The sequence below is a fragment of the Lithobates pipiens genome, unplaced genomic scaffold (genome assembly GCF_037356315.1).
Source record: "Lithobates pipiens isolate NorthernLeopardFrog02 unplaced genomic scaffold, aLitPip1_a1.2 Scaffold_18, whole genome shotgun sequence".
Taxonomy (NCBI): Eukaryota; Metazoa; Chordata; class Amphibia; order Anura; family Ranidae; genus Lithobates; species Lithobates pipiens.
Window position 1 is genome coordinate 123516443 of NW_027507758.1, and position 63480 is coordinate 123579922.

A 63480-nucleotide genomic window follows, 5' to 3' on the forward strand; every position below is an offset into this window, starting at 1 on the left:
TCACAGATAGACAGCTATCTGATTGGATGCTGATTCCCCATGTGACTTCAGCAGCCATCTTTGGAGCGGGCAGAGCCTATTTTGCAAATTTTTCAAGAAGCTGGTGTAGGGACCTTTTAAATCCATTAAAAAGATGTTCTCTGCCATTCCTTGTCCGTGGCTAGAACAGTCATCACCCGCCATTGGAAAGTGACAAGCATACCCTCTCTTGGGGAGTGGGCCGCTGAAGTTGACTCTATCCGGGACCTTGAACGTCTGTTGGCGCAGGAGGTGGGTAGGAAAGAACACATCTGTCCATGCTACTAATACCAGATCAGAAGAGACAATTATTGCAGGATAACTAGGACTGAATTGCTGGTTGGCTAATGGCTAAAAGGTCTTCCCATCATCGCAGATCTTGTCTTCGGATCTCCAACACAAAGACAGACTCAGCAACATCATCCGCAGGGGCCCCTGCAATGGGACTTTACTGCAACATTCATCAGGAGGTATCTCTATAAATAACTGCTGTATATATGCCCAGGTATGTGTACACAATTCCACCAGGACTCCTATCAGATCCTTTGATGATAATATCTTTGTACATTGAATGTATGTATTATTATTCATTTATATAAAGGTTGTATTATTAGTTACATATTTACATAGGGTGGCACAGTGGTGTAGTGGTTAGCACTCTCACCTAGCAGTAAAAGGGGTCGGTGGTTCGCATCCCAATCATGACACTACCTGCCTGGAGTTTGCATGTTCTCCCTGTGCCTGCATGGATTTCCTCCGGGTGCTCTGGTTTCCTCCCACACTCCAAAGACATGCAGGTAGGTTAATTGGCTTCTGTCCAAAATTGGCCCTAGTATATGAATGGGGGCCTTGGATTGTGGGCTCCTTGAGGGTAGGGACCGATGTGAGTGTGCAATGTACAGGGATAGGGACAATTGTAGACACTCACTCAGGTTGAACTGGATGGACTGGTGTCTTTATTCAATCTTACTAACTATGTACATAGTAGGAGAGGTTGAAAAAAGTCCATCAAGTCCAACCTATGTGTGTGATTATATGCCAGTATTACATTGTGTATCTCTGTATGTTGCGGTCGTTCGGGTGCTTATCTAATAGTTTCTTGAAACTATCAATGCCCTCCGCTGAGACCACCACCTGTGGAAGGGAATTCCACATCCTTGCTGCTCTTACAGTAAAGAACTCTTTACGTAGTTTAAGGTTAAACCTCTTTTCTTCCAGTTTTAATGAGTGGCCATGAGCCTTGTTAAACTCCCTTTTGCGAAAAAGTTTTATCCCTATTGTGGGGTCACCAGTATGGTATTTGTATATTGAAAGCATATCCCCTCTCAAGCGTCTCTTCTCCAGAGAGAATAAGTTCAGTGCTTGCAACCTTTCCTCATAACTAATATCCTCCAGACCCTTTATTAGCTTTGTTGCCCTTCTTTGTACTCGCTCCATTTCCAGTACATTCATCCTGAGGACTGGTGCCCAGAATTGGACAGCATACTCAAGGTGCGGCCGGACCAGAATCTTGTAGAGCAGGAGAATTATCGTTTTATCTCTGGAGTTGATCCCTTTTTAATGCATGCCAATATTCTGTTTGCTTTGTTAGCAGCAGCTTGGCATTGCATGCCATTACTGAACCTATCATCTACTAGGATCCTCCAGGTCCTTTTCCATCCTAGATTCCCCCAGAGGTTCTTCCCCCAGTGTATAAATTGCATTCATATTTTTGCCACCCAAATGCATTATTTTACATTTTTCTACATTGAATCTCATTTGCCATGTAGTTGCCCACCCCATTAATTTGTTCAGATCTTTTTGCAAGGTTTCCACATCCTGTGGAGAAGTTATTGCCCTGCTTAGCTTAGTATCGTCCGCAAATACAGAGATTGAACTGTTTACCCCATCCTACAGGTCGTTTATGAACAAATTAAATAGGATTGCTCCCAGCACAGAACCCTGGGGGACTCCACTACCCACCACTGACCATTCCGAGTACACCCCATTTATCACCACCCTCTGAACTCCCCCTCTTAACCAGTTTTCAATCCATGTACTCACCCTATGGTCCATGCCAACGGACCTTATTTTGTACAGTAAACGTTTATGGGGAACTGTGTCAAATGCTTTCGCAAAATCCAGATACACACCGTCTACAGGCCTTCCTTTATCTAGCTGGCAACTCACCTCCTCATAGAAGGTTTGTAGATTGGTTTGGCAAGAATGATTCTTCATGAATCCATGCTGATTACTGCTAATGATACTGTTCTCATTACTAAAATCTTGTATATAGTGCCTTATCTTCCCCTCCAAAAGTTTACATACTATTGATGTTAGGCTAACTGGTCTGTAATTCCCAGGGATTTATTTTGGGCCCTTTTTAAATATTGGTGCTACATTGGCTTTTCTACATCCAGCTGGTACCATTCCAGTCAGTAGAATGTCAGTAAAAATTAGGAAAAATGGTCTGGCAATTAGAGATGGCCTTGCGGTATGCCCGGCGGTCGGTTCGCGGCGAACTTTGCTCATTCGCGATTCGCCAAACTGGCAGACTTCTGGCACTGTTCGTGGCGGACATATTCGTTTACATTGTGAAGAACTTTGACCCATGACACATCCATCATGGGGTACAGGACAACCAATTGAGTTATTTCAGCACATGGACATACCCCCTATCTTTTAACCACTTGCTTACTGGGCACTTAAACCCCCCTCAGTCCCAGACCAATTTTCAGCTTTCAGCGCTGATGCACTTTGAATGACAATTGCGCGGGCATACAACACTGTACCCAAATGAAATTTTTATCATTTTTTTCCCACAAATAGAGCTTTCTTTTGGTGGTATTTAGTTACAGCTCGGAGTTTTATTTTTTGCTAAACAAAGAAAAAAAGATGCAAAAAAAAAAAAAAAAAAAATCATGTTTTAATAGTTTGTTATAAAATTTTGCAAACGGGTCATTTTTCTCCTTCATTGAAGTGCGCTGATTAGGCGGCACTGATAGGCTGCATTGGTGGGCACTGATGGGCTGCATTGGTGGGCACTGATGGGCTGCATTGGTGGGCACTGATAGGCTGCACTGGTGGGCACTGATAGGCATAGTTAAGGCGGCACTAATAGGCACAGATAAGGCGGCACCGATGGGCACAGATAAGGCGGCACTGATGGGCAAAGATGGGCACAGATAAGATGGCACGGATGGGTGGCACGGATAAGTGGCACGGATGGGTGGCACGGATGGGCACTGATAGGTACCACAGATAGATGGGACTGATGGGCACTGATAGGTGGCACTGATAGGTGGCTCTGATAGGTGGCACTGCTGGGCACTGATGGGCGGCACTGCTGGGCACTGATGGGCGGCACTGGGGTGCAGCACCTTTGAGGCAGATTTTGGGTGGCACTGTGGGTGGCACTGCGGGTGGCACTGCGGGTGGCACTGTGGGCACTGCTGGGTGGCACTGTGGGCACTGCTGGGTGGCACTGTGGGCACTATGGGCACTGCTGGGTGGCACTGACAGGGGGGCACTTACTTTATTTCAGGATGGCACTGCGGGTGGCAGGTGGGCACTGGCAGGGGGCAGGTGTCCGCTGGATATGCTGGCCGTGATCGGGACTGATGTCCCGAACACGGCCGCCGGCGATCGGCTTTTTTTTTTTCTCCTCGCGCTGTCAGCGCGAGGAGGAATACTAGCCGATTACCGGCTCCGTTTTATCACATGATCAGCTGTCATTGGCTGACAGCTGATCACGTGATAAGGGGTCGGGATCGACCCCTTACACGGATCGGTGATCAGGCGAGTCTCACGGACTCGCCGATCACAGAGCGCGCCGCGCGCGCCCCTCAGGGGGCGCGCAGGCCGCTCGTAACCAGGACTACCTCAATAGACGTAGTCCCGGAAATGTGGGTCCGCGCTATTGCCGTCATTTTGCAATAGCGCGGTACCCAAGTGGTTAACTAGACCTGATCTTCAGCCATTTTACATTCTGTCTTTTGTCAGTGTAGAGAAAGGACGCTGTGTGGAGCAGGGACAGTCAGTCTGTAATCACTAGCTATTACTATTAGGTCCACAAAAGTCCTTTTAAGGACTGGTATAGGTGTACAGTATATAGGGTTGTAATACACTTATAATATAATTTCTTTCAAGTATAAAAAGCATATTATAGTGCACTGCAGTGCTGACCGATTCTGAAGCTGTCTTTTCTCAGTGTAGGGACAGTTTGGTGTTTGGAGCAAGGACAGTCTGTACTTCACTAGCTACTAGCTAGCTACTATTAGGTCCACAAACGTACTTTTAAGGACTGGTAAAGGTGTACAGTATATAGGGTTGTAATACACTTATAATATACTTTCTTTCAAATATAGAAAGCATATTAGAGTACACTGCAGTGCTGACTGATTCTGCAGCTGTCTTTTCTCAGTGTAGGGACAGTTTGGTGTTTGGAGCAGGGACAGTCTGTAATTCACTAGTTACTAGCTAGCTACTATTAGGTCCACAAACATCCTTTTAAGTACTGGTATAGGTGTACAGTATATAGGGTTGTAATACACTTATAATATATTTTCTTTCAAATATAGAAAGCATATTATAGTGCACTGCAGTGCTGAAGTGACCAATTCTACAGCCGTCTGTTCTCAGTGTAGGGATAGAGTTTGCTGTTTGGAGCAGGGCCAGTCTGTAATTCACTAGCTAGCTACTATTAGGTCCACAAACGTCCTTTTAAGGACTGGTATAGGTGTACTATTTGGTGTGCAGTATGTAGGGGTGTAATACACGTATAAAATACTTTCAAATATAGAAAGCATAGTATAGTGCATTTCCACTATGCAGCATTGTGACTGCTGAGCGGTTCTGCAGCGATACTACAAAGAGTGACAAACGCAATTAGAAAAAAGTATTATAACTGGTGTGATAGACCAGTGGCTCCCCAAAACAACAGATTGAAGCGGGGTGTTCTATACCTTCTTCCACATATACTGCACTTCTCTGGAGACTTTTGTCACAGGGTCATTTAAAAAATGGCAGGCAGAGGAAGAGGCTGACCCTTCCGCAAGGGTGGTAGGGGTAGGGCAGGAGCAACAGGCTTGAGCCAAAGTGGGAAATTGCAGAAGGTGTGTTCGATTACGTCAAAGGACGCACCAGACTTGGTTGAGTGGCTCACTCAGCCTAAAGCCGCGTACACACGAGAGGATTGTCTGGCCAACTAAGTCCGTCAGACAATCCGACAGACAGTCCGTCCTACTTTTGAATGAACGGACTTGACCACACCCAATGAACAGACAGTCCACTGAAAGCTTGCGCGATGACGTGTATAGCACGTACGATGGGACTAGAAATACGACGTCCAATACACTGCAATGCAACCTTCGGCCGTGTAAATCCTTTCTGAGCATGCGCCATACTTAGTCCGTCCAACTAGCGTACTCACGAGCGGACTGTCCGCTGAAACCAAAGTTGGACGGACAATATTACGGAAATTCCGAAAGACTTAGTCCGCCAGACTGTCCGCTGAAAAAGTCCGCTGAAGCCCACACACGAGCGGACTGTCCGCTGAAACGCGTTTCAGCGGACTAAGTTGGACGGACAATCCTCTCGTGTGTACGCGGCCTTACTCTTCTGCACCCTCCTCATCCTCTCGATCTGCACCCTCTTCACTCTCTGCTGTGTGCACCCCCAAAGACACTACCACCAACACCACCACCACCATATACCCTCCACTATCTGTGCTGATGTCAGTGCTCTCTATCTCGGTGCTGGTGTCAGTGCTCTCTATCACGGTGCTGGTGTCAGTGCTCTCTATCACGGTGCTGGTGTCAGTGCTCTCTATCACGGTGCTGGTGTGGTGTCAGTGCTCTCTATCACGGTGCTGGTGTCAGTGCTCTCTATCACGGTGCTGGTGTGGTGTCAGTGCTCTCTATCACAGTGCTGGTGTCAGTGCTCTCTATCACGGTGCTGGTGTGGTGTTAGTGCTCTCTATCACAGTGCTGGTGTCAGTGCTCTCTATCATGGTGCTGGTGTCAGTGCTCTCTATCTCGGTGCTGGTGTCAGTGCTCTCTATCTCGGTGCTGGTGTCAGTGCTCTCTATCATGGTGCTGGTGTCCGTGCCCTCTATCTCAGTGCTGGTGTCAGTGCTCTCTATCATGGTGCTGGTGTCAGTGCTCTCTATCTCGGTGCTGGTGTCAGTGCGCTCTATCACAGTGCTGGTGTCAGTGCTCTATCTCGGTGCTGGTGTCAGTGGTCTCTATCTCGGTGCTGGTGTCATTGCTCTTTATCTCGGTGCTGGTGTCAGTGCTCTTTATCTCGGTGCTGGTGTCAGTGCTCTCTATCTCGGTGCTGGTGTCAGTGCTCTCTATCATGGTGCTGGTGTCAGTGCTCTCTATCACGGTGCTGGTGTCAGTGCTCTCTATCTCGGTGCTGGTGTCAGTGCTCTCTATCACGGTGCTGGTGTCAGTGCTCTCTATCTCGCTGCTGGTATCAATGCTCTCTATCACGGTGCTGGTGTCAGTGCTCTCTATCTCGGTGCTGGTGTCAGTGCTCAGTCTCTACTGCAGTGCTGGTGTCAGTGTTCTCTCTCAGTGCTGGCGTCAGTGAGGGAGATAGCAGCGGAGAAGCCAATCAGCAGGCAGTGCCAGCACCATGGCTGAGGATCAGCACTGGACTGGTGTCAGTATCTGTGCTGGTGTCAGTGCTCTCTATCACGGTGCTGGTGTCAGTGCTCTCTATCACGGTGCTGGTGTGGTGTCAGTGCTCTCTATCACGGTGCTGGTGTCAGTGCTCTCTATCACGGTGCTGGTGTGGTGTCAGTGCTCTCTATCACAGTGCTGGTGTCAGTGCTCTCTATCACGGTGCTGGTGTGGTGTTAGTGCTCTCTATCACAGTGCTGGTGTCAGTGCTCTCTATCATGGTGCTGGTGTCAGTGCTCTCTATCTCGGTGCTGGTGTCAGTGCTCTCTATCTCGGTGCTGGTGTCAGTGCTCTCTATCATGGTGCTGGTGTCCGTGCTCTCTATCTCAGTGCTGGTGTCAGTGCTCTCTATCATGGTGCTGGTGTCAGTGCTCTCTATCTCGGTGCTGGTGTCAGTGCGCTCTATCACAGTGCTGGTGTCAGTGCTCTATCTCGGTGCTGGTGTCAGTGGTCTCTATCTCGGTGCTGGTGTCATTGCTCTTTATCTCGGTGCTGGTGTCAGTGCTCTTTATCTCGGTGCTGGTGTCAGTGCTCTCTATCTCGGTGCTGGTGTCAGTGCTCTCTATCACGGTGCTGGTGTCAGTGCTCTCTATCACGGTGCTGGTGTCAGTGCTCTCTATCTCGGTGCTGGTGTCAGTGCTCTCTATCACGGTGCTGGTGTCAGTGCTCTCTATCTCGCTGCTGGTATCAGTGCTCTCTATCACGGTGCTGGTGTTAGTGCTCTCTATCTCGGTGCTGGTGTCAGTGCTCAGTCTCTATTGCAGTGCTGGTGTCAGTGTTCTCTATCTCGCTGCTGGTATCAGTGCTCTCTATCTCAGTGCTGGTGTCAGTGCTCTCTATCATGGTGCTGGTGTCAGTGCTCTCTATCTCTGTGCTGGTGTCAGTGCGCTCTATCACAGTGCTGGTGTCAGTGCTCTATCTCGGTGCTGGTGTCAGTGGTCTCTATCTCGGTGCTGGTGTCATTGCTCTTTATCTCGGTGCTGGTGTCAGTGCTCTTTATCTCGGTGCTGGTGTCAGTGCTCTCTATCTCGGTGCTGGTGTCAGTGCTCTCTATCACGGTGCTGGTGTCAGTGCTCTCTATCTCGCTGCTGGTATCAGTGCTCTCTATCACGGTGCTGGTGTCAGTGCTCTCTATCTCGGTGCTGGTGTCAGTGCTCAGTCTCTATTGCAGTGCTGGTGTCAGTGTTCTCTCTCAGTGCTGGCGTCAGTGAGGGAGATAGCAGCGGAGAAGTCAATCAGCAGGCAGTGCCAGCACCATGGCTGAGGATCAGCACTGGACTGGCACCTCCGGACCACTGCAGTGGAGCCCTGCATAGGTGGGGGTAAGGACCGGGCAGAGGGAGGGGTCAGGGGCTAAAGCACAGGTTGGCACACTGGGACACTGGCACAGGACTGCGCTGCCCTGACTGTGGCACTGATCATCTCCTGCACCCCCTTCATAGCCTGGCCTGACCTTGCCTCTCCTCCATGGCCTTCATGCGCTCCTGAATTGACAAAATTTCACAGATAAAAAAAGAATGCTTGTCGTGGTAGATCCCAGATTCACTTAGTAGTTCTGGTATGTCAGTGTCCATGTTATGGGACTATGTGTGCACAGCTAGTAAGTATTTTGTGGCTGAAAATATAACCTGGAGGTTTTTAAGGTTCGCCTGCCATTAAAGTGAATGGGGTTCGCGAACATTTGGGCACGTTCGCGGATGGCGTTCGTGAAACGTCCCGTCGGAAGTTCGTCCATCACTACTGGCAATTACTTGACCGAGTTCCCTAAGTACCCTCGGGTGCAAACCATCTGGTCCCGGTGATTTATTAATGTTAAGTTTCCCAAGTCTAATTTTAATTATGTCCTCTGTTAACCATGGAGGTGCTTCCTGTGATGTGTCATGAGGATAAACACTGCAGTTTTGATTACTGAAGCCCCCCGATTCCCTTGTGAAGACTGAGGAGAAGAATGAATTCAATACTTTTGCCATCTCCCCATCCTTTGTAACCAGATGTCCTTCCTCATTCTTTATGGGGCCAATATGGTCTGTCCTCCCTTTTTTACTGTTTACATACTTAAAGAATTTATTGGGATTTTTTTTACTCTCCTCCACTATGTGTCTTTTATGTTCTATCTTAGCCATCCTTATTGCACTCTTACATATCTTGTTGCATTCTTTATAAAGTCTGAATGCTGATGATGATCCCTCAACCTTGTATTTTTTGAAGGCCTTCTCCTTTGCTTTTATATGCATTTTTACATTGTAGTTAAGCCATCCAGGACTTTTGTTCGCTCTTTATAAATTTATTACCCAATGGGATGCATTGGCTAATGCCCTTATTTAATATGCTCTTAAAGCAAACCCATCTCTCCTCCGTGTTCTTTGTTCCTAAGATTTTAGCCCAATTTATGCCTTTTAGTAAGGTTCTAGGTTTCTATACAGATGTGCATCTAATGTATATGCTTATGATTAATGTTATATGCTTCCAATTAATTGTTTAGATTACTGATTAATTTCGCAGGAAGGGAATCCACTCTGCTCACCCTGTCCTGGGCAGAGGCACTGCCAACTTTATTGTCAAACTCACTCTTATATTAAGTGAAGCTTCTGGTTGTCTTATTTACCTACAGGTTTAGCACCTTATTCTGTTTGGAGAGGACCATTTCTAATACCCCCCCCCCCCCAATGAGGGCTACACTAAAATGTGTTGGACAAGTAGGTGGTGCAGTCCTAAGTGTTGCCCCCTCAGTCCACCAATAGGAACCGTCTAAGACAAGATTCTCATCTCCTGGCAGGTACTCCCCCTTGTCCTTTTTCAAAAACACAACAGAAAGCCCAGCAAAAGCAGCCATCAATGTAGATGAACTGATGATGCTATTTATGATCCAACTAAAAAGCAGAATGATATTTTTTGAAAACTTTCATTAGATCAGCTTGGTTTGAGGTTGTTATGCATATCTAATATCTGGAGGGCCCTTGGGGATGTAGAAAATCACTGTACATGCTACATACAAAGAGAGCCATGCTCTTCTGTGGTCCTTCTCCAGGGGCTTTCTTTCTGCAAACTACAGTATATATATTTTTTTGCAATGAATAAAAAATTATGTTCTCTGAATAGATGAGGAAGATTGCAGGGGTAGATGATGTAATCATCTCCATCTCATCCAATCACCTTTTTCAATGAACACCTTGTATTCATTGAAAAAAATGCAAGGCATTTTCTGAATGATGGGAGTGTTGAGGGAAGGGGTCACAGGTGCTGTGTGTATAGCCCGCTGCCAGGAACCCATCAAAATAAGTGACAAATTGAAATATGCAGTGGCTCTTAGCTGATATCGTAAGTGGATATACTGTATCCTCATACAGCAGCTGTATTTCCACCTGTCATTGATTATAACAGGCTGCTGGCAGTGGGCTATACAATGTACTTTTGACTCCCAGGTAGAGAATTTCTAGAATGTACAACCCTTTTGCAGCCATATTCTTGAAGCCTTAAAACAATAGTATGCAAATAATGATCAAAAACACAAAGAAAAGAAAGAAAAATCCAAAGAATAAAAAAGGGTGTCCAAACTAGAAGCCACGATAAGCAGCCCATAGATGATTAGTTTTTTCTCATTCAATCAGTAAGTTAAATGAAAAAACTGACCTGATTCCTCCATTCACACAACTAATGCTCCCTGCTGAGCCTTTGTATTCTGACGGTGGGGAAACTTCACTGCCATCAGAATACACTGATCGGCGCTGCAGTCTATAGCCTGCAGCACTGATTAAGCTGCAAAAATCTGACAGGGTGGTTATACAGAAGCCGATAAGGGAATACTCCCCTCTGAACCTTTGTATTCTGATGGTGGGGAAACTACCCTATTATCAGAATACACTGATCGGCGCTGCAGTCCATAGCCTGCAACACTGATCCAGTGGCAAAAATCCAAAAGGTTGGTCAGCTGATTGCCTTCTGTACAACCACCCTGCCCATACATGGATCAAAATGCAGCCAGTGTACACAGATCAGTAGGATGTAGGGCAGTTTACAGAGGTCAGTAGTATTTTGGGCAGGGTACAGAGGTCAGTAGTATTTAGGGCAATGTACAGGGGACAGTAGGGCAGAGAACAGGGGGTCAGCAGGGCAGAGAACAGGCGTTACTCTGCTCTGCTACTCTGCTAAAGAGTTGGCAGGGCAGAGGATAAGGGGTAAGTATGGAAGAGGACAGGGGCAAGAGGACAATGTACAGGGGTCAGTGGGATGAAGAGCAGTGTACAGAGGTCATTAAAATGTAGGGCAGCGTACAGGGATCAGTAGAGCAAAGGACTAGGTGTCACCGGGGGTCAGAACGGCACACTGGGGGTGGGGGGTGGGAAGGGCACACACCAGGGGGTGGAAAGAGCACACACCAGGGGGCTGGGAGAGCACACACCGGGGGGTTCAGGAGCACACACACTGGGAGGGTCAGGAGGACACACAACGGGGGGGGGGGTCAGGAGGACACACACCAGGGAAGTCAGGAGGGCACAGTACGGGTTCAATAGGGCACACACCAGGGAGGTCAGGACGGCACACAACAGGGAGGTCAAGAGGGCACAACCCGGGGAGGTCAGGAGAGCACACACCGGGGAGATCAGGAGAGCACACACCAGGGAGGTCAGTAGGACACACCCTGGGGAGGTCAGGAGGGTGCACACTGGGGAGGTCAGGAGGGCAGACACCAGGGAGGTTAGGAGGGCACTGAACCAGGCAGCTTTATACTGCAGCTGCTGGTGTGTGCTGTAAAGGGAATGGTGCCAATGCATCAGAAGTTTTACATAGCATTGTGTACTTTTTTAAAGTGAAATTTCATTCATCTTTTTTCACCACAGCGGGTTGCGATGTGGTTTACTGAGTTGCAACGCACTGAAAAAAGCACTTAATTTCCTAAGTTTTTTCAACACAGCACAGTGGTACGAACTGAACTCCTGGTACTGAAGACAAATTGCCTTGTCTATGTTTTGTGAATGCAATAGGCAAAGCTACACAGTGCAGCCCAATGTATATGGTGTGGATGGGCCCTTAAAGCAAAACTTCACCTGAAAAGAGATGTTCCACTAGCCCTCCTCTTCCCCCCTTCCTCTGCCTGTATTGGAAAGTCTTTTTTTTTCTGGGAGCAGATACCTATTTCTGCCAGGTACCTGCTCCCACTTTTGCTTGGTTAGAAGAGCCAGGACAGAAGTTCAGGCCCTTCCCCACCCACAACCTCTTGGGACATGTGATGTGTCTGCAGGCTAAAGAGATAAAGGTTGACCGCATTCCAACGATGTACCAGATAAAAAAAACGAAATATTCATAATAAAAATTGCATACTTCACAACTCCAACACAGAGACAGAGGACAGTTAACACATTTCACACAAAAAAATGTACATCATTTTGTGTGAAATTTGTTAACTGTCCTCTGTCCGTGTGTTGGAGTTGGGATCCATGTAATTCTTAGGCCTTTTACTCACTGCAGATAGAAACAGCTCAGTACAGCGTTTTTGGGTTTTGTACCGATCTAAAATGCAGCCCATTGTTTACAATGTGATTGTAAACACAGGCACGTAAACGAGTGCTAGTATTTTGCACGGTACACACAAATGCACACAAATAGGTGCATATGAACATAAATAATCATGAATTTCCCCATAGGAATGTGTTGCGTACCTGCATGCGCACATATAAATACACACAAAACAGACGCCTGAAATGACATCCAAAAAAGGAGATGCTCAAACATCAGTACCGTGTGCAAGAGGCCTTATTGTGAAGATTTCAATAAACCATTTTTTATCTGGTACATTGTTGGAGTGCGGTCAACCTTTATCTCTTTAGTCTGATGCTGCCATCACAGGTCGGACTGACACCTGTTGTTATCCTGAGGAGCGGTTCATGTTTCTTTAATTTCCAGTAGACTGAGGGACCATTCACAAAGCTCAGCGCATCTCACGCATGCACAGTGGAAAGCTGGCTGTCAGCCGGCAGGGTTTCATAGTTGGCTTTGTAATGGAATATTTTATAAGCTTCTCTTTATAAGCAAATAATTCCATACGCTAATAAGCACAGTCATAGCTCTATTGTATAATGCCGGGAACGCGGTCTTGCATATCTCCAAGTAACGCAGGCAGATGCTGGCATCAGGTTGAGCTTAGCAAAATCCTTCATAGCAGGATCTGCTCTCTTTATTTATACTGTAAAACATGAAAACAAAAGGAAGGTGGTGGCTTCAGAATCAGCCAATCAGACACTTGTATTCCTTCAAAAGAACCAATCAGTCACATGTATATATTCAAATAGAATTCCAGTAGTGACATGTGCAAGCGGTCGTGTGCAGAGCCATGTGGCTAGCTTCCTGTTGAGACACAAAGGGGGTTATTTACGAAAGGCAAATCCACTTTGCACTGCAAGTGCACTTGGAAGTGCAGTCGCTCTAAATCTAAGCGGTAGATCTGAAATGAGTGGAAGCTCTACTGATTTTAACATCCAATCATGTGCAAGCTAAAATGCTGTTTTTTATTTTCCTTGCATGTCCCACTCGGATCTACAGCGACTTTACTTCCAAGTGCACTTTCAGTGCACTTTCAAGTGCACTTGCAGTGCAAAGTGGATTTCCCTTTAGTAAATAACCCCCAAAGTGTCTCACAATTTGAACACTACTTACAGTGCTCTGAACACAACTGTGTGCAAATTCCCACTGCTACAACTGACACGGGCCATACTCTAGTATGGCTCAGTGGGCCATCATTTTTGTATAGTTATGCTATTGTTCCCATGTACACAGATCTGTTTGCTAGGAGCATTAATGCAATCGCCATGAGGTGGCCAGTCTCTTGGTGAGGCATAAACGAACATCCCTGAAAGGGCGAACAGATCTGCCGTGTCTACGGGAAGGTTTACACAATCAACGGTCTTCCACCGACGTTTGTATGTGTGAATATGCTTGCATGAGCATATTGCAGCAAAACTGACACTGGGGGTCATCTGAATACATACATTAATAAAAATTTCCACAACAGTCCCTCCTCTTTGTCATATGTTCCTATGTGTCCCTCGATGAATCTTGATAATCTTCTTACACCTGGAAATAAATCAGTCCTTACAGTCCATATAAGTCCATAAAAAGGAAAACACGCCTTGATTTGTAGACTCTATTCTTCAGGAGGGATGACTTAAAGGAGGACATGAAAGCCGGGCGGTCTGGGATCCTCTGTGTCTGGTAAGTGGGTTGGGCTTCGTGACGTGTCATCTCAGCGAGGAATCAGGCAATAGTAGCACCTCATCACGGCATAAAGAAGGAATAGAAACAAAAACAACATGAGTATATATATCCCTACTTCCTTCAACCATGATCCGCTGAAAAATAAAAAAAATCCCAAAGATTCCCAGACCCTTAAAAGGATTCCAACCTAGCTATAGCTCTAGCTTTGCCTTGCAGGGGTCTAACCTTATGCATATGGGCCTGAACTTTGTCACTAGTATCACCAATCCATGTACAACAATTTTTACCTATTAATTCACAGAAACCCCCCTTGGATGCCAACAGATAATCAAGGGCCATCTTTTAATAGAAGGGTCTTTATCTGCTGTTGTTCCTGTGGGATCATCCTTGCAGCCTCAATAGTTTCATTGAACATCCCATCCACAATGGATGAGAAATTGTTCAATCGTTTCATAAGCTCAAGCCCCTATCCTGTACAAGCAGGAATTCATGCCCAGATCTGGTCAGGGTTGGTGAACAATTCCCTTCTCGCTCTTCCTGCCATTCTTAGCTTCTCTCACGCCACCACGATCGGCCACGACATAAGATGCTGGGACGAGTTTCACCAAGACGCATGAACCTCTTGCATTAGGGGGAGTTACCTTATAAGCTGTAAAGTTGAAGCACAGTTGTGGGCTACCTAATTGTCCTGATATCCAAACTGGCATGAACTAGAGCTATTGTTAAAACTGTAACAAATTTTACCCTCTAGGAATGTATCGTTAAGTTCTATTGAAAAGTGTCTGTGGAGTTTTTACTAGTTTTTCAAAATTCCTCATACCAATCTGAACATCATATATAGCATGTACCGCTGTCATCGCTTGGGTACTAAAGCTTGGTGGAGATTCAGGGTAAACCCAGCAATTGGTTCTGTTCTTCTTGGTTGAAGAATACACTTTAAACAATAAGTTGGGATGCTTTTCATCGTTATTCTTGCTAAAATACACTAAACTAAAAAATATAAATAAACAAAGATACTCCTCATTCTTTGGTGTGGTTGTGCAGCTTCTTGCAGTGCCTGGCGTGGATCCAGTTGTCTCATCCCTCAAGCTAATGACCCAGTCACCTTGGTGGAAAGAATGTAAACTTTTTATGGTACCAAAACCAGCACAAAACATAATTTCTCCCCACAAAAACTGACTACACAATCTAGACACCAAATGAACACTCAATCGTAGACATGACTAGGGTAGCCAGATAACTTACTTCCCCAACAATACATGTAAACTTTAACTGTTACCTTAAAATAAATACCCGGACACCTGTTTGGATGAAAATGGCCTCAACGGCCTTTATTTAAATAACAATAAAAAACTAAACTTTATTTTAAATATTTTAATAATACAAAACTTGTAACAACTTCCAGTTACCCAAAAGACCCTAAGTGCTTTTTGGCTGGTCCCTGACGACCCCTTATTATTTTTGAGCCTGTGATCCCCTCTTCGTCAGCATCTGTCCCCAGCCGCCAAACTTGCCTCGAGGACTCACTAACTGACCACAGACCCCCAACATATGTTAGCCATTAATCTGGACTGACACCAGCCCAAACACAATGACTCCATCTCTGGCATGGGTCCCAACCTTTTTCAAATGACCCATGCATTTCTACATATATATTTTCATATATATATATAGCAATCGCCAAGGACCCAACGCCACCGCGGAACAAGTGTGAAACCTTACACTTGTGACCGCCGCCACGCCAACAAAGCCCGGTGTACTCCATCTTCCAGCCCTAAGGCCCACAGATCAATGCCCACAGGGTTCAAATGAACCCCGTCGCCCCTCAAATACCTCCAGGTGTCCACCTCCAGCTCCCAATGACGAATGACCACCCCTCCATTCCGGGCCACAAACCTTCCCACCTCTTTGTTGACCTTAATCCTGGTTTTGTTCAGTTTTTCCCAGGATCGAGCCCCTCTCCACGACATGCGGGCCACTATATCCGACCACACCACCGTCATGTCCGGGAAAGCGGTACGGAGCCTCAAGAAATCCCACTGGATATCTTTGATCACTTGTCGCATAGGTCGGACCCCCAGATCATTGCCCCCAACATGGAGCACCAAAATATCCGGGGACCGATCCAAAGCAGCAAAACGATGTACCTCGGGGACCACTTTATGCCACATCATCCCCGGGATCCCAATCCACCTGACCGTGCCTTCCTCCCTGGCCACCCAGAGTTGTCTACCTTCAGGCCTGACATCCGCCCTCCTGGCCCCCCAAAAAACAAAAGAATGTCCCATTATCCAAACGAAACATCTTGGGGGATCTGAAAAGAAAGGAAAACATTCAAACCCATCAACAACAGTAATATACAAATTAAACAAAAAACAAATCAGCACAACAGTTGCGGCCTAACATATAACCGGTACCTATCCGATTCCCATCGACCAATCCTCTTAATGACTTCCGACGGAAGTCTCCATCTAGCTGCTTCAGTAGCCGCCCCTATCCTAAACGAGTGGGAAGCATACTCACCCGAAGGAAGACCTGCCGCCTCCAGACACTTCCGAAAAACCGCAGAAAATTGGAACCTGGACAGGCAGGATCCATCCTGATGTACCAGCAATGCTCCCTCCCCCGGCGGGCGGAGTGCCAAAAACCGCTGCAGAGCCATAACTGGACAAAGCTGTTCCTCCACCCCTGGAAACAACTCCACCCAGGCCCCCCTGCCTTCCTGATCCATCTTCGACTTCCTAATCCAGATCCTCACCTTGCCTCCCGAGCATTGGACATCACTCCACCGCAGTCCACCGGCCACCCTCCTGGACGGCGAGACTAGCTCCCCAATCCGAAAAGCCCCAAAGAACGCCAGCACAAACGCCGCCCCAAACAGCACTACCTCGTAACCCGTGGAACATACCTCCCCCAACACTGACAGAACTGACCCCAGCACCGCAAAAGAAACAGGGCGCCTGGAGTCGCGTTTGTGGGAACCCCTTCTGTAACCCCGCAGAGCCCTGCGGACTAAAAATGTCTTTGTGACATCTACCCTACCTTCCATCTGAAACCAGAAGGCCAACGCAGCCATCTTCCGTTCGATGGCTGCCCCGGACACCCCCCTGGCGTGATTAGCACATACAAAGATCAACACCAGCATCTCCATCCCTTCCGGGTCCCCCATACCTCCTACCTCATTCACCAGGACCAACCATTCCTGCCAAACTGTATGATAAGCCTTCCACGTTCCCGCGCTGAGAGACTGTCTGATCAATCCTGCGGCGACTCCAATGCAACCGTCCACAGCTCCTGCGGGCACAGTTCCCCTTCCTGATGTGCCTCCGGTGCCAGTTTGCGAAACGTGTCCCACTGGAAACGAGACAAAGCATCCGCTAAACCATTGTCGACCCCAGGGATATGCACAGCATATATAAACGCATTTATGCGCAAACAGCAAAGCACCAAGCGTCGCAACAACCTTATCACCGGGGGAGAAGAGGCCGAGATGTTATTAATGGCCATCACCACCCCCATGTTGTCGCAATTGAATCGCACCTTCCTGTTCTCAAAGACCTCCCCCCACAACTCCACAGCTAACATGATGGGGAACAACTCCAGCAAGACTAAGTTTTTGAGAAAACCCGCTTCCCTCCAACTCTCCGGCCACGGGCCCGCACTCCATCTACCTTGACAGTAAGCGCCATAGCCCCCCGAACCGGCCGCATCCGTGAACAGGACCAGATCAGCATTGCCGACCGGTCCAACCTGCCAAATGGCCCGCCCATTGAATTCTGCCAGAAAGGAATCCCAAATCTTCAAGTCCTCCTGTAACTCCCTCGTCAACCGCACAAAATGATTCGGCATGCGCACCCCCGCAGTAGCAGCTGCCAATCGTCTACAGAAAATACGCCCCATAGGGATAATCCTGCAAGCAAAGTTCAATTTGCCTAGCAAGGACTGCACTTCCTTCAAGCGAAGCTTACGCTTGCCGCTGGCCCCACACACCTCCTGCTGCAACGCCACCAATTTGTCCTCTGGCAATCTACACTCCATGGCCATCGAATCAATCGTGATGCCCAGGAAAACCAAGTCCGATTTTGGGCCCTCGGTCTTATCCGCCGCCAGGGGTATCCCAAATCTGTTCGCTAAATGTTGAACCGTCCCGAGTAAAATGCCGCAACAACGAGAATCCGGGGGGCCTATGCATAAAAAATCATCCAAATAGTGGATAATCGAACTCACCCCCGCAACCTCCCTAACTGCCCATTCAAAAAATGAGCTGAACTGTTCAAAATATGCGCAAGATATGGAACACCCCATCGGGAGACACCAGTCCACGAAGTACTCCCCCTGCCAGCAACAACCCAACAAACCCATGCTCTCGGGGTGTACCGGCAACAACCGAAAAGCCGATTCCACATCGGTTTTCACCATAAGAGATCCCTTACCATATCTTCTAACCCACGCTACTGCCGCATCAAATGATGTATAGGTAACCGCACATGCCTGCGGGTCAATACCATCATTAACCGAGCCGCCCTTAGGGTAGGACAGATGATGAATCATCCTGTACTGACCCGATTCCTTTTTTGGAACAACACCCAATGGGGAAACAACTAAACCAGGCAGCGGAGGATCCACGAACGGGCCCGCCATCCTCCCCAACGCCACCTCCTTGGCCAATTTGGCCGACACCACCTCCTGATGGAGACGGGCCGACCTCAAGTTATCCGAGATCGGTGGCACTTCCCGAACCCTACTCGGAATCCTAAACCCCTCCCTAAAGCCAACCTCCAAAAACTGCGCCGCCGCCCTGTCCGGATACCTACTTAGAAAAGGAAGCATCCTTAACAGACTCACCGGCGTCATCCCTTTTTTCAGCGTTGTCCCCTGGCCGACCCTTGCCCTGCTTAAAGCAACGCAGGAAGGGGTGGCTCCCGCTGCAGCCTGAGCACTCGTGCTTGTATCTGCACGCTGAGCCGAAACGGCAAGTTCCTTCATTGAACTGCCAGCAGACCCCTTTCTTTTTAGGGGCCGGCGATCCCGCAGAGGAAGCGCCGCCGGCCCCCCCTGGAAAAAACTGCCCCGACCCCCTCGAAGATGTCATCAGCTTCATCCAAAGACTAATGTCTTTGTGATCCCATCTGATGGAGGGGCGAACAGCCTTCCGCTGACGAAACTGTTCGTCATACCGAAGCCATGCCAAACCCCCATAAACCCTATGAGCCTCACTGATCGCCTCCAGATAGCAAAACAGTGCGGAGCAATGTTCCGGGGCCTTTTCCCCGATCACACTTGCAAAAATCGTAAACGCCTGCAACCAGTTTGCAAATGTGCGCGGAATTAACCTATACCTCCTCTTCTCCTCTTCATCCTTTTTACTCTCATCCGGCTTCACCCGATCTAAATTAAATTTTTCCAAGGGGAGCAGGGAAAAAATCTCCACAAACTCGTCCTTCCAAATCTTTTCCCGCACCTCCTTCTTCAAGTGGGCCCCTAACGGGCCCTCAAAACACACGTATACCTCACAGCGCGATGCATCCGCTAAACGCACCTTGTCCAAATCCTTGTCCCCCGCCTCAGATCCAGGCTTAGTACCCCCGGCGTCCTTGTCCGTCTGCGTCTCCATCGTCACCGACACCTTCTGCGCTGTCCCCCCCCACCAGACGGCCCCCCCACCACCGCAGGCGGAATAACCCACGGCGTCACCGGAGTCGGGGGCCTCACCTCCCCCCCGTCCAATCGCCGTAGCAGCTCCCTGAGGGACTCCCACAACCCCTGCGACCCCTCCCCCACCCCCTGCCCGGCCTGAGCACTGCCCTCCCCCACCCCCCTCCCCCCCACAACTGCCACGCTCCCCCCCCCTGAGGCCCCCCAACCCGCCCCCACTCCCCCCCCGACAACCCTCCCCCACCCAACAAGACAATGCAGAATGTGAGCACTCACCAGGCTGTCCCAGGCGATTAGAACCTCCAGCCGCCCCACCGGATACTCCTGCAGCCTCCTGGGGATCTTCAGACAGCTCTCCCTCCTCACTGCTGCTGCCAGCCCGGTCCACCGATGGCTGATACTGCTGATGTCCTTCAGGTCCTCCTCCTCCCCTGGGCACTGCAGCGCTGGGCAGAGGAGAAAAGCTGGAATTCCTCAGAGTGCTCTGTTCAGGATTTAAATTTGGCGCCGAACCGGTGACGTCATCAAGCCGCGCCGCACTCCCGTCCACCGCACAGGCATTCCCCTGGCCAGCCCTCCCAGGACCCACACTGAGCCTGGAGGCGGGGCCTCCCGACCGACGTGATGCACTGCCAGCAGCCAAGATGGCGACTCCACGAGGTAAGCCCCCAGCTGCCTCAACTCCCGCACTGGTGCCCGCTCGTCTGTGTCTCCCACGGCGGACTGCCCCCCCGACCGGAACATCGCCGGCGGCAGCAGCCGAACGAATCCGAGCCACGGAGGTGGCAGGAGGGGGTGGGGGCCCGCCGGCCCCCCGAACTACCCCCCCCCTGGGACTTTGCCGTAGACGGGGATTCCTTCCAGGCCCCCCGCTGGCTGGCCGGAGTGTCCGCTCGGCGGGGGGGCCTGAAGGGTCCCAGCTGGGGCTCCCATAACGGCGTCGAGTCCTGGGGGTATTGTCTGGGCTCAGGCGCTCCAGGGGTCTAGACCTCCGAGCACGCAGCTGGACAGGCCCGGCTGTGGAAGGACCCTGTCCTACCCCCTGCAGCGTGACAGCAATCTGGCCCTGAAGCCACTCCGTGCCATGCACCACTGCTGCTTCCCTAAGCTGCGCCCAAAGCTCTTGCAACCCACTCATCCTAACTAACCTCTCTCTATCTGCTTGCAGGACACAACGTCTCTCCTCGCTTGCTGACCCCCAACTGCTGACTTGCTCCACCCTGGCACATGGACGAGGGACCCACACTCCTCCCCCCCTTGTGACCATCCACCAATGGGGTAAGTACGCCTGCATCCTAAACCACCCCCACGCTGCTCTTTCTTTAGCCCAGTAATTCCCTTGCACCCTGTCATGTATGTCCTGCGCTTCCTTTTTAATACAGCTCCGTACATGTCTAACACTTTAGGCTACATCATCTAGGGCCCATATGAGGACTAAAACATAGATGAATAAATAAATAAAGTCGCGCTATGGAAAAAAACAAATCTCCTAAGTGATAGAAATATGTGAAATAAATTGAAAATAAAAATATACTGGGTTAGAGCTGCCTTTGCCTGAAGCCCTCACTTCCTTATTGGGGAGGAGAGGGAAATGAAAATGTGAAATAAAAAGGTTATGGCGCTAAACCCTATTAGTGATGAGGTGAGTTGACTTATCAAATCCTAGTGTTTGATTTTTTATATAAAAAGAGAAAGAAAAAGAAAAGAGCTGTTGGTGATACCGTGAAAGAAATATATATATCCTAAAGCAATTTCATCCAAAACAAATTGTGTGTGATTAATGTGGAGTCAGCATTCATGTTCCATTATAAAAAAACAGAAAATGAGTATTAAATTATCATATACGTATCAGCCTGCTAAAAACATGTAAACCTTCATTAAATGTGCAAATTAGTGGAAATAATGTTAATATTCAACAGTATGTTAGTGTAAAACAGATTGTGCAAACATGTGCAAAAAAATGTAAAAAAAGCAACTAAAGGTCAGAACAACCAAGGATCAGAAATAATTTAACCATAAAATCGCATGAAGTCGCTAAATGTGCGAATAGACAATATTTTCAACCAATAATCGCATGAAGACGCATCTGTGTCCAATATAAGTCCAAAATTAATATTTGGCTTGGTAGTGCTGCCTCTTCAGACTATTTTTGTAATTGTTACAAAAAGTCAATGGGGGGTATTTGATTTATTCGTGCAAATAGTGCGGGCTTTCAATTAGAGAACTTCATCCCCGGTGCGCCACTCTGTGCTATAGTATGTGAATGCTCTCACCAGAGTTAATGCCCCTGTGGGGCTGGATGGACCTTCACAATGTAAGCCACTGTGTCGCTCTCTGGCTGCTGCTGGTGCACTGGGTGAAGCTTCGTTGTTCCGTCCGTATGGTATCCAACGTTAATTATATAAGGGAAGACATATCCATAGTGTAATACGTTCTTAACCAAATCGTTCGTTTATTAATATTAAAATCTACTCACATTTTACATTAAAAGCATGTGCATATAGGAAAAACTCCGCCGTTCGTCTCAAACGAGTGCACACAACGTGGCCACGCCCTACGCGTTTCGTCACTACGACGTCCTCTGGAGCGGCCATATTGGTGCACCTTATTGCTTAAATAGGGTGCAGTGCTCCACTACGCCTGCGCTAAAATAACAGCGCCATTTTGGGTGTGGGATGCCCTTACTCTACTGGGGATGAATGCCATTACTCCCCCTAGTGTCCTTAGGGAAGACTGATATACTTAGCCTTGGAGCACTGCAGCCTACCCATAAACCATACTCAGTTTAGATGACATTCTTTAGTATTTCCCATTTAACCGGACGTTTATAATTAAGAGAATAAAAATAAAAATAAAATTAAATGATACTAAAAATACATTGAATAAATGTATGTATAGGAATACATACATAAAATTCACGTATATAAAATTCATACATATAAAAAATTCTTACATAAAAATTCATGCATAAGAAGGGGGGTATACATTAATACTGAAAAAACGCATAAAAGTTGTAAAGATTATAAAAATTATAAAAATTATTTAAGAGGTTTTTTAATATTATTTGATTATTTAAGGGGTTTTTTATGTTTAAAAAAGTTTTTTATGCATACTAATATGTGAATGTAAATGGAGAAATTATTCCAAAGGAAAGTTTTCCAAGACGAAAGTTTTTTTGGGAAGGAATTAAATAAAATGAAATTCTTAGGAAATAGATATATATGAAGGTGCTAAGAAGGTCTGTTTAACATCGTCCTATAGGTGATTGTAGTGTTTGTGACTGTATGTTTGATTCCTACAGGGGAACTTTTAGATAATTTTGATCAGTCTTGTTGTAATTCCGACACGTCCAATGTATTTTGAATGAATAACATTCGACCTGAACCCGAAGGTGTGGGCCATGTGATGTTAATATTGGGGTAGATAGGTTACTTATATATGTGGTTAGATCTTATCGGGATCCTGTAGTGTTATGTATGTGTATGGGTAACATTCGACTACGGAATGTTCGTCCAGCATTATCTAATGCTGAGGCAAACAGTTGACTGTTAAAAGTTAGTTAAGAAGCAATTGACTATTAAAAGTTAGTTAAGAAGCAATTGAGGTCTAATTCTATGTTCATTCCCCTTGGCTGGAGGGTGTCTAAATTAAAAATCCATTTCGTTTCGTTCCTGGATATTTTGATCGTTTTGTCTTCCCCTCTCCAGTGGCCTCTTATTTTGTCTATTCCGTAGAAAATCATTTGTCCAGGGTCCCGATTGTGGAAATCCCTAAAGTGTTTGGAGACACTGTGTTTCTGGAAGCCTTTTTTGATATTTGCAATATGTTCCCTTATCCTGACTTTTAACTCCCTGGTGGTCCTTCCCACATATTGCTTATGGCAAGGACATTCAATGACGTAAGTAACGTGGGAGCTGTTACAAGTAATCAATTCTTTGATTTTATATTCTTTCCCATTAGAGGTGGAATTAAAAGTAGTTTTCTTCTTTTCTGTCTTTTTACTATTTCTGCATGGGAGGCAATTTCCGCACTTGTAGAATCCTTTTAGGGTTTCGGAAATTTTTATTTGTTTTGGTGGGTCCACCACATTTTTTACTAGTTTGTTTCGGAGTGTTGGAGCCCTCCTGTAGATGAACCGTGGTTTGTTCGGCAACATGGCCTGGAGTGAGCTGTCTGCTTGTAAAATCGGCCAGTGTTTTTTGATGATACGCTCTACATCTTTATGTTGTCTGTTATACCCTGTAAGGAACGCGATGTCATGGAGGTTTTGTTTTGGTTTTACTTTCTTGCCTTCAATTAGTTTTTTCCTATCCATATGTTTTACTTCATTTTTTAATTTACGGAGATTTTCTTCTTTATATCCTTTCTTCCTAAACCTTTCGATGACTATATCCGCCTGCTTATCAAAGTCGTCAATTTTGCTACAGTTCCTGTATAGCCGTAGAAGCTGGCCTTTGGGTATGTTCCCTAGCCACCTAGAATGGTGGCAGCTGTTTGTGGGGATGTACCCATTGCGATCCGTGGTCTTGAAGAAGGTGCGGGTGCCAAGATTTCCTTCATGTTTGTAAATTTGGAGGTCCAGATAATCTACAGTCTGGGTGTTAAACTTTCCTGTGAATTTGATGTGATATATATTGTCATTGATTTCTCCAAAAAAGTCTTGCAGTTGTTCTACCGTGCCTCCCCATACCAATATAATATCGTCTATATATCGACGGTAAAATTTCAAATTTTGCCTATGCACTCCATAGATTTGTTCTTCCTCCCATCGGTTCAAAAACAAGTTCGCCACACTTGGAGCGTACTTTGCCCCCATTGCCACGCCTTTCGTCTGTGTATAGAAAGTTCCATTGTACCAGAAATAGTTCGAAGTCATTGCCATCCTTAGGCCTTCAATGATGTATCTTATTTGTTCCTGTTTTAAATCCGATAGTCGTTGTAATGCCCACTCGACACTACTGATGCCATCCTCTTGTTTTATATTTGTATATAGCGATTCTACGTCTATTGTCACCAATATGTCACTTTCACTAATGGGGATTCCATTCAAGTCCTCTAGTAATTGCTTACTGTCCCTTAAGTATGACCTTCCTTTTGTCACCAGGGGCTGTAGGAAACCATCCACATATGCCCCCAACCTGGAAAACAAAGAATCGATTCCACTTATTATGGGTCTCCCAGGTGGGTGAGTTTGATTTTTGTGGATCTTAGGGACGTGATAAATAACTGGGGTCTTTGCCGCCTTTGGAAATAGGTATTTCACCTCTTTTTTATTCAAAATTCCTTGGTCTTTGCCTTTTTTGATGTATTTCTTAAGTTTAGTTTCATATTCTGATTTCGGGTTTTTCTTCAGCTTTTTATATGTGTCAGGTATATTTAACAAGTTCTCCATTTCTTTCTCATAGTCTTGTTTATCCAAAATGACAAGGCCGCCTCCCTTGTCTGCGGGTCTGATGATAATCCCCTTTCTCTTTTCAATTGATTTAATGGTGTCCCATATTCCTTTTCCTTTGGTTTTTCTCACCTCTATATTCCTTAGGTCATGTTCGACCATCTTTTTGAAGACCTTAATGTTTTCATCCTGCTGGACTTTGGGATTGAAGGTTGAATTGTTTCTTAATTGCGAGTGCTGGTAAAATGTGTTAGTGTCTTCCTTCATATGTGGATTCTTGGTTGCAAAGAATTTTTTGATGTTAAGTTTTCTCACAAATCTTTGGAGGTCTATATATGTTTCAAATTTATCTAGTCCCTTATCTGGGGCAAACTTTAAGCCCATGTCCAGCACCCTGAGTTCTTCCTCCGTAAAAACCGCCTTACTTAAATTATAAATGCCCTCCCCTATTGTTCCCTTCTTCTTTTTCTGGAGGCCTCCTCTCTTTCCTCGTATGCGTTTTCTGCTCTTCTGTCTTGTATCCAGTGTGTTTCTTCCCCTCTTTGATTCCGATGATGGCCGTTTCCCCCGTAGTTCCTCCTCGTATTGTCTTCTCTGGTCCATCTCGGGTTCCATCCACCATCAAAATTATCTAAAAGTTCCCCTGTAGGAATCAAACATACAGTCACAAACACTACAATCACCTATAGGACGATGTTAAACAGACCTTCTTAGCACCTTCATATATATCTATTTCCTAAGAATTTCATTTTATTTAATTCCTTCCCAAAAAAACTTTCGTCTTGGAAAACTTTCCTTTGGAATAATTTCTCCATTTACATTCACATATTAGTATGCATAAAAAACTTTTTTAAACATAAAAAACCCCTTAAATAATCAAATAATATTAAAAAACCTCTTAAATAATTTTTATAATTTTTATAATCTTTACAACTTTTATGCGTTTTTTCAGTATTAATGTATACCCCCCTTCTTATGCATGAATTTTTATGTAAGAATTTTTTATATGTATGAATTTTATATACGTGAATTTTATGTATGTATTCCTATACATACATTTATTCAATGTATTTTTAGTATCATTTAATTTTATTTTTATTTTTATTCTCTTAATTATAAACGTCCGGTTAAATGGGAAATACTAAAGAATGTCATCTAAACTGAGTATGGTTTATGGGTAGGCTGCAGTGCTCCAAGGCTAAGTATATCAGTCTTCCCTAAGGACACTAGGGGGAGTAATGGCATTCATCCCCAGTAGAGTAAGGGCATCCCACACCCAAAATGGCGCTGTTATTTTAGCGCAGGCGTAGTGGAGCACTGCACCCTATTTAAGCAATAAGGTGCACCAATATGGCCGCTCCAGAGGACGTCGTAGTGACGAAACGCGTAGGGCGTGGCCACGTTGTGTGCACTCGTTTGAGACGAACGGCGGAGTTTTTCCTATATGCACATGCTTTTAATGTAAAATGTGAGTAGATTTTAATATTAATAAACGAACGATTTGGTTAAGAACGTATTACACTATGGATATGTCTTCCCTTATATAATTAACGTTGGATACCATACGGACGGAACAACGAAGCTTCACCCAGTGCACCAGCAGCAGCCAGAGAGCGACACAGTGGCTTACATTGTGAAGGTCCATCCAGCCCCACAGGGGCATTAACTCTGGTGAGAGCATTCACATACTATAGCACAGAGTGGCGCACCGGGGATGAAGTTCTCTAATTGAAAGCCCGCACTATTTGCACGAATAAATCAAATACCCCCCATTGACTTTTTGTAACAATTACAAAAATAGTCTGAAGAGGCAGCACTACCAAGCCAAATATTAATTTTGGACTTATATTGGACACAGATGCGTCTTCATGCGATTATTGGTTGAAAATATTGTCTATTCGCACATTTAGCGACTTCATGCGATTTTATGGTTAAATTATTTCTGATCCTTGGTTGTTCTGACCTTTAGTTGCTTTTTTTACATTTTTTTGCACATGTTTGCACAATCTGTTTTACACTAACATACTGTTGAATATTAACATTATTTCCACTAATTTGCACATTTAATGAAGGTTTACATGTTTTTAGCAGGCTGATACGTATATGATAATTTAATACTCATTTTCTGTTTTTTTATAATGGAACATGAATGCTGACTCCACATTAATCACACACAATTTGTTTTGGATGAAATTGCTTTAGGATATATATATTTCTTTCACGGTATCACCAACAGCTCTTTTCTTTTTCTTTCTCTTTTTATATAAAAAATCAAACACTAGGATTTGATAAGTCAACTCACCTCATCACTAATAGGGTTTAGCGCCATAACCTTTTTATTTCACATTTTCATTTCCCTCTCCTCCCCAATAAGGAAGTGAGGGCTTCAGGCAAAGGCAGCTCTAACCCAGTATATTTTTATTTTCAATTTATTTCACATATTTCTATCACTTAGGAGATTTGTTTTTTTCCATAGCGCGACTTTATTTATTTATTCATCTATATATAAGGGACCTATCGGACCCTAATTCAAAGTTGCAGCAATGGATATTTTTAAATATGTTAATAGCAGAATGGTAAACCTTGTGGAGGTATTTAATCAAGAACATGTGGTCATTAAGCAGGACTTGGATAGTTTATTCAAACACCTGAAACATAGCCTTGAGAAGCAATTGAGGGTATGGTGGGATGTGGCCATTCTTGAAAAGTATATAGCGGAACAAATTACACCCAGGAGATTAAGATGGGATGTCTCCCCAAATGATGCAATAAGCGATAGGCACCTTATGGAAGAGTGGTATCAGTTTTTCAATCAGAGTGAAAGAGCACTTCTACAAAAAATAGTGATCAGACGCCAACATAAATTGAAAAACATAGAAACAGAGATATCACAACTCAGGGATCAACTCATACCATTTAAAGAAACAGCAGAATATATAGATAGGGAAAAGATTTTACAAGAACACATAAAAAAGTATGATAAGGAAATACAACAAAAGAAGCAAAAGAAATTCAAGAGGGATGTGCTGGATTACAAAAACCAGCAGGTTTACAAATGGCAAATAGAGGGTAACTATAACGAGGAAGACAATGAACTATCCATAATGGAAGAATCCAGGGAAAACCCAACCCAAAACACAGAACAGGAGTGGAACCAACCCACACACACACAAGATGGAACAGTAAGAAATGACATTCCACACACACCAGGGTATAGGAGACCCGAAGGGAGGACAGTAGGGGAATATGAGCAAGACGGATATAGGGGGAATCATACTCCCTATACACCAAATATTCCGAGACATCACAACAGATACTCTCCTCTAAGGGAATACCCCCAATACACCCCATTTAGAAACCGGAGGTTTGAAAGAGATTTTTTTCCCAGGGGACAGGAACACAGACCACCAGGCCCGAGAGATATGAGACATGGTCCCCAGAGAGATTGGAGACCATTTCGATATCCAATAAGGAATCAACAGTACGGGCCCCCCAGAAGAAATGGTGGATGGAACCCGAGATGGACCAGAGAAGACAATACGAGGAGGAACTACGGGGGAAACGGCCATCATCGGAATCAAAGAGGGGAAGAAACACACTGGATACAAGACAGAAGAGCAGAAAACGCATACGAGGAAAGAGAGGAGGCCTCCAGAAAAAGAAGAAGGGAACAATAGGGGAGGGCATTTATAATTTAAGTAAGGCGGTTTTTACGGAGGAAGAACTCAGGGTGCTGGACATGGGCTTAAAGTTTGCCCCAGATAAGGGACTAGATAAATTTGAAACATATATAGACCTCCAAAGATTTGTGAGAAAACTTAACATCAAAAAATTCTTTGCAACCAAGAATCCACATATGAAGGAAGACACTAACACATTTTACCAGCACTCGCAATTAAGAAACAATTCAACCTTCAATCCCAAAGTCCAGCAGGATGAAAACATTAAGGTCTTCAAAAAGATGGTCGAACATGACCTAAGGAATATAGAGGTGAGAAAAACCAAAGGAAAAGGAATATGGGACACCATTAAATCAATTGAAAAGAGAAAGGGGATTATCATCAGACCCGCAGACAAGGGAGGCGGCCTTGTCATTTTGGATAAACAAGACTATGAGAAAGAAATGGAGAACTTGTTAAATATACCTGACACATATAAAAAGCTGAAGAAAAACCCGAAATCAGAATATGAAACTAAACTTAAGAAATACATCAAAAAAGGCAAAGACCAAGGAATTTTGAATAAAAAAGAGGTGAAATACCTATTTCCAAAGGCGGCAAAGACCCCAGTTATTTATCACGTCCCTAAGATCCACAAAAATCAAACTCACCCACCTGGGAGACCCATAATAAGTGGAATCGATTCTTTGTTTTCCAGGTTGGGGGCATATGTGGATGGTTTCCTACAGCCCCTGGTGACAAAAGGAAGGTCATACTTAAGGGACAGTAAGCAATTACTAGAGGACTTGAATGGAATCCCCATTAGTGAAAGTGACATATTGGTGACAATAGACGTAGAATCGCTATATACAAATATAAAACAAGAGGATGGCATCAGTAGTGTCGAGTGGGCATTACAACGACTATCGGATTTAAAACAGGAACAAATAAGATACATCATTGAAGGCCTAAGGATGGCAATGACTTCGAACTATTTCTGGTACAATGGAACTTTCTATACACAGACGAAAGGCGTGGCAATGGGGGCAAAGTACGCTCCAAGTGTGGCGAACTTGTTTTTGAACCGATGGGAGGAAGAACAAATCTATGGAGTGCATAGGCAAAATTTGAAATTTTACCGTCGATATATAGACGATATTATATTGGTATGGGGAGGCACGGTAGAACAACTGCAAGACTTTTTTGGAGAAATCAATGACAATATATATCACATCAAATTCACAGGAAAGTTTAACACCCAGACTGTAGATTATCTGGACCTCCAAATTTACAAACATGAAGGAAATCTTGGCACCCGCACCTTCTTCAAGACCACGGATCGCAATGGGTACATCCCCACAAACAGCTGCCACCATTCTAGGTGGCTAGGGAACATACCCAAAGGCCAGCTTCTACGGCTATACAGGAACTGTAGCAAAATTGACGACTTTGATAAGCAGGCGGATATAGTCATCGAAAGGTTTAGGAAGAAAGGATATAAAGAAGAAAATCTCCGTAAATTAAAAAATGAAGTAAAACATATGGATAGGAAAAAACTAATTGAAGGCAAGAAAGTAAAACCAAAACAAAACCTCCATGACATCGCGTTCCTTACAGGGTATAACAGACAACATAAAGATGTAGAGCGTATCATCAAAAAACACTGGCCGATTTTACAAGCAGACAGCTCACTCCAGGCCATGTTGCCGAACAAACCACGGTTCATCTACAGGAGGGCTCCAACACTCCGAAACAAACTAGTAAAAAATGTGGTGGACCCACCAAAACAAATAAAAATTTCCGAAACCCTAAAAGGATTCTACAAGTGCGGAAATTGCCTCCCATGCAGAAATAGTAAAAAGACAGAAAAGAAGAAAATTACTTTTAATTCCACCTCTAATGGGAAAGAATATAAAATCAAAGAATTGATTACTTGTAACAGCTCCCACGTTACTTACGTCATTGAATGTCCTTGCCATAAGCAATATGTGGGAAGGACCACCAGGGAGTTAAAAGTCAGGATAAGGGAACATATTGCAAATATCAAAAAAGGCTTCCAGAAACACAGTGTCTCCAAACACTTTAGGGATTTCCACAATCGGGACCCTGGACAAATGATTTTCTACGGAATAGACAAAATAAGAGGCCACTGGAGAGGGGAAGACAAAACGATCAAAATATCCAGGAACGAAACGAAATGGATTTTTAATTTAGACACCCTCCAGCCAAGGGGAATGAACATAGAATTAGACCTCAATTGCTTCTTAACTAACTTTTAATAGTCAATTGCTTCTTAACTAACTTTTAACAGTCAACTGTTTGCCTCAGCATTAGATAATGCTGGACGAACATTCCGTAGTCGAATGTTACCCATACACATACATAACACTACAGGATCCCGATAAGATCTAACCACATATATAAGTAACCTATCTACCCCAATATTAACATCACATGGCCCACACCTTCGGGTTCAGGTCGAATGTTATTCATTCAAAATACATTGGACGTGTCGGAATTACAACAAGACTGATCAAAATTATCTAAAAGTTCCCCTGTAGGAATCAAACATACAGTCACAAACACTACAATCACCTATAGGACGATGTTAAACAGACCTTCTTAGCACCTTCATATATATCTATTTCCTAAGAATTTCATTTTATTTAATTCCTTCCCAAAAAAACTTTCGTCTTGGAAAACTTTCCTTTGGAATAATTTCTCCATTTACATTCACATATTAGTATGCATAAAAAACTTTTTTAAACATAAAAAACCCCTTAAATAATCAAATAATATTAAAAAACCTCTTAAATAATTTTTATAATTTTTATAATCTTTACAACTTTTATGCGTTTTTTCAGTATTAATGTATACCCCCCTTCTTATGCATGAATTTTTATGTAAGAATTTTTTATATGTATGAATTTTATATACGTGAATTTTATGTATGTATTCCTATACATACATTTATTCAATGTATTTTTAGTATCATTTAATTTTATTTTTATTTTTATTCTCTTAATTATAAACGTCCGGTTAAATGGGAAATACTAAAGAATGTCATCTAAACTGAGTATGGTTTATGGGTAGGCTGCAGTGCTCCAAGGCTAAGTATATCAGTCTTCCCTAAGGACACTAGGGGGAGTAATGGCATTCATCCCCAGTAGAGTAAGGGCATCCCACACCCAAAATGGCGCTGTTATTTTAGCGCAGGCGTAGTGGAGCACTGCACCCTATTTAAGCAATAAGGTGCACCAATATGGCCGCTCCAGAGGACGTCATAGTGACGAAACGCGTAGGGCGTGGCCACGTTGTGTGCACTCGTTTGAGACGAACGGCGGAGTTTTTCCTATATGCACATGCTTTTAATGTAAAATGTGAGTAGATTTTAATATTAATAAACGAACGATTTGGTTAAGAACGTATTACACTATGGATATGTCTTCCCTTATATAATTAACGTTGGATACCATACGGACGGAACAACGAAGCTTCACCCAGTGCACCAGCAGCAGCCAGAGAGCGACACAGTGGCTTACATTGTGAAGGTCCATCCAGCCCCACAGGGGCATTAACTCTGGTGAGAGCATTCACATACTATAGCACAGAGTGGCGCACCGGGGATGAAGTTCTCTAATTGAAAGCCCGCACTATTTGCACGAATAAATCAAATACCCCCCATTGACTTTTTGTAACAATTACAAAAATAGTCTGAAGAGGCAGCACTACCAAGCCAAATATTAATTTTGGACTTATATTGGACACAGATGCGTCTTCATGCGATTATTGGTTGAAAATATTGTCTATTCGCACATTTAGCGACTTCATGCGATTTTATGGTTAAATTATTTCTGATCCTTGGTTGTTCTGACCTTTAGTTGCTTTTTTTTACATTTTTTTGCACATGTTTGCACAATCTGTTTTACACTAACATACTGTTGAATATTAACATTATTTCCACTAATTTGCACATTTAATGAAGGTTTACATGTTTTTAGCAGGCTGATACGTATATGATAATTTAATACTCATTTTCTGTTTTTTTATAATGGTACATGAATGCTGACTCCACATTAATCACACACAATTTGTTTTGGATGAAATTGCTTTAGGATATATATATTTCTTTCACGGTATCACCAACAGCTCTTTTCTTTTTCTTTCTCTTTTTATATAAAAAATCAAACACTAGGATTTGATAAGTCAACTCACCTCATCACTAATAGGGTTTAGCGCCATAACCTTTTTATTTCACAGGACTAAAACATAGCCAAATAACACATTTAAATATGCCAAAGTTACGAAAAACACAAAATAACACTCTTTAAACATACACTCCTTTTCCCAGATACAAAAAATACTTTGCTCTGAAAGTTGGAAGGTCAACATATACACAGGAAAAAGACAATACGGTTGTATGCATGATGTTTTCATCTCAAAACAAAAGAGCTCCCCCGTGCTATTGCCCAGAATCCTGTGTCCCAGAGACAAGCAGCTCCTATTGTGAATGATGTCTCAGCAATGCATGGCCGCCCTTCCCCCCTCAGCCACATGGCCACTTGAATATGCGGCGGACATTTTAAAAACAAACTTCCCACAAAATCATTTCAAAACAACATCAAAGTCCACTAAACCATCTGTGGGTGAAAGATATGGGCACATTTGCCTTGTATTAGTTAAACAATATACACAACTGATGCAATCTATTTTTTGGTCCCATACATAGGTAAAAATCACAATTCCTACACTTATACACAAACATATTACACAACATATAGTTACTTATCAGCCTGCTCAGTCACACACACAGCATACACTTTAGGTTCTTATTAAATGGGACCTATAGAGGATTTAAATATAGGTACCCTCCTAATTAATAGACCTACTTACAATGACAAAAATATAACCTAAAATTAAAGTCCCACCATTATACAGAAAGAGACAAAAAAAACAAGAGGTTCTTTGCCTAGCAGAACTTACCCCATACAGCAGACAGAATCAAGATTCTAAACACAGCACAGCAAAAATGTTAAAAAAACTTGAAGAATGGTTGTCCTACCATAGGCCGGCCTTAGCTGGTCTGGTTTAGGATGTCTTTTCCCCCTCGAGGTCCGCTGGATTAGGAAATTCTGTTGGCTTCTGTCTGGCCCAACATCTGTATAGGAATATTTTATAAGATTCTCTTTATAAGCAAATAATTACATGCACTAATAAGCACAGTCTTAGCTCTCTTTTGTAATGCCAGGAAAGCGTGCTTGTATATCTCCAAGTAACACAGACAGATGCTGGTATCACATTGAGCTTAGCAAAATCTTTATTTATACTGTAAAACATGAATAGCAAAAGGAAGGTGGTGGCTTCAGAATCAGCCAATCAGACACTTGTATTGCTTCAAAAGAACCAATCAGTCACATGTATATATTCAAATAGAATTCCAGTAGTGATGTGTACAAACGGTCATGTGCAGGGCCATGCGGCTAGCTTCCTATTGAGACACAAAGTGTCTCACAATTTGAACACTACTTACAGGGCTCTGAACATGACTGTGTGCAAATTCCCACCGCTACCACTGACGTGTGCCATACTCTAGCATGGCTCAATGGGCCATAATTTTTGTATGGTTATGCTATTGTTTTTCCCATGTACACAGATTGCTAGGAGCAGTAATGTAATCGCCATGAGCTGGCCAGATTCTTGGTTAGGCATAAATTAACATCCCTGAAAGGGCGAAGAGATCTGTCGTGTCCATGGGAAGGTTTTCGCAATTAACGGTCTTCCGACGTCTATATGTGCGAATGCGCTTGCGTGAGCGTATTGCAGCAAAACTGACAATGGGGGACATCTGACAACATACATTAATAAAAATTTCTACAGCAGCTTCCCACACCCTCGATCCAAATACTCAAAGACCTGGTCCAGGTGATGACAGCGCTGGATCTCTGAACTGAAAAGTGTCTGTATATCAAAAGTCAGCACTTACACTATTACTAGCTGCTGACTTTTTTTTTTGTTTTTTTTCTCAATGACCTCCTCTTTAATGAGCTCTTTAACCACTTAAGCCCCAGACCAATTGTCAGCCTAAGGACCAGAGGTCTTTTTACAATTTCCCACTGCACTTCTTTAACTGGTAATTGCGCCGTCATGCAATGTTGTACCCAAACGAAATTTGCATCCTTTTTTCCCACAAATAGAGCTTTCTTTTGATGGTATTTGATTGCCTCTGAGATTTTTATTTTTTTGCGATGTATACAAGGAAAAAGACCGAAATTATAGAAAAAAAAAAGATATTTTAATAAAATCGAATAAACTCAATTTTAGTCATACATTTAGGCCAAAATGTATTCAGCCACATGTCTTTAGTAAAAAAAAATGTCAATAAGCGTATATATTTATTGGTTTGCGCAAAAGTTATAGCGTCTACAAACTAGAGTACATTTTCTGAAATTTACACAGCTTTTAATTTATGACTGCCTATATCATTTCTTGAGGTGCTAAAATGGCAGGGTAATACAAATCCCCCCCAAATGACCCCATTTTGAAAAGTAGACACCCCAAGCTATTTGCTGAGAGGCATGTTGAGCCCATTGAATATTTTTTTATATATTTTTTTTTTGTCCTAAGTGATTGAATAATGACAAAAAAAAAATGTTTTACAAAAAGTTGTCACTAAATGATATATTGCTCACACATGCCATGGTTATATGTGGAATTGCACCCCAAAATACATTTTTCTGCTTCTCCTGAGTATGGGGATACCACATGTATGGGACTTTTTGGGAGCCTAGCCACGTACGGGGCCCTGAAAACCAATCACCGCCTTCAGGATTTCTTTTTTTTTTTATAAATTCTTTTTATTTATTTAAGAAAAAGAAAAGTTACATAACAGGGCCTCTGGGCATACCCCAGCTCAAGGGAAATAAAACATTAGGCAAGGCATATCATACCTAAACTACTAGCCTAACCTTGTGAACAGACAACAAAACAACCCCGTAGCTTGCTGCTAAAATTAACAGGATAAGTGTAATGCTCAGCAATTTACATAAATAGGTGATATACGACAGGCATCCTTCAAGAAAAAGTCTATTAGTGAGTGACTATAGGTACGTGGTTAGTCAGAATGCACCCCTGGGGGGGACATTCAAAGGATATGCAAATCAGATCAAACCTACAGAATCTTCTTGTTCTATAGTTGTCGTTTCAGACTCTAGCCATATGTTCCAAACTTTTTGAAACTTTAGGGGGCATCCTCTGCTGGAGTATGTTTCCTTATATAAGGGCACTGCAAAGTTAACTAATGATTTCCATGCATTCAGGGTAAGGGCAGAGGTGGGAGCTCTATACTTGAGTGCAATGAGTTTTCTGGCATAGAAGAGAAGCAATCCCAGTAATGTACGGACTGCCCTCGAGGGGTCAAGAACATCCACCAAGCCAAGCAGGCAAATCTCTATATTTTGGGGCATAGGAATTGCTGTCAGTTTAGTGATGAAGGTTGTAATTAATGACCAGTAATGTTGAACTTCGGGGCACGACCAGATCATGTGTATGAACCCTGCAGAGTCAGTTTGACAGCGCCAACACCGCGTCGCGCAGTCTGGGTATATTTTATGAAGCCTATATGGAGTATAATAAAACTTGTGTAATATTTTAAACTAGATCAACCGATCTCTAGAGGAGACCAAGTGTCTAAAGGGGGAGTCCCAGACATCCTCCCAGTCCTCCTCATCTAGCTCCGGCAGCTCCGACACCCAGAAGTCACAAAGTCTCTCCAAACCATGATGAATAGTAAGCTGCAGGGCCTTGTAGATCGTGGATAATGGTTTAGTCAGTGTATCCTGACATAGGAACGATTCTGTGTTACTGGTAAAGGGTTAGGGGAGAGCTCCCGAACTGTGCCCTATAAGCGTGGTGGAGCTGCAGGAACCCGGAAGAAGTACACATTGGGTGAGTCAAATCTAGATTTGAGTTGGTCAAATGTCAGTAGTGCACCATTCTCACAGATATGATGTAGTTATCGAATACCCCGAGACGCCCATATGACCGGGTCCGGGATGGAATAGAATTCAGGTAAAGAATGATTAAGCCATAGTGTATTTTTTGGGGAGCGCACCTGAGGATCGGCCACCCGGGGGCATGACCCTGATGATGCACGTTTGTGACAAAAGGTTGGGTGGAAGAGGGACCTGTGACATGTGAAGGAATACAAGAGTGGTTTTCATCCTTTATGCTGGATGTTGTTCGTATCTATATGCTGCTTGTGTTTCATCTGAAATGTGAGTGTAATTTTATTGGGATTTTTTATTAAAGAATGATTGACTTATCATGATGTCTGCGCAATGAAACTATTCTTTTCATTTTTGCATGTGGCCATTGAAAAAAAAATTTTGAGGACACATTTGAGGAATTCTTCAGAGGTGCAAAGAATATTTTTTTTTGTTTACTGATGGTTCTTTCTATGTTGAGTAATCATATTGGGATAAGGAGGAGTCTGGAAATCTGACCATTTACGATTTGATCCTACATGCATTTATTGTGTGCACTGATGGTAAGAGTCAGTAATATCGGGTGTTGGTGGTGGCGTCTTCTGTCTCTTTTATGGATTGATGGTTAACGATTCTACTTTGACCGTTCTCTGGAATTCATCCACTGCTAATATGAACTTTATATCTATTAATTGCTAAAGCGCTACACCATACGTTATAATTATTTGGGACTTGTCATCAGCATAGAGTGTTATCTTTTCCTCCAGGGACCCGACCCGCACCCCCCCAACAGTGTCCGAGGACCGTAGAGCAACCGCCAGGGGCTCAACCATCAGGAAAAAGAGAGCGGTGGATAGAGGACACACCTGTCGGGTACCCTGCTCCACCGGGAATGAAGAGGATAACACTCCTCCTAGTTTAATCTGTGCTTCCGGCTTCTGGTATAAGAGCTGAATCCACTTCCTTAAAATGGGGCCGAAACCATATATCTTGAGTACCTCCTCCATGTAGGGCCAGGCAACAGAATCAAATGCCTGTTTCCAGGTCCAAGGCAACCAAGACTCTACGGATATTAACATCCGTCGACTTCCCTGGCATGAAGCCAGTTTGATCCATGTTTACTAAGAACGGGAGGATCCCCATCAGCCTAGTGGCTAGCACTTTTGTTAGTATCTTTAAATCACAGTTAAGAAGGGATATGGGACAATATGATGAACAATAGGTGGCATCCTTCCCTGGCTTTTGTATGAGTACTATGTGGGCTTGCGACATTAAGTCAGGCAGGCTTCCTGCTTCAAAACTAAGGGCATACAACTTTTGGAGACGCGGGGCCAAGTCAGCTATATACATTTTTACCAGTCTCCTGGGAGCCCGTCAGGGCCCGGCGTCTTGTTAGGGGGGAGTGAGCAAATTGCTGTTTCAATTTCTGTCACTGAGACTTCGGCCTCCGGTGAGGCCACGTCCTCCTCCGTCAGAGCCGCCAGAGCCAGCCCGCAGAGAAACGAGAGGTGCTCAGGGGATATCTGCGAGGTGGTGGATCTATACAATGAGGAGTAGAATACTTTGAATTCACTAAGGATGTCAGACGGGTTTGAAGTAACCCCCCCTGCCTCAGTATGTATTGTGGGTACAACTGTTTGAAATTTGGGGTCGGCCACCAGACTGGCTAAAAGCCTCCCGTTCTTGTCCCCAGACTCAAATATTCTGGCCCTGAGCAACGTCTCAGAAGAGGTCATCGAACCAGAGAGGTATATAGAGTGTGCCCTTTGAGCCTGTGCCAGGGAGGAATATGCCCCAGGAGAAGAATCCAACGCAAACACCTCCTCTGCCGCGCTCACACAAGACTCTAGGTCTTTAGTCTCAGAGGCATAGTCCACCCTGGCAGCTTTAATTGCAGATATGTAATCCCCTCTTATAGTTGCCTTAAAGACATCCCAGGTCACCTGTGCATTGGTCCCATTGTCATTACAATCCCAATATTGGGCAATTTTCCCTTGCATATTCTCTTCTACTTTTTCATCCTGTAGCCAGCGTGTTGCCAGCCGTCAGCAACCCTTGCGCTCCCCCCCCTCCAAGCTGCAGAATGACCTCTAGGGGGGAGTGGTCTGAAATCCCCGCCGGCAGGTAAGTTGCTGAGACCACATACGGAAGTATATCCGGAGAGCAAAAAGCTTAGTCTATTCTGGAGCCCGAGTGGTGGACTGCAGATAAGTGGGAGTAGCGCTGTGCTTGTGGATTTTTACATCTCCAGACCTCCGTGAGCTACAGGGCCGTGGCCCATTGCCCCAAATCGGGGTCCGGAAGTCTGGTTGGATTGGAGGTGCCCAAAGTCCTATCCAGAATGCCATTAAAATCCCCTGCTATAATGAGTCTATTGACCATGTAAGGAGCCAGTCTGTTATACACTGCATAAAGTACAGATGTTGAGAAAGGGGGCGGAACATAGATGTTCACAAAAGCAAACATCTGGGCCTCTATAGACAACAGCAATATGACAAACTGTCCTCCAGGATCTGAAATAACGTGTTTCACCTGGCAGTTAAGAGATCTGTTTAGGAAAATGGACACCCCCCTGGCATAGTTAGAGTATGTGGCGTGGAACGATTGCCTCACCCATCTCCTGCGGAGGGCCAAATGTCTACTGCCCATCAGATACAGTGGTGTGAAAAAGTGTTTTCCCCCTTCCTCATTTCCTGTTCCTTTGCATGTTTGTCACACTTAAGTGTTTCGGAACATCAAACCAATTTAAACAATAGTCAAGGACAACACAAGTAAACATAAAATGCAATTTGTAAATGAAAGTGTTTATTATTAAAGGTGAAAAAAAATCCAAACCATCATGGCCCTGTGTGAAAAAGTGATTGCCCCCTAAACCTAATAACTGGTTGGGCCACCCTTAGCAGCAACAACTGCAACCAAGCGTTTGCGATAACGTGCAATGAGGCTTTTACAGCGTCCTGGAGGAATTTTGGCCCACTCATCTTTGCAGAATTGTCCTAATTCAGTTACATTAGAGGGTTTTCGAGCATGAACAGCCTTTTTAAGGTCATACCACAACATCTCAATAGGATTCAGGTCAGGACTTTGGCTAGGCCACTCCAAAGTCTTCATTTTGTTTTTCTTCAGCCATTCGGTGGTGGACTTGCTGATGTGTTTAGGATCATTGTCCTGCTGCAGAACCCAAGTTCGTTTCAGCTTGAGTACACGAACAGATGGTCGGACATTCTTCTTCAGGATCTCTTGGTAGACAGCAGAATTCATAGTTCCTTTTATCACGGCAAGTCTTCCAGGTCCTGAAGCAGCAAAACAGCCCCAGACCATCACACTACCACCACCATATTTTACTGTTGGTATAATGTTCTTTTTATGAAATGCAGTGTTCCTTCTACGCCAGATATACTTGGACACACACCTTCCAAAGAGTTCCACTTTTGTCTCATCGGTCCACAGAATGTTGTCCCAAAAGTCTTGGGGATCATCAAGATGTGTTGTGGAGAAATTGAGACGAGCTTTGATGTTCTTTTTGCTCAGCAGTGGTTTTCTCCTTGGAACTCTGCCATGCAGGCCATTTTTGCCCAGTCTTTTCCTGATGGTGGAGGCATGAACGCTGACCTTAACTGAGGCAAGTGAGGCCTGCAGTTCCTTGGACGTTGTTGTGGGGTCTTTTGTGACCTCTTGGATGAGTCGTCGCTGCGCTCTTGGGGTAATTTTGGGCGGCCGGCCACTCCTGGGAAGGTTCACCACTGTTCCATGTCTTCGCCATTTGTGGATAATGGCTCTCACTGTGGTTCGCTGGATTCCCAAAGCTTTGGAAATGGCTTTATAACCCTTTCCAGACTGATAGATCTCAATTACTTTCTTTCTCAATTGTTCCTGAATTTCTTTGGGTCTCGGCCTGATGTGTAGCTTTTAAGGATCTTCTGGTGGACCTTACTGTGTCAAGCAGCTCCTATTTAAGTGATGCCTTGATTGTGAACAGGTGTGGCAATTAACAGGCCTGGGTGTGGCTAGAGAAATTGAACTCAGGTGTGGACAACCACAGTTATAGTATGTTTTAACAAGGGGGCAATCACTTTTTCACACAGAGCCATGATGGTTTGGATTTTTTTTCACCTTTAATAATAAACACCTTCATTTACAAATTGCATTTTGTGTTTACTTGTGTTGTCCTTGACTATTGTTTAAATTGGTTTGATGTTCCGAAACACTTAAGTGTGACAAACATGCAAAGGAACAGGAAATGAGGAAGGGGGCAAACACTTTTTCACACCACTGTAGGTCTCCTGGAGAAATAGGATATGTGGCTTATGTGCTCGCAGATACTTAAACATAAGTGCTCTTTTGAAATGACCGTTTAAACCACGCACATTCCATGACACCAATCTAAGCTCCATCTAACATATAGATGTAAAATAGGACAGCCCACCGAGGGAGGGGGAAGTGCCGACCACTCCCCCCCCCCCCGAACCAGCCACCCCCATAGTAGTATAAGAGAACAATTACCTGTATGTGCCCAATGTCATAATCACATGTGCAGATAGATAGTATAGATGAATAGCAATATAGCAGCAAGCAAACAACCCCTGCCGACCCGCCGAAACCGTTAGGACAGGTCAGCTTCATCCCTAAACAAAAACTGGAACAGTCTGTAATCCAAACTAATCACTAGGGCGAGAGAAACTAGGCAATCCTATTTCTCCTATATGTTTGTGGTGCAATGACAGTACTTGTAGTGGAGACAGACTCAAAAGGGGGGGTAACGTCCAAAGGTGTAAAGGTCTTCCATTCTGTATTGCTCCGGTTACTCCAGGTATTAGAGGATGACAAAAGGAGTAAACAGGAGAGTACCTAATCATGCGCCAGAATGTTTAAACCTGTTAGGGTACGATACTGTACTGGTCAAACACTATGGGATGTTTCAGGCAACAACAGCTTACCGCAGAGTAGAGAACCAGGAGTCAGCCTCCTCCGGGGGAAATCAAAGAATTTTGCAGTGCCAGCATTTACAACTCTCAGGCGACTGGGGTATAGCATGCTGTAGGGCAGGCCTTTTTCTCTGAGGCGCCTGCGGATGTCTCGGAATGTCTTTCTCTTCTTCTGTAGGTCTGCCAAGAAGTGAATGTCAGCATTTTCATACTTGAGGTGAGGATGTTTCCTGGATTCGCTGAGGATGCGGTCACGATCCCGATAATTGAGGAACCTTACCAGGAATGGACGAGGTGGTGCCCCAGGGGGACGACAACCAGTGGGAACTCGATGTACTCGTTCGACCAAGTTGGTCGGCAAGACAGGTGCTAGTTCAAGGATGTCCTTGAAGAAAGCTTCTGCGAACTCTGCAGGTCATTCTCCCTCGGAGCCCTCTGGCAGGCCAAGCACTGTACTCTCCAGTGCTTCAATGCGGTGGTCATGACTGGTGGTCAGGTCCTCCGTGGCTGATATGCGTGATTTAGTTTCTGTGAGGCAGCCTCTGAACTTATCTAGATCAGCCCTTATACAATTGCATTCCTCCGTGAGCTTGTCGATACAGGTCAGCAGTGAGGATCTACTGTTTTCAATGGCTAGCAGGATCACCGCCGTGTCTCCAGGAGTTGAGGATTCCGGGATGGTTGGGCCCCCTTGGCTCGCCGCCATGTTCAGCTCAGCCAGCAGCGTGTGAAGCCTGTCAGCTAAGATGGTGTCCGGATGCTCAGCCTGCATCGGCGGGTGCTTTTTACTGGAGTTTGGGGCAATGTTTTTACTCTTTACCGGCATGGATGGAGGGACAAGGGCAAGTGCTGTCTGTTTCCAGTATTAAGGGCCGCCGAACAGAGTCCCGCTGGTGCTGAGAAGGATGCTAATATCTAGGGTCAGCCAGGCGCCAAGGTAGTCAGTGCTCACCAGCAGCCTCCCCCCTCACACAGACACACAGGCAGTAGCGATAGGAAGGATGTGTGGCTGGAGGTGTCAGGATGTAAAGGGCTTCAAACAGTGGAGCACAGACATCAGCAAAAAAGGGCAAGCCAGGCTGCTGAACACCCCAGCTCTGATAGGCAGTCTCTAACAGCTCCCCAGGCTTGGCAGGAACTTGTATGGCTGGTAGGGCGGATGGATAGAAGACCTGCACCTCCAAGCCAAGGCTGGACGGGCCGCGGTGCCTCTCTGTGGGGTAACAACCACAGGAAACAGGCCTCCTGAGTGTACCAGGTTGGTGGATGAGCAGGATGTGAGGACGGATGAAAGTCCCTTACCTCCCGACCCATCCGAATTGACAATGTCCCCAGGAGGCCTCGGATCGGCAAGATGGTGCCTGGAGATGATGTCCCTCAGACTGTTTAAAGCTGAATCGCTGGGTAATACTGGCTCAAAACACTGCAGGGCACCTGGATGAGCAGTTTGGTGAGGTGTTTGGCTCCTAACAGGTCAGCATATGCATGGATGGTTGCGGATTGGAATCAGGATTCCTGGAGCTCTCACAAAGACGTGCGCCGCTCCTCACATCCGGACACGCCCCCTTCAGGATTTCTAAGGGGGCGAAAATTTTTGATTTCACTCCTCACTACCTATCACAGTTTTGAAGGCCATAAAATGCCAAGATAGCATAAAACTCCCCGAATGACCCCATTTTGGAAAGTAGACACCCCAAGCTATTTGCTGAGAGTCATGGTGAGTATTTTACAGCTCTCATTTGTTTTTGAAAATGAAGAAAGTAAAGAAAAAAAAGAAAAACCTTTTTTTTTCTTTTTTCAAATTTCAAAACTTGTGACAAAAAGCGAGATCTGCAAAATACTCACCATACCTCTCAGCAGATCGCTTGGGGTGTCTACTTTCCAAAATGGGGTCATTTGGGGGGGGGGGGGGTTGGTGCCATCTGGGCATTCCATGGCCTCCGAAACTGTGATTGGCAGTGAGGAGTGAAATAAAAAATGTACACCCTTAGAAAGCCCAAAGGCGGTGTTTGGTTTTTGGGGTGCTCTATGCAGCTAGGCTCCCAAAAAGTCTCACACATGTGGTATCCCCATTCCCCATACTCAGGAGAAGAAGCAAAGAATGTATTTTGGGGTGTAAATCCACATATGCCCATGGCATGTTTGAGCAATATGTCATTTAGTTAAAACTTTGTGCAAAATAAATAAATATATATTCCATGGACTCAACATTCCTCTCAGCAAATAGCTTGGGGTGTCTACTTTCCAAAAATGGATAATTTAGGGGGGGGGGGGGGGGGTTGAACTGTCCTGGCAATTTATGCACAACATTTAGAAGCTTATGTCACACATGGCCCACTCTCCTAACCACTTGAAGACAAAGCCCTTTCTGACACTTTTTGTTTACATTTTTTTTTTTTGCAAGAAAATTACGTTTAACCCCCAAACAGTATATATATTTTTAAAAGCAAAGGCCCTACAGATTAAAATGGTGGGTGTTGCATTTTTTTTTCCACACATTATTTACGCAGCGATTTTTCAAATGCATTTTTTATGCATTTAAAAATAAAAAATGAGGATCAGAAGTTGGCAGCTTATGCAGATGATTTGATCTTTTTTGTAACGTCCCCAATTACATCTCTCCCATCTTTACTAATGGAGCTACGAGAATATGGGAAAATATCCAACTTTAGAATAAACTATGGAAAATCGGAGGCAATGGGAGTAGAGATGGATTCGCCTCAGTTGCAAGCAGTGTCCACGCAATTTGATTTTAGATGGACGAATTCATATATAAGTTACTTAGGAACAAAAATGTCAAAAAATCTAAATGAACTGTTTGAACTTAACTATATCCCACTGGTAAGACAGATCAAAAGTGATCTTCAAAAATGGGACAAAGAGATTTTTACATGGTTCGGGAGAACCAATATTATTAAGATGAATGTGATGCCCAGACTGTTATACATAATTCAAACTATACCAATTAAGATCCCTTCAAGTTTGTTTAAGGATCTTAGATCAAGATTTATGAAGTTCATCTGGGCTGGGAAACCAGCAAGAGTACGCCGAGATATTTTAGTACTCCCCAAAGGAAAAGGAGGGATAGGACTTCCAGATCCAATAAAATACCAGGAGGCCTCACACTTAACTAGAGTAGTGGAATGGTGTAGGCTTAAAAACGAAAAACCGTGGATACAGACAGAACAAGCAGCGACAGATATCCCATTGGAAGGATTAGTGTGGATTCCAGATACAGAAATACCAATGGGATTGAGAAAACATCCAATACTAGGGGAGACATTACGAATAACTAAAAGAGTATTCAGGAAAACATCTATTTCAAGAATTCCCAGTCCGCTCCTTCCTATCCTTGGTACCCCAGCATTTCTACCGGGAATGACAGATCCAAAGTTTAAAACAATACAAGATAGAGGTATGAGTAGAATTTGTCATTTCTCGGTAGGCAACCGGTTAATGACTAAAAAAGATATTGAAAAAGGAATGACATTAGGATTAGACCCTTTCAGAATGAGGCAATTAGAAGCCTTTATTAGATCTAAATCAAAGGTATACGTAGAAATAAGGGCATTGACTGAGTTTGAAGAGATCTGTTTGAAAGGAGAGGAACTGAGACATCTGATGTCTTATTTTTATAGTATGTTAATAGAACAGGAGACTTCACAAGATTTGCCCTTTTTACAGGCTTGGGAAAGAGATTTAGGGACTACGTTTTCCCCAGAACAAAAGGATAAGATGCTGTTGTTTAATCAAAAGGCCTCGATGGCAAGCAGATATCAAGAAGGGGGATACAAGATCCTTACTAGGTGGTATAGAACACCAAAAGTGTTACATCAAATTTACCCCCAGATATCAGAGACATGTTGGAGATGTCATGGAGCAGAAGGAACATTATTACATATATTTTGGGAATGTCCAAAAATTAGAGTGTTCTGGGAGATGGTAGCCGATACTATTGTAAGGATTACAGGAATTGACCTGGGAGATAAACCGGCAACTTTTCTGCTGCTGGACATCCCAATGGCAATAGAAAGATTCAAAAATTCTTTGCTGAGACATTTATTGATAGCAGCAAGGGCATGTATCCCGGTTCTGTGGAAAAAAAGCAACCCTCCAGCTAGAGCACAGTGGTTTCAGAGAATTGCAGAAATCCAACAAATGGAAAATTTAACAATGACAATGAGAGATCAAGACGAGAAATATCAGAAGATCTGGGCTCCATATCTAAATTATAGAGAAAGTATGATGTGAAACATTTCGAAATATGATAGAGCAGGCGGGTGGTGGTGGGGGGGGGGGGGGAGTGAGGGGGGGGATTATAGTGAAAATTCAAACTTTTTTTTTTTTTTTTTTTTTTTTTTCTTGTTTGTATATTTATTTATTTATTTTTCTGGGAGGGAAGGGTGAGGGAGGGGGGAGGATGACATGGAATTGAGGTATGGATTGAAATATTATAAGACTGTTATAGCTGTTAAAGAAGTTGTAGATGTAAAACGAAATGTAATGTGAAATCTATGGAAAGAAAAGATGAAAAAAATAAAGAATTTATAAAAAAAAATGCATTTTTTCTGGAAAAATACACTTTTTTTCATTTTAATGCACTAAAACACACTATATTGCCCAAATTTTTGATGAAATAAAAAAAAAATGATCTTAGGCCGAGTACATGGATACCAAACACGACATGCTTTAAAATTGCGTACAAACGCGCAGTGGTGACAAACTATATACATTTTTAAAAGCCTTTACAAGTTACCACATTCGATTTACAGAGGAGGTATACTGCTAAAATGACTGCCCTCGATCTGACCTTTGAGGTGATACATGGTGCATGCATGGTGCAATTGCTGTTAACATATGACGGTGCAATTGCTCACATGCATGGTGCAATTGCTGTTTACATATTACGCCAGACCAACGCTTGCGTTCGCCTTTGCGCAAGAGCAGGGGGGGACAGGGGTACTTTTTTTTATTATTTATTTTGCCTTTTTATTTTATTTTTAAACTGTTCCTTACATTTTTTTAAAATCATTTTTATTGTTAATAAAATCCATATAATACAGCACTATTCCTAAAGACAAATACTGAAAAATAATTTTTTAAGTGAAAAAAAAATGATCTAACAAAAATGAGTGAGTATATATAATAAATACAATAAAGGCAGCAGCAACTTAAGTGTGAGATACCCACAATTACAAATACCAATTTTTCCAAACAAGCTGCGCTATAATGATTTAAAACCAATGTGTGAAACAAATAGATAAATAGAAAAAAAAATTATATCCAAAAATACAGACAAAGAAATCTATATATAGATTTTCAAATATTAGTCCATTTCCCAGTCAACAGTAATTCTGCTTATCATCTCCACCGTGTTTTATCACACCGCACCAATGGAAAGAAGTGTCATCAGAGTTGCAGAGAAAGGCTTTCCACCACCAACAATACTGACGCTTACCAGCTATACTGATCCCATCTCAGAGATCAGATGTCGCCACTATTAAATCACTCCCTCTGAATATGGACTGCATGGAGGATGTATCTCTTTAAGCGCTCTGTTCAAGTGGTTGGTATGTTCCTACGGCCACACCGCTCATTGCCCAATTCCTAGATGTGGTGGTTGCATTCGTTTTCTTTTATTTTCACCTTGTGATCCAGCAAGCAGGGTGTTTTTCAACAGAGCAAGCTGTCCTGTAGAAGGTGAAGCAGAATTTATTGATTTCTCTGGTCCTGATTCTTCAAGTTATGCTCACACACACCTCTCTCATGTTCAGTAGGGAAGCAGTAACCAGACACCCAGCGGCTGGGTGGGTGTCTGGTTACTGCTTCCCTACTGAACATGAGAGAGGTGTGTGTGTGAGCATAACTTGAAGAATCAGGACCAGAGAAATCAATAAATTCTGCTTCACCTTCTACAGGACAGCTTGCTCTGTTGAAAAACACCCTGCTTGCCGGATCACAAGGTGAAAATAAAAGAAAACGAATGCAACCACCACATCTAGGAATTGGGCAATGAGCGGTGTGGCCGTAGGAACATACCAACCACTTGAACAGAGCGCTTAAAGAGATACATCCTCCATGCAGTCCATATTCAGAGGGAGTGATTTAATAGTGGCGACATCTGATCTCTGAGATGGGATCAGTATAGCTGATAAGCATCAGTATTGTTGGTGGTGGAAAGCCTTTCATTTTTATTGTTATCTTAGGGAATGTAAATATCCCCTATGATAGCAATAGGTAGTGGCAGTTACTCTTTTTTTTTTTAAATTGGGGTCTATTAGATAGTCCCTAGATCTTTCCTCTGCCCTCAAAGCATCTGACCACACCAAGTTTGGTGTGATAAAATGCTTTCCCAATTTCCCAATGGCGCTGTTTAAATCCGGGAGGGGGGACATTCCCTCCCACTGCTTGTAAAAGCAGTCTAGAGGCTAATTAGCCACTAGGATTGCTTTTACATGAAAGCCGATCACTGGCTGAAAATAATGATACCAAAATGATACCTAAACCCACAGGCATCATTCTGGTATAACCATTCAAAGTCCAGCAACATACCAGTGCGTTGCAGGTCCTTGTTGGACATATATTGTAATCTTTTTTTTCCATGCAGCCTGTTGGCCGAACGAAAAAAAAGAGATTCATTGGTGGGTATGCCCACCATTAGAATACCTCCCTTCATCCACCCACTTCTAATGATGGGCATACATGCACCATTTATATATGCGGAAGCATGGGGGCATCCTCCTGCAAAAGTTATGCCACGTACACACGGTCTGACTTTTCCACGGGCAAGCCTCCGTCGGAATTTCGACCGTATGTACGTGGCATTAGGAGCAAATTGCTCCTCCAACCCTGCTGCCCCCATGCTTTGGCATATATGCTCTTTTTTTTTAACTGTGGTAGTGAAATCACCTCCTACAGCACTGGAGTCACAGCTTTATGTATCGTGGGAGCAAACACTGTGGCTGTCAAGATAAATAAATCCGCGCTGCAGCTGAATGGCGCACCTGAAAACAAAAAAATTGTTAACAATAAAACACAGTAAAGTATAAAAAAATTACATACCTGAAAAGCAAACATGATAAAACATAATAAAACATTGCAGAATAGAATACAGTAAAAAAAGAGCAACAACAGAGAATAGAGAGAGAACAATAAAACGACAACTATTTATTTATTTATTTTTTAATATTTTTTGTGGGGTTTTTTTTTATTTTTTTATTTTTTTTTTTACTTTTTTTGTAACTGTAATTGTAACAAATGTAACGGTTCGGGTCTCTCAAAATGTGATGGCATCTTGGGAGACCCTGTGTAAGTGTGTCCTAGTCTGTGAAATGCTGTACCCTACGCTAAAACTTCACTAGTGTGTGGTAGCGTTCAAAACATTCACCAATTCAAAGACCAGGATTTTCAGGACAACATGGAAAAATAATAACGGGTGTCACGCCTATATCCGCGCTTGGTACAGACACGACATCTTCTTTGGGGGGCTCATTGGGTAGGGGTACTCTCGAGGACATACGGAAAATGCCTCTCATGCAGTCGGCTTACTGCATTTGGTTGGGAATGGTGAGGTGCAGAACCGTCTGGATACAGAAGGTCTGTGACAATCACTTCCTGGAATGTAAGGAAGGATAAAGTCCTGCCTGAAGCTCTGTATAGCACATGAGTGTTCAGCAAAGCCAATTGAAATAAGTAAACAGATACTTTTTTGTACCAGCGTCTGGCCTTACGGGCAACTAGATACGGCGCCACCAACTGGCCATTGAGGTCCACCCCTCCCATATTTTGGTTACATTCGTGGACACAGAGGGGTTTCTCCACAACACCAGTCGCTGTAGTAATTTGGACTGTCGTGTCTGCATGAAGGGAGGTCAGAACGAAAACATTCTTATCATCCCTCCACTTCATAGCAAGCAAGTTATTACATTGTAAGCAGGCTCTCAACCCCAGCCTGAGATGGAAATCTACAAGCCGCTGGGGAAAGCCCAAGCAATTAGGTCGCATGGTGCCACATGCTCCAATCTGCTTATCAAACAAATGACTAAACAGTGGCACGCTCGTGTAATAATTGTCCACATACAAGTGGTACCCCTTTCCGAATAAGGGTGACACCAAGTTCTACACTATCTTGCCAGCGTTCCCTATGTAATCTGGGCAGTTCTCCAGCTATACGTAACTATCTTTTCCCTCATAAACCATAAAGCTCCATGTATAGCCTGTTGCCCTGTCCCAGAACTTATAGAGCTTGACCCTGTATCTGGCACGCTTGCTGGGAAGGTACTGTTTGAAAGACAAGCGGCCAAAAAATGTAATCAGGGAATCATCAACGCAGACAACTTGATTGGGAGTAAACAAGGCTGCAAAACGTTGGTTGAAAAGGTTTATGAGGGGCTGAATTTTGTAGAGCCAATCGTATTCAGGATCTCCACGAGGACGACAAAGTTCATTGTCGTTAAAGTGCATGAACCGCAAGATCTGCTCGTATCGTTTCCTGGACATGGAGGCAGAGAACACGGACATATGGTCAATTGGGCGCTTGGACCAATACGTCTGCAACATCATGAATTTATGTATGCCCATGTTGAGGGAAAGGTCCAGAAAGGTCTTAAATTCGGAAACTGTAATTGGTTTCCAATCTCTGGCAAGGGAAGGCAACTGGGGATTAGCTGCGATGTGTTGAACAGCATATAAATTAGTTTGGTCCACAATAGATCTATAGAGATCTTCCGTGAAAAACAGTGAATAAAAATCAAGTGGCGTAAAATCAGCTGTTTCCACCTGAATACCGGGTTGGCCAGTGAATGGGGGAAGTATGGGTTCTGCAGAAGTGGTGGGCACCCAATCAGGATTGGCAAATTCTGCAGGAAGGACACTATGGGAACGACGGGCCTGCCTTTGTCTTCTTCTTGGTGGCAGCGGGACACTACTTGTGCTTGCCACCTCGCCAGCTTGAACTGCACTTATGGGACTCGCCACGTCACCAAGTGTTACTGCAGTGCTGGATGTACGTCCAGGGTGTACTAGGCCGCTGGTGCTTGCTAGTTCACCAGAAGGAATAGCAGCGCTAGTACTGGCTCTCTGCTCCATACAAGGGACCTGCGGTTCTTGAACCTCAACAACATCAGAAGATCAGGATTGGGTACGCCTGACCTTAGCAAGGACCTTACCTTCATTGCTAAATACTAAATGCTGATATCAGTCATGGAGCCGCTATCGTCTACAGGATCATATTCTGAGCCTGAATCTGACAGATGAGTGACCTCCTCTTCACTATCTGTCATGCTCAGAAATGTGTAGGCCTCTTCACTAGTGTACCTTCGATTTGCCATTTTGGGCTCTAAATTTACTGGTACAACTAGTGAGATTCACAGGTTAAAAAGCACCTAGGCTGTCAGCAACTGTATAAAATGCTACCAACAAAAAACTGTTAGCGATCGCAGGGATCAGGCCTGACTCTGCGAACACTGTAGTTATGTGTGTTGTGTTTTGTGTCAGTGATCGATCGATACTGCACTTGGGTGGGCTGGGCTGAGCTGGGCTGGGCGGAGGGGCAAAACGCAGGTGCTAGCAGGTAGCTGGGCTGATCCCGCTAACAATGCATTTTTTGGAACCCTAAACTGCTGGGGACGCTAGTATAGATCTGATCAGATATTGATCTGTTCAGATACCATAAAACTAATTGAGGTGTATGCTTTGAGCATGGGTGTTAGCGGTACTGGCACTAACCTGACGCTGCCTGGGGCGACGCAGACCCTATCTGACCCTAAAACCTAATTGATATCACCCGCCGGGCAATCAGGGGGTTAAACCTTTATTGGGTAATAAATGGCGGGTGCCCTGATGCTATAAAAAGAAAACTAACTAACCAGCGTCACCCGTAACACTTATACAGTGATCACTGGTGAAAGGGGTAACTAGGGGGCAATCAGGGGGTTAAAAACTTTATTAGGTAATTGTAGTGATGACACTTTGGACAAAGTGTCTGTCATGTACAAATTCAGTTTTTGCCTCAGAACAGTAAAGGAGTCCGTTGAGGAGTCTGGGGAAGGGCACTTAAGATGTTGAAGTCACGTGTTCCAGGTTAGTTTGTGAGGCCTTAGCAGTCTGTTCCTGATCCTGGACCGGGGTAGCCCCGTGAGGTCAAGGGAGAGTTCATCGCTCCGCAACATGCTTCGGTTGGCTAACCCCAATAGACCCGCCTGGTCTGGGGTAGGGATCCGTTTGTTCCCAGAGTCTCGGAACCTGCCGGTCCGAGGTGCAGTAACTGAGGGAGGATTCAAGGCGTCCGGGTGTGCTCTCAGCTTGGAGGGGCATCACAGCTCGTGTAAGTGACCGGGGGAGGACTCTTCGGAGGAGGGCCAACAAGCTGGCATCCCGAGAAGTGCCTGGTTGCTGAGTTGTGAAGGACACTGACGAATTCACGCTTTTTCCAGTACTGCCAAGGAAACAAGGAGAACGTTCCAGGTACTGAGGAAAAAGGTTCCTGTTCACTTCTGTTACCAGTTACTCAAGGTCAAAGATTTCACAAGTTCTGGATCAAAGTGCTGACTGCCATAATCTCTGGCTAGAGATTTGTTCAGCCTTGAAGCGCCCAGCTGTGAGTGGCTACTCTCTGGGTGGTACTAGAGAATTTCTGATATTAGCAGTTCAAGGTGCCTGAGCTTCTTCACCCTTGCCCTCTGTTCCCATACAAGACTGTGTTGTTGGATGTTACCCCTGCAAATAAAAACCTTTTCTAAAGGACTTTTATGGTGTCAGCGTCCAAAGTTGTTGGGTACTAAGTCTGGGAACCCCAAGAAGTGGAAGAACCAGCCAAGTGGAGGTAACTGGTAATCCCAAAAGTTAAGGGCGCCCTGCTAAGGGTTATGGCCGCTACATAGTATATGGGGGTACCTGACACTATATAAAAACCTGACGGGAAACCTAAATAACGAACTTGCTAACCAGCGTCACCAGTGACACTTATACGGTGATCACTGGTGAAAGGGTTAACTCTAGGGGCAATCAGGGGGTTAAAATCTTGATTTAGATAATATATGGGAGTACCTGACGCTATATAAAAACCTGACGGGGAACCTAAATAACGAAATAACTAACTGACTAACCAGCGTCACCAGTGACACTTATACGGTAATCGCTGGTGAAAGAGTTAACTCTAGGGGTAATCAGGGGGTTAAAAGCTTTATTAGGTTGTATATGGGAGTACCTGACGCTATATAAAAACCTGACGGGGAACCTAATTAACGAAATAACTAACTGGCTAACCAGCGTCACCAGTGACACTTATACGGTAATCGCTGGTGAAAGAGTTAACTCTAGGGGTAATCAGGGGGTTAAAAGCTTTATTAGGTTGTATATGGGGGTACCTGACGCTATAAAAACCTGGCGGTGAACCTAAAAACATAACTGGCTACCTAGCAGCACCAGCGTCACTAATGGCGCGTACACACGTAGCAGACTATCCGGCGGACTTAGTCTGGCAGACTTTCCGCCGGACTGTCTGCCAAACTTTCCGAACGAGCTACCTGTCCACACACGGCATTTTTGGGGCGGACTAATACGGCGTACTAAGTCCGCTGGACTATCCGCCATACTTTTGAAATGAACGGACTCGCCCACACACGCAGAGGAAAGTCCGCTCATTGGCCCCGTCACCTGGTATGGAATTAAAGGGGAATCCCTACGCCGAAAAATCGGCGTGGGGGCCCCACCCTAGGTCCATATCAGACACTTATCAGAGCACGCTACCCGGCCGGTCAGGAAAGGGGGTGGGGACGAGCGAGCGCCCCCCCCCTCCTGAGCCGTACTAGGCCGCGTGCCCTCACCATGGGGGGTGCCTCCCCAAAGCACCTTGTCCCCATGTTGATGAGGACAACGGGCGGGGGGGCTTATCGGAATCCGTGAGCCCCCTTTAATAAGGGGGCCCCCGGATCCCGGCCCCCCACACTATGTGAATGAGTATGGGGGTACAATGTACCCCTACCCATTCACCTGTAAAAAAAAGTAAAAAAAAACACAACACACAAGGGTTAAAATAGTTTATTGCACAGCTCCGGGGGTCTTCTTCAGTCTTCGGGGGGTCTTCTCGCCGGACTCCTCCGCTATCTTCTGCTAGCTCTTTTACTAGCGGAGGAGCCCGGCTTTCTTCTTCGCCGCCACCCTCTTCTTCCGACTTCGGGGGTCTTGTCCCCCTCTTCGGTTCTTCTTGCCGGCCACCGCGCCTTCTTCTAGCTCTTTTACAAGCGGTGGCCCGGTCTTCTATCGCCGCTGCCACTGTCGCCATCTTCTGTTCTTCTCTTCTGGAGATGTTGTCTCGTCGCTTTCTCCGGTCACAATGGCAGGGACGCGGCGCGCGGCGACTTATATAGGGACATCGCCGGATGATATCCCCGCCCATTATGATGTCACAGTCCCAGCATCCTCGTATTGAGAGATCTGTTGTTCCTAGTGATCAGGAATAGCGACCTCTCTCGTCCTCTAGTCAGTACACTCCCCCCATAGTTAGAAACACCTCCCTAGGGAACACTTAATCCCTTGATCACCCCCTAGTGTTAAACCCTTCCTTGCCAGTGACATTTATACAGTAATCAGTGGTTATTTTTAGCTCTGAAGTGTTAAAAGTTTCCGATCTGTCCACCCCAATGTCGCAGTCCAGCTAAAAATCGCAGATCGCTGCCATTACTAGTAAATAAATAAATAATAAAAATGCCATAAATATTTCCCTATTTTTCGACACTATAACTTTTGTGTAAACCAATCAATATAAGCTTATTGAGATTTTTTTTTACCAAAAAGATATAGAAGAATACATATTGGCCTAATGTGATGAAGAAATTTGTTTTTATTTGTTATTTTTTGGGGGGTATTTATTATAGCAAAAAGTAAAAAATATTGTTTTTGTTTTTCAAAATTGTCACTATGTTTTTGTTTAGGCTAAGTTCACACAGGGGCGACTCAGATCCGACTTCAGGTCGCCCCTAGTCGCCTCAGGTCGGACAACATTTAAAAATCAATGTAAGTGAATGAGAGCCGTCTTAATGCACACTACTGAAGTCGCTACGACTTCCAAATAAGTTCCTGTACTACTTCAATCCGACTTGTAGGCGACTTGTACCCATTGATTTCAATGGAGGTCGCCTCCAAGTCGGATCTCTGTCTATACGGAGGCGACTTTGACAGAATTATTAGCTCTGAAGGGGGAACTCCACGCCAAATTTACGAAAAAAAATTGGCGTGGGTTCCCCCTCCGAGAGCATACTAGGCCCTTAGGTCTGGTATGGATTCCAAGGGGAACCCCCTACGCTGAAAAAATGGCGTGGGGGTCCCCCCAGATCCACACCAGACCCTTATCCGAGCATGCTACCCGGCCGGCCAGGAAAGGGGGTGGGGACGAGCGGGTGCCCCCCTCCTGAGCCGTACCAGGCCGCGTGCCCTCAACATGGGGGGGTGCCTTGGGGGAGGGGGTGTGCGGCACCCCCCACCCCAAAGCACCTTGTCCCCATGTTGATGAGGACAAGGGCCTCTTCCCGACAACCCTGGCCATTTGTTGTCGGGGTCTGCGGGCGGGGGGCTTATCGGAATCCGGGAGCCCCTTTAATAAGGGGGCCCCCGGATACCGGCCCCCCACCCTATGTGAATGAGTATGGGGTACCCATTCACCTGTGAAAAAAGTAAAAAAAAAAAAACACAACACAGGGTTAAAATAGTTTATTGCACAGCTCCGGGGGTCTTCCGTCTTCGGGGGTCTTCTCGCCGGACTCCTCCACTAACTTCTGCTAGCTCTTTTGCTAGCGGAGGAGTCCGGCTTTCTTCCTCGCCGCCAGCCTCTTCTTCCGACTTCAGGGGTCTTGTCACCCTCTTCGGTTCTTCTGCCGGGCCACCGCTTCTTCTTATAGCTCTTTTACAGGCGGTGGCCCGGTCTTCTGTCGTCGCCGCCGCCGCCGCCCCCTTCCGTTCTTCTTCTTCTTCTTCTTCTCCTTCTCTTGGAGATGTTGACTCGACGTTCTCTCCGGCCGCAATGCCAGGGACACGCTGCACGGCGACTTATATAGAGACAAGGGGCGGGGTCATCGGTTGATGTCACATGGGTTGATGTCACATGGTGACCCCGCCCCCTTACGATGTCACATGGGTTGACGGAAGGCGGCGGCGATGACAGAAGACCGGGCCACCGCCTGTAAAAGAGCTATAAGAAGAAGCGGTGGCCCGGCAGAAGAACCGAAGAGGGGGACAAGACCCCCGAAGTCGGAAGAAGAGGCCTGTGGCGAGGAAGAAAGCCGGACTCCTCCGCTAGCAAAAGAGCTAGCAGAAGATAGCGGAGGAGTCCGGCGAGAAGACCCCCGAAGACGGAAGACCCCCGGAGCTGTGCAATAAAATATTTTAACCCTGTGTTGTGTTTTTTTTGTACTTTTTTTCACAGGTGAATGGGTAGGGGTACATTGTACCCCATACTCATTCACATAGGGTGGGGGGACGGTATCCGGGGGCCCCCTTATTAAAGGGGGCTCCCGGATTCCGATAAGCCCCCCCGCCTGCAGACCCCGACAACCAACGGCCAGGGTTGTCCGGAAGAGGCCCTTGTCCTCATCAACATGGGGACAAGGTGCTTTGGGGTGGGGGGGCCGCACGCCCCCTCCCCCAAGGCACCCCCCATGTTGAGGGCACGCGGCCTGGTACGGCTCAGGAGGGGGGGGGGCGCCCGCTTGGATAAGGGTCTGGTGTGAATCTGGGGGGACCCCCACGCCGTTTTTCGGCGTAGGGGGTTCCCCTTGGAATTCATACCAGACCTAAAGGCCTGGTATGCTCTCGGAGGGGGAACCCACGCCAAATTTTTTTCATAAATTTGGCGTGGAGTTCCCCCTTCAGAGCTCATTCTCTGATTGGCCACAGCAAAAGTCGCCTGGCCTGGGGCGAATTAAAGTTGTGTTGTAAGTCGCCCCAGGTCGTGTCTAAGTCGTGTTCAAGTCGTCTCCAAGTTGCCTCACAAAGTCGTTCTGAAGTCGTGTCGCCCCTGTGTGAACCGAGCCTTATACCGCAAAAAATAAAAACCACAGAGGTGATCAAATACCACCAAAAGAAAGCTCTATTTGTGGGGGGAAAAACACATACATTTTGTTGGGTACAGCATCGCACAACCGTGCAATTGTCAGTTGAAGTGATGCAGTGTTGTATCGCAAAAAATGGCCTGGTCATTAAGGGGGCAAATCCTTCCGGTCCTTAAGTGGTTAATGAAATTCTCTTGACTTAGTACTTGGTAGTAAAACCCTTGCTGGCAATCACAGAGGTCAGACGCTTCTTGTAGTTGGCCACCAGGTTTGCACAAATTTCAGGAAGGATTTTATCCCACTCCTCTTTGCAAATCCTCTCCAAGGCATTACGGTTTCAAGGCTGACTTTGGTAACTCGAACCTTCAGCTCCATATTTCCTGTGGGATTAAGGTCTGGAGACTGGCTAGGCCACTCCGGGACATTAATGTGCTTCTTCTTGAGACATTCCTTTGTTGCCTTGGCCGTGTGTTTTGGGTCATTGTCTTGCCTGAATACCCATCCACAACCCATTTTCAATTCCCTGGCTGAGGGAAGGAGGTTCTCACCCAAGGTTTGACAGTACATGGCCCTATCCATCGTTCCTTTGATGTGGTGAAATTGTCCTGTCCTCTTAGCATAAAAACACCCCCAAAGCTTAATGTTTCCACCTCCAAGTTCGATGGTGGGGGTCATTTCTTTGTCAGTGGGCAAATGTACAATATCAGCAGGAGATCAATTCTTCATCAACTTTTTTCCCTAAAGCCCCATACACACTATCAGTTTTTCTTCTGAGTTTTTCCTTCAGATTTACCAAAACCCAGGGCCGTCTTTAATATTGATTGGACCCTGGGCAAAAATTTTCTTGGCCCCCACCCCCCCCATGCAATTTCGCTCTCCACCTCCTCTGATACATACAATAAATAGCAGCTAGACTTAAAATCAGTTTACTGTATCAGATCAGGCAGAAATTGTGATTGGTTGCCAGCAGTTAAAGCATATCATTACTGCTTACTGACTGGTTTCTAGAGGTTACAGCACACATTATGGCACACTGATTAGTTGCTAGAGGTTACAGCACATCATCTCCTCACTGCAGGGGAGCATGATATACATATGAATGCTGCCTTTATTTACATATCAATGCTGCCAGCCGCAGTTATTTACATATGAATTCTGGTTATTTACATGTAAACACAGAGTCTGCAGGAGAGTCATCTGTACACAATAGGGCAGAGCTGGGCAGCATTATTAGCAGCACTTCACACTGAGAAATCGGGACACAGCACAGGACTAAAACTTCAAGGGACAAGGGAATTTTAATTGGGATAGTTGGTAGCTGCTATGGGCCCCACAACAATGACAGGGCCCAGGGCAGCTGTCCCTTTCGCCCTGCCTTTAAGATGGTCCTGCCAAAACCATGTAGTGCAAGGGCCTGCTTGATTGCATACAAATTGAAACTCCTAAGGTTTGACCTCATATTATATGGTTTTGGTAAATCTGAAGCAAAAACTCAGCAGAAAAACGGATAGTGTGTATGGGGGCATCACTGTATGGTAAAATCAGTAATTCTGTTAGCCTTGTCCTAATCACTAAGCTCCTTTGTATTTTAGACACAAAGGGCAATCTTCTCACAACTTTCAGCCTGCCTTCAATCACATAAACAACCAAAATGCATTATTACAACCTACCAATAATAGCTTCTGTGACTGTCCTTAAAGCCCAACTCTGTATACAACACAAAAATACCCCTGCGGTGGGCCCCCCACAATTCAAGGGTTAAATGCTCATTAAGTCTAGGGGTACAAGAAGAGGCTGTATTACTCACCTGACATCCTGCCTTGGCCGGTGTCCCATCATATAAGATCCCCCATCAGATAGTGTCTGCTGTGTACTGTGCATGCGCAGTACACAGCAACACAGATTCCGAAAATAGCCGAGGATCAACGGCGCCTGCGCCGTGAGTCCAGGTTCTAGCCGCACCATCCAAGTGGACATAGAGTAGGAATAAAAAAGAGCCGAGCGCAGCGAGGCCGAGCCCAAAGCGTGGCGAGCGAAGCTCGCCCGCGAGGGGCCGTCTAATTTTCATAACCCTATGTCCGCTTGGATGGTGGGGCTACCACCTCCACTCACGACGCAGGCGCCATTCAGCTTTGGAGATTTTCCGAAGCTTCTTCTGCCCCGTACTGCGCATGCGCAGTACGGGGCGGACGCTATATGATGGCAGGACACTATCTGCCAGAACATCGGCTCCCTTGTATCTGGAGGTGCAATGGCAACCAAGAGCGGCTTAGAGAGGCGACTGCAGGGGACCGGTTTCACAGCTAGGGGGGCCTTCTGAAGTAAAAAAAAAGGTAAGTAACACAGCTTCTTCTGCAACCACTGGCATTTTTTTTGGTTATGCCAGGAGTTGGGCTCTAACCTTTTTGTTGCCAGAGCCTTTTTTTACATATATATATATAAAAAATTAGGCCTGAAAGTTTGCTAAAACTCCAAATATTATATAAATTCTGAAAACAGAGTCTATGGAGAATAAAATGGTAGTATTTGCAAATTTTTATGTCACACGATATTAGCACAGCACTTTATTGAGTGCACATTTTCAGTAAAGAACACACAAATGCAATTTATTACCTGTTTTCTTGGTAAAATATAAAAGACATGAGGCTGCATCAAGTAAATAGATATGAAACATGTCAAGCCTTAAAATTACACAAGTCTTTGAAAAAACAGGTTCTCTTTAACCAGTCGCCAACCAGCTGCCGCTGTTATACTGCAGCAAGTTGGCTCAGCTGCGTGAATCGCTGTACCGGTACGTCGGTTTACGCACTGGCCACGCAAGCTCGCCCACCTCAATGGCTCCGGCCACCCATGATCATTGGAAAGACGGGGTTCTGCCTTTGTAAACAAGGAGGATCTCCGTTCTGACAGGGAGGAGAGAGAGATCAGCTGTTCCTAGTGATCAGGAACAGCGATCTTGCTCTCCTCCCCCCCTGACAGTTAGAAAGCACCTCCCTATGGAACACTTAACCCTTTGATCACCACTAGTGTTAACCCCTTCCCTGCCAGTGCCATTTATACAGTGATCAGTGCATTTTTATACCACTGATCACTGTATTGGTGTCACTGGCCACCAAAAAAGTGTCACTTAGGGTCAGATTTGTCTGCCGCAATGTCACAGTCCTGCTAAAAATTGCAGATCGCCGCCATTACTAGTAAAAACGATAAAATAAATAAAAAGTCCCTAAATCTTTCCCCTATTTTGTAGACGCTCTAACTTTTGCGCAAACCAATCAATATACCCTTATTGGGATTTTTTTCCCCAAAAATATGTAGCAGAATACATATTGGCCTAAACTGATGAATACTATTTTTTTGGGATATGTATTATAGCTGAAAGTATAAAATATATATTTGTTTGTCAAAATTGTTGCCCTTTTTTGTTTATAGTGCAAAAACTAAAACTCTCAGGGGTGATCAAATACCACCAAAAGAAAGCTCTATTTGTTGGAAAAAAAGAACATCAATTTTGTTTGGGTACAGAGTCGCACAACCGCACAATTGTCAAGGTAACGCAGTGCCGCATCGCAAAAAATGGCCTGGTCAGGAAGGGGTAAATCCTTCCGGGGCTGAAGTGGCTAATGAAAAATCTGAGGCCTATTCTCTCCTGCCTTCCACTGAAGCTAATGATGCACAGATCATGCTCCATTAGCTTCTTCCCCAGCCCTAGCAAGCGGGGAAAAACTACAGCCAAACCCAAAAGTCACGTAATTTATGCCTGTGTTCATTCTGGCTAGGGAAGATCAACGAACGGATGTTCGCTGATCCCCTCGGGGCCTGAAAAACATGGCAGGGTGGTACACTATCGGTGATCTGTGGAACCGATCAGGTGGCTGTACTGCCATCAGATCAAATTAAAGGATATCCAGACCCAAGAATGAAATGATATTATTGTATTGCAGCTCACCAGTCCTCAGATGTAGTGGATGCATTCGTTTTCTGTTTTCAACTTGAGTAGATTTTCTGCAAGTACAGAAAAATACTTGTTTCTCTTGCCAGAAATGTTGTGTCCTTGTAACTTCCTGTGTATCAAATTGAAATCTGAAACTATGTTAGCTTTCCGAGCCATCGTCTGTGAACTACGAAACTCCCCTTCTGTAATGGAGATGAAGGGAAGGAGAGGTGTTTGTAGTCCAAGTCCGGAGAGCAGTCTAGGGTGACAATGCTGCTCTTTCACAGCTACAGTGCAGTGAGTGAGCGTTGTCACCTTAGCACAGGAAGTGTGCTACTAGCAGGATCACCAGTTAAAAAAAAGCGTGTGTGGGAGGAGTCTGAAAAATAAAGATTAACGCAGCCACATCATCATCTAAGGACTGAAAGACTGCATTATATTACATTGTTGTTTTTGGGTTCTATCACTATGTAGCACAAACACTTTTTTTGTGCGTTCCGGTGCGATTTGCAGCTAATTCAAATGAATGTGCTGCCAAATCGCACTGCAGGGAAATGTACACAAAAATGTGGACTGTGTTCCTGTGCAATTCTAGCATGAACTGGCTCTAAAGCTGGCCATACATGGGTCTGTTTTTTTTTTCTTTGTAAGACCAGGTTGAACAAAAAAAAAACTGACCAGGTTCCACCATACACACATTCAAAGTGGATTTAGGAATCCTCCCCGCTTTGTCATTGTATTCCTCCCCTGCCATCAGAATACACAGATTGCCTACTTCCTATGGCTCTGATCAAGGAAAAAAAATACCAACCACAGTGACCACACATGGATTGAAATTCAGCCAGTCCCTGCTTAATTTCAATCCACGCATGACCAGCTTAAAGCATTTGTTACCCCAACATTTCATATTCCTGATATGTGCCTGATGTACCATGTACTTATATGAAAACATAACCTATTCTCATTGTATTGCTTCCTTTATGTGAAATCCCTGGCATTCCAGCCAGTTCCTTTTCTTTCCTATTAAAAACTGACCACACTAAGCAGGAGAGCTCAACATAGTCAGTTCTCTAGCTATGCTAGGAACTCAGTGTGTCCTCCAATGATCAGACTCATCCTGATACGCCCCCCCCCCCCCCACACACACAGTCATTCACTGGGAAGCTCAGTGTGCTGTTGCTTCTCTTTCCCCAGCTCTTATGCAGCTGACAACAGAGGGAATGTGATCACTTATAGAAAAGGTATTGTATTTTATAAAAAGAAAAAAAAAATGTATATCTATACACAAATGTTTACCTTTCATTTTTTTTTTTATTGAATGGGTTGTTTTACAATGTGATCATTTACAATCACTTTAAGCTTTACAATCACTTTAAGCTGTTATTAAGCTGAAATTCTGCTGGTTTAGCTTTTGATCCATACGTGGCCACTGTGGTTGGTATTTTATTTTGCTTAATCAGAGCCAAAGGCAGTAGGCAATCTTTGTATTCTGCTGTCAGAATACAATGACAAAGCGGTGAGGATCCCCACATCCACCTTGAGCCTAGGTTCCATATTATCGCGATGCGGGATCCAGCGCAATTCCAGTGACGGTTCCCGTATCACATCTCCCCCACAGACAGTTCACACTGCCCTCTGCAAACTGCTGTGGGTGTCAATACAAAGTTAATGGCACCCCCAGAACGGTTTGCATATCGCAGTGCGAACTGTGAATTCAGACAGGCTTCAGACCCATGCGATCCGATTCCAGTGCGGGGGGGGGGGGGGAAAGTTCTTGCACCTTTTTCATACGAATCCAATGTGAGTTCAGCCATACAACTGTATGGCTCAATTCGCATTGCACAGACATTGCATGTAATCGGCGCAGCAATGCGGTGCGGATCACATGCGACGTCTGTGTTCGCAATAGTGTGAACCCAGGCTGAATGTATGTTGGAACCTGGTCAGCTTTTTTTTGTTCAATCTGCTGGTTGCACAGACCCATGGATGGCCAGCTTTAGGACCAGTTCATGCTAGAATTGCACAGAAACACGGTCCGCATTTCTGTGCGATTCCTGTGTATTTCTCTGCAGTGCGATTTGGCAGCACATTCATTTTAATGAGCTGCAAATGGCACTGGAACGCACAAAAAGTAGTGCGTGCAGTACATGCATGCGCCTAAGAACGCGCCTGCACCAAATTGCATGTTACTGCAGTACCATGTGATCTCTGCTATCCCCGGGCCAGCCACAGCCACGGCAGGGGATCGCCGCAGTCTGGGACGGAGGCTGCCCAGGGACACAGCGAGCATGGATGGAGACTGCAGGACTGTGGGGGCGTACGCCAGTCGGGGCAAGGCCAAGCGGAAGTCGGAGGCCGGTCACGTGGAGCGCAGACGGGCGCGGATGGCAGCAAGCACAGCGGCAGCCGGAGGAGAGCAGTCCGGTGGGTCCTCATCATCGGAGGAGGTGGAGCGAGAGCTGGGAGCCATGGAGGAATCGGATGCGGTGGACGATGCGGCCCTTCCAGTCGTCGGGAGGGTATCTGGAGTGAATGGGCGATCGGCCGATGGAGCGTCTCCTGTGCAGCCCGGTAAGTCACCTGCTACTTTACCAGGATTGTGTACGTCAGGTAATTTAGAGCAGGGGGACTGTGGGGGGGGCATAGCCAGGGTTCGGGGTCAGGGGGGGCGGGGGTTTCCCAGGGCTTGCAAGGTTTTTTGGGGGGTTTGAAAGAACTGGTGTGTCAGTTTGAGCGGGGGGTTAGGGCACCAGTGGGGGCCGGGGGCGGCCAGTGCTTACCGATGGGCTGTTCAATTTCCTGTGCGGTGTTTGAACAATTTAGCTCGTTCATTGAATGGGTGGTGAGGGATGTGTCGGGGGTGAATTCGATCATTCACTATCTTGACGATTTTCTGTGCATTGGGCCGCCAGCTTCCAAGGTTTGCGCGATATTGCTGGCGACGCTGCAGCATATTGCGGCCATATTTGGCATTCCTTTGGCACCGGACAAAACTGAGGG

General features: G+C 45.0%; 1 long non-coding RNA gene across 1 annotated transcript; it reads right to left on the reverse strand.

Annotated features, from left to right (window-relative positions):
* Positions 1 to 12810: 12810 nt before the first annotated feature.
* On the reverse strand, positions 12811 to 47300 carry LOC143987387 (uncharacterized). The gene is made up of 3 exons (XR_013276639.1): positions 46964 to 47300; positions 33661 to 33756; positions 12811 to 14997 (listed from the first exon to the last, which is right to left on the reverse strand). It is a non-coding gene; the product is annotated as an uncharacterized LOC143987387 (long non-coding RNA).
* Positions 47301 to 63480: the final 16180 nt, after the last annotated feature.